Genomic DNA, 71,702 nt, shown 5'->3' with positions numbered 1-71,702 from the left:
AATGCTTTTGGTGGAGGTTTGAGCTCTCTGTGCTGTCTGCTTTGTGTTTACTGTCAGTAAACTGTGCATCCTGATCCTTTTGAATGTGATTGACGGATGCTCAACCAATCTATGGGCTTGATATGAATGAATCTAAACAATATTAACATAACATTACCAGTGAGATTGCTGGAGGCTGTTGTATGTGCTGTGGTGTTAAACATCCTTGCAGGCTGTGCTCAGGGCTAAACGGGCTCCTTCCTGGTTTCCTGTGTGACGCTGATGTCACTGCTGCTGCCACGTGTCTTCATCTCTCCTCAGCTTTTATAAAATCAACTTTACCTCACATCCCATCAAAGCCTCTTTAATAACAATACAAATAATGTGTTCCTACTGACTGCTGATTTCTTTTCTGTTTTTCTCTCCAGACTAACAGAGGAAGACGCATCAGCAGGCCGACAGCAATGGATCTGCCATCTAAACTATAAATAAACTCACACACAGGCTTAATACCAAGTCAACAAAATAAAATGTTTTATGAATCATAATGTCTTTAGATAAAATAATATAATTGATTTCAATGTTATGAACGTGTTAAACATTCATGTAAGAGTCATTATAGCTGATATTTTATATATATATGTGTACTGTATGTTTCTTATATACATACAGGTTTGGCAGTAATTGATTTTCTTTGGAAAATAAACTTTTACTCCCAGCATCATTTGATATGTGACAACAGTTTCTGATTTCAAACACTGAATTCTATAAAGAATGTATCTCAGCATGCACAGGGTGAGCAGGGTTTGGGTCCTCTTTTTGTTCTTTCCTTTATCTGCCCTCCTTCCTTCTCCTTCACCCTCATTTTCTTTCCTTTATCCATTTTTCTTTCCTTCATCCCTTTCATGTTCTCGTTTCCACATTCCAGATTTGATGATGTCATAAACAAAACAAGTCTAAGGCAAAGGATGTGTTTGAATTGGACACCGCCTTCATTAGAACTCACTGCTCGGCCCTGGTCAAACCTATAACCCATTTGGTAAACCTTTCCATCAGAGTGGGCAAATTCCCACAAAGCTGGAAACAGGCGATCATCACCCCAATCTTTAAGGCAGGTGCAAAGGACCAAGCAGGCAACTATAGGCCAATTTCAATATTACCTGCTCTTTCAAAAATTTTAGAAAAAATACTAACAGAACAACTAGTTGAGCATCTTGAAAGCAACAGCCTTATTAACCTCAAACAATTTGGATTTAGACAAGGGCATTCTACAGAAATGGCAAATTGCTACCTAACCGAGAACATCAAGAGTAAGTTGGACAAGGGTAATGTCGTGGGAGCTGTGTTTATAGACCTCAAAAAGGCCTTTGATACAGTGAACCACAACATACTCTTAAACAAACTCACCAACTTCAACATCTCTGAACACGCCATCGGCTGGTTTGCGTCATATCTAGCACATAGAGAGCAATGTGTTAAAATAAACACTGAACTCTCAATGCCACTACAATCCACTATGGGTGTCCCACAGGGCTCCATCCTGGGGCCTCTGCTGTTTAGCCTATATATAAATGATTTACCAACATGCTGTCGGTCAGCTAACTGTCAAATGTACGCTGACGACACAGTTATATATGCAGCAGCTAGGACGCCAGGTGCAGCAGCAGAGATCCTGACTAAGGAAATGGAGGGAGTCTCCCAATGGCTCAAAGACAACCATCTGACACTCAACATCAAAAAGACTGTTTCCATGTGCTTCTCTATAAGAGGGAAAGCAAAATTGAACCATTAAAATAGACCAAGAGGCCATAGAAGAAGACGACAAATTTAAATTTTTAGGTGTTATTTTAGACTCACAACTTAATTTCAAGAAACACATTGACAGACTCTGCAAGACTGTCCGGATGAATCTGAATTGTTTCAGAATGATAAGACATCACATACCGGCCAAGGCAGCTTTACTCTTCTTTCATGCAATGATACTTTCTCACTTATCATACTGTGTTACCGTATGGGGCCAAGCCTCACAGACAACAATCAAACCAGTCACATCATTATACAAACGGGCACTGAAAATAATGGATCGGAAACCAACAACGTCCCATCACTGTTTAATTTTACAAAAATATAAGCTTTCAAGTTTTAACAGCTTCATTCAGTTCTCTTTTCTTAAACTAATTTTTAAATGCGCAAATAATCTAGCACCTTCTGTACTCTGTCCGCTCGTGACAAAAACGAACACAAGGAGAGTGGCCACAAGGGGAGCAGTGGGCGGCAACTGCATAGTAGAGGGGCGCAAAACTTCCAGTCATGTTTTTCAGTAATAGGGACCCGCTTTTGCAATGACTTACCAACGGAACTAAAAACACAAACTGAACTAAAAACTTTTAATAGTAAGTTAAAACACTGGCTGAAAGTAAATCAGGGATGTCACCACTGAGACACACACACACACACGCTCACACACACACAGTACACACACTCTACTGTCCAGGTATTATTGTACTGTCTGTGCTAGATGCCTTGCTGTTCGCTTCGGTGAGAGCGGCAGGGTGTCTGGGGTTTGTGTTGTCATGTGATTTACTGTTTGTGTTGTTCTTATGCTGTGTTTGTTCTGATGTGTATGGTTTGGTGTTGTCTGACTCAGACTATACCTTTGATGTTTGATATTGGTCTTTATGTGTATAGAGAGGTGTATGCACACGTATACAACAACTTTTTTTAATTTAAATAACTTTTTAGACCACTACATGTTATGTTTTTGGTTTAGAAAGGCCTGACCAGGGACTGGGGTTGCAAATTAGCCATCTGGCTAGAAACCTTCCATGTAACACATCTACATACTCTGTTATGCATTGATTTGTGATGGCTATGTGCGTAATAATGTGCGCTGCATTGTCCCTGAAAAAATAAACTAATAATAATAATAAAAAGTACTCCCCTACTTCCACTGCTACATGCTTGTGATGGTCATAGAAGCAAACACGCCGGTATGACTGCGGGCGTCTGCTGCCCTGATTCTCACACCTGAGCATCTGTCATGAGACGCTCTGACCTGATACGTGATGAGTGTTCAGACCTACTTCGGCTGCTTTTTGGAAACGCCTCCACGCCTCTCTGCCTGTCAGCGTGTGTATGTGAGACACGCTCACTCCACCACACACAGGAACACAAAGCCGGGCTAAAAATACCCCAGAGCGCGTCGCCTAAAGACGCCACAATGTTTACTGGAAACGTGTGTAATCGTGTATGTGGAGTTTGGTGTCCACAGATCAAACAAATAACAACAGCAAGAGTGAAAACCATGATATATGACGTGTAGGGGATTCCTGAGCGTAATGTCACAGCTCAGACACAACAAGACAGACAGAGACAAAGACAGAAAAAGTGGACAGAAAGAAAGGCAAAGACAGATGGACATAAAGATAAAGACAGAAGGAAAAAGAAGCAAAGGATTGACAGAAAAAGAACAATGGAGAGAAAGAAAAAGACAGGACGAAGGACAAAGGAGGCAAAACATTGAAATATGACTGCAAATATAGAGACAGAAAGGCAAAGAAATATACAAAACAAAGACAAAAATAAGGGGAGAGAGAGAAAGAAACAGACACAAAGACAAAAGGACAAAAAGAAGAAAAGAGACGTAAACAGAGCAAAGCAAAGAATGATAGAAACAAAAGATGGACAGAAAGAGAACAAGAAGTCAGGAAGGAGGGAAGGAGGGAAGGAAATATGGAGGGATAAAGGATAAATAATTAAGGAAAGAAGGATAAGATAAAAAAGGAAAGGAGGTAAAAAGGAAGGGAAGTAAAAGTGAAGACAGCATGGTGACATGTATCTGCACGGTCATGGTTGGTGTTGGGTTTCCCTCACATGGTCTTTGTCTGCCCGGCATGGCGCCATGACCCCCTGCTCTAAATATAAACCTGCCACTAAGGGAGCATTACGTCAACCCATCACACACACACACACACGCACACACGCGCACACACAGAGCGTCCAGAGCGTTAATGTGTGGGACACGAACCCTTACAAACGATCACTGACTGATCCTCTTCTGCTGAAATCGTCGTTTTTCATTCACCCCATTTCTGATCACGGCAACTTTGAAGGAGTCGGTTGACATGCAGTGACATGAGCAGTGTGAGGTCGTGCTGATCTGAGCTGAGCAAGATCTTTGGTGGCGGACATGGGGAACGGGATTAACAAGGTAGAGTCGTCATGTGACACTGTACTTGTTGGGGCTACCAGCCACCAGCCACAGTGTGTTTAAGAGACGCCTGCACATATTTCTACATTTATAACTTCTTATATTACTTTATGGTGTCTTTGTATCATTGCTGTGCATGCTGAGTGAAAAAGTGATATTTTATTTTACTAATCTACTTTTAGAACTATGATTTGCACGTTTCTTGATCTCCTGGGCTCAAGCAGTCAGCACTGCATATAATACACCAGAGAGCTGCAGTAAAAAGCTTGTTCAGTTCGTCTTGATTACTCAGCAAACACAGAGACTGGAAACCAAACTGGAACTAAAACACTTCACTCTGAATAAATGAAGTCGAACTTTAGGTGTTTAGTTCTTTCATGTCAGTGTTCATGTGACCTTCACTGTGGAGGTTCTGCTGGCTTCTAGCAGCCCGGTCCAGGTCCTGGTCCAGAGGAGAGCTTGATGCTCTTTTAAAGGAACAGTCTCTGGGTAAGGACAGTAACAATCCCCCATCCTATCCCTTCCTTTGGCCCAGGGCTACAGCGCCCCTTAGTGGACATTCTGGGTTTTGGTCTTTATTTCATAGAACCTGGAAGTCCCCTTGGTCATACAGCTTTCCTTTGTGTTTGGAGAGATGAGTTGAATTGTAATAGGGAATAGCTGAATGCATTTTAAACTTTGTGTGAAGATGTTGAAAACAACGTGATAGAATGAAGCCTGTAGGCCTGACAAAAAATGTTTGTACCTGAAGGAATGAAGACGTTAGAAGGGCCTGAAAGAATGAAGAGAGAGAGAAAGAATGACAGTATGGAAAATGAGAAAAAAGAGGTGAAGAAAAAGAACGACAGAACAAAAAAAACAAAAAAAGGGAGGTGAAGAATGAGATCAATAGAAGAATGAAACAAAAAAAAGGTGTAGAAAAAGAATTGAATAGAACAATGTCCCTAATAATAACATCCCTGTAAACTTTGACAAATTGTGCTTGAGACTGACTTTGCTCTTCATTTCAGGTCCTGCCTGATCTTTACCTGGGAAACTTAAAAGGTGAGCTACTTTTCCTCTTGTACCGCGAATACTGAACTGGTGTGTGTGCAGGATTACATAGTGTGTGTGTGTGTCTTTCAGTTCCTCACATGAAGGAGTGTGTGGTGAGATGCTACACTGAGCTCAGTTTCTATAGAGTGGAGAGGACACAGAGTGAGGCCCAACGCTCAATGTGTGTGTGCGTGTCAGTAGCTGGAGAGTCATTCTGTTGGTGTGTATGGTTGTGTGTGTGTGTGTGTTGGGGGGGACGCCCCACAGTGTGGGGGCACCCCCTGCCTGAACAATATTCCACCTCTTTCCAAACATCAGCAGATGCAATAAAAAGCTATAGTACAAGTAACAAAGCCACAGTTATGTTGAGCTAACAGAATGAGGCAGATCAGCCTCACCAAACATGACATCATGCACGAATGCTGTAGATGTATTGATTTGTATTGATCACAGGTTGATATCTTGTCACTGTGAACAGAACATTGGGGGGTTTTAGGATATAGATCAGGTTTGAGGTGCCTTTTCTATCTCGTTTCAACATACCAACACTCATTTCTGGAGACGTCCGTGAACCTGTTGGCTCATCACGGTCTCACTGCACACGCACAGTTAGAAATTTGAACTTTCAGGACTCCATAAGACACAAATAATGAAAGTAAAATAACTGAAATTGAGCGACGATCTGAGAGAAATTACTCACACCATGGTGCTTCCATGACCTTTGACCTTTTTTCAATCCATTTTGGTAACCTACCAAAGTACAAGCACTCTGCAAACTGAGCTGAGAGGATTTCTGAATGAACACAGTGAAAAAAGAAAAAAAAGGTAAAAAGTGTTATTTGCTCCTAATGTGTAATTTCCTCAACATAATAAATAATGAAGTTGATTAAATTAAACTCAAATAGAGAGAGATATAGTGTAGATATAGTGTATTTTCACGTTAAAATTTATTTAGAACAGGAAACTAGAATAAAATAAGACATTAAGAGAGAAGAAGCAGCTTTAGGAACCAAAACAGATTAATTAATTAATTAATTTCATATGTTTCAGCAGAGCATGCCCTGATAAGAAAATAAAATAAAGTAAAATACAAATACAAATAATAGATATGATAAGGATACAAAATAAGATTAATAAATACAAAAACAATATGAAATAAAATAAACCACATGAAGTCAGGGGAAATAGAAGTGAAGTATTTATCTCACAACTTCTTGTCAGTAGCTTAAAGGTCGAACCTCTGCCAGCACCACCAGCATCTATATATTTATATATATATATATATATATGTTTATATATATATATACTTATATATTTATATGTCATATTGGTGCTGTCAGCCGTGTCTGTGTTCAGGCCTGCAGCAGGTTTACATTCTCCCCTCTGGTGTTGGGGGCATCAGCATCCTGCAAGCTTGCAGAGCATACGAAAAAACCCTGCTGAGGCCACATCTGCCCAAGGTAGAAAACGTTTGGCTTCCTTTTAAAGACCAAAATTTGATTAAAACATTTACTGTTTCTTGCTTTTGGGCCAAGCTGCTGGACTGTTTTAGAAACACTGGTTTTCCGGTTTTTCTTTCAGTTCAAAACAAGATCAAAACCTTCAAGCCTTCAGGTCATATTTGCTTGGGAGAGATCAGCTGTGGGGGGAGGGGGGGGGGAGGGGGTGTCGTAGGGTAGAACAGTCCTTATTTAGGCAGGAGCTGCACGAGGCGTTTTCTGATTGGACGGGAGGAACATGTTTGACTTTGTCGGGTTCTTTCCGACCTGCAGATGCTCGGGACAGGGAGCTGTTGGCCCGGAACAACATCACCCACATCCTGTCCATCCACGACACGCCGTCTCCCGTCCTGGAGGTGAGACAACCTGTTTCATCTGACCCTCATGCTTGTCCAACCACATACAGTACAGGGGTTGATTGGTAAGTTCTGAGCCTGTCAGAGAAGTGAGCAAGAGCTGTATGTGGCTTCCCAGACATGATGGAGGCTTTGGCTTGAACCCTGTGGCCTCAGATGGTTATGTCACATCAGATCAGTGTAAAGCACTTTGGATGAAAGTGCTGTAGAAGTTCAGTCCAGTCCAAAATTCCGAATGATCACTTAGCCTGTTGACCAGGATGAGACATCACCCCCCACTGATGCAGTCTGATCTTCATACATGGGATTTGGCCTTGACTTATCTATGCTCACACCCAATAGAATCATTGCATGTTATTGCCCATGTTATACATTTTATTCACATTTAAATTTTAGTCATTTAGCAGAAGCTTTTATCCAAAGCTGAGTACATTTATACACCTCACTGAGTTCCTTGTATCACTGGAACTCGAGACATTCAAGTTCCTCCACAAAAAACATCAAGAGTCAGGCTCATAACTTATCAAACAATCTGTACTTCACTGTACTTATGATGCTAAAATAGGCAACTGGAAGAGGAGTCAAGGTGAAAGTCACATTTCTGCTCTGGGTGGAAAGTCCTTTTGTTTTGTACTCAGTCATAAGACCTGGAATTCACCTGGTCTCAGCTGCTCAGTGCTCTGATGAGTCTGACTCCAGAATTACCCATACAATCTATACAGATTCTTAACTGTGGTGTTTCATAGCTACAGACATTCATAAATATTCTGTATTCATGTTACGTGATGACCCATTATTAGAATTTATGTCCGTACTTATCCTACTATGTGGTTATGGATGCTAAATGTGACATCATTAGAGCTGAGCGAACGTGCTGCGTCAGCGTATTTTCCTCCGCCAGACGTTTAAACCTCAAACTGGGCTCAACTTTTCACTGTCCGCTTTCACAACTTTCATCTTGTCTTGTTGAAAGCATGAAAAGTGTGTAGAAATTTCTCTGCACTTTCTCCGTCCACGGTACGTTTTCACAAACAGAGAAACAGTAACTTGTATCGCAGTATCACTACCCAAACTGGTCAACCACCAAGGCTTTAGGAAGTTTTGGCTTCAAGTTCTGCAGACGCAATCACGGTGTATAATAAAAAAAAACTTTGTGTCAGACTTGTGGATTGCACCGATCTGTATCACATCACTTCTCCTTACACACAGATATACTCTATGTATATTTTAAGGGGATAACATGTGCTTAATGAGCTTCAAACGTTTTCAAGTCATTTCATTGGTTAAGGTTGTAAACCAATCACAGTGTAACAAATCTCCATCTTATAAAGTCATTTTTAGCTCACTATTGATATTCAAAAACTCCATTAAATTACATTAAATTGGTAAGAGGAGAACGTTTGCAGCATAAAAACTAAAACTCTCTCAGAAGATGAGGAGAGACTCTCTAATAGAAGAGAGAAACTTAAGGAGACATGATAGTAGAAGAGATAGAGACAAGACAGAAGGGACAAAATAATGCTGAAGGACACATGAGACAGATTTATTAGAGAACTATAGAGGTATTGGTACTTTACTTGAGTATTTCCCTTTCTTTTACTGCATTATTACGTGGAATACTCAAATTACCCCATGTGGTCCCATAACTGTGCTGAATCATCTGAAGCATCTGTGTCTTGTTAGCAGGACTTACAGATGTGTGTGAGCATGACACAGCTTTCTGTGACTGAACGATGACTCAGGTCTATTTTTGACCAAATGGCCAGATGGAAGGTGAAGCTCTATTTGCATAACTAACAGTCAACCACCGACCGATCGATTTCGTGGAAGACGGCACCAAGGTCCCTGAGAGAGGAAGGTGTCATTTGCAACCGCCGCCTCTCTGCGGCCAGATGTGCATAGCAAAATGTCTGAAGACACATTAGGTTGCATCACTAACCGCCTTACTCTGTCATTGATTCATTTACAAATGATTAGGTTTTTTTGATTAATGATAATGCATTTTCTGAACTTCTGAACTCTTTATTCTCACTATCATTAGAAAACAGCGCTCTGCATCGTGTCCAGCTACTAATGACTTTCCTCAATAATCAATGAATTATTGTTTTTCATCCAATATAAATGTGATGAAGACATTCAATTGACAAAAGCAAACACATTCTCATATTTTTAAACCTGGGGTCAGTATGAGTTTTTACTGATTTACTAATGTTTCAGTCCCACAATGCACTGAGGCACTGCAGAGGGTTTTGATGCATTTTACAGATGAAGATGTCATTATTCATGACCATTTTACTTTTATTTTAATATAATCTTGGGGTTGTGTGTGTGAGTGTGTGCGTGTGTGCGTGTGTGTGTGTGCGTGTCTGTGCGTGTCTGTGCGTGTACGTGTGTGTGCGTGTGCGTGTGCGTGTGTGTGTGTGTGTACGCGTGCATATATGTGTGCATATGTGTGTGTGTGTGCGTGTGCGTGTATGTGTGTGTGCATATGTGTGTGTGCATATGTGTGTGTGTGTGTGTGTGTGTGTGTGTGTGTGTGTGTGTGTGTGTGTGTGTGTGTGTGTGTGTGTGTGTGTGTGGGTGTGTGTGTGTGTGTGTGGACATGCCTGCAACTCTCCCAGAGGGCTCTGGGGTTTTCGCTGCGTCTCAGTCATACCGGGACAGGCTGGTTTCTGTCCACTGTGGCTGTACCATCAGCTGCCAGGTGCACATCAGAAACAACACACAGGCGAGAGGACATTTACTCTTAGTACACACGACTATTCGAGTATTTCCCTTGTGCGGTAATACCAACGTTTCTGAGGGAGATGCTGTTGCTGCTCCATTTGATTCGTACTTTGTTACTTGTTACGTTGCAGAGATTCGTCATCATCCTGCATGATTTGATGGTACAATAAGAACACTTTGTTTTTTGTCCTCATGTCATCTTTGTCGGTAACATGTGGAAAAAATGAAATGAAAAACCTTCTGGGTACTGCAGGAGGCTTAGCTTTGTGAAAATGTCAGTGCCATCGGCTGCTTCTGGATAAGAAAACAAGACTACAATCCTACCTTTTTGAAATGTCCTGTTGAAATGTCTATTTGACCTTTCTCCTCTCCCTCCTCTTCCTCCCTTTCCTCCTCTTCTTTCTTTTCCTTCTCTTCCTCCTGTTCCTTCTCTTCTTCTTGCTCCTCCTCTTCCTCCTCTTCCTCCTGTAGGACCTGACTTATCTCTGTATACAAGCCGCTGACAACTGCAAGCAGAACCTGTGAGTACCAAACTGCACATACAGTCCAGAGGCTCGTATGTGAGGTTTACTGAGAAAAACTCAGCGTCTCATCAAAGCTCTTGTATTTTCTCTAATTAGATTAAAATTTCTTAAACAGCTTCAAGAACTTTCTAGAAATAAGAACTAATATGTGGACACGAGACTAAATCAGACGGAAAAACAATCCCAGTGTATTATAGGCTGAAGGGGTTAAATCAGGCTGCTGTGGTTGAATTGGATAAAAACATAATGACTTAGGAGCCTCCAGATTTGAGAACCACAGATTCAGGGGTTGATTGATTTTGATTGATTTAATTAATTGATGATTCTTTCTGTGTTCATTTCACCAGGACTCAGCACTTCAGAGACAGCTTCACCTTCATCCATGAGTCCCGAATGAAAGGAGAGGGCTGCCTCGTCCACTGGTGAGAGACGATGGAAGGAGTGAAGATTAAGACCATTCATTTAGTTCTCCACAAAAAGAGAGAGTTTGAGTTTGAGAATTTGTTAGAGGAATGAAAGTTTCAGGTTAAAGGTTATGATGTGATGCTGCAGTGAAGCTGTGGTGCTCTCAGTGTGGCAGGAGTGTCCCGCAGTGTGACCCTGGTGGTGGCCTACATCATGACGGTGACGGGGCGGGGCTGGGTGGAGTCTCTGGCGGCGGTAAGGGCGGCGCGGCCCTGTGCCGGACCCAACCTGGGCTTCCTGCGGCAACTGGAGGAGTTTGAGAACATGGAGCTGACTCAGGTGAGGAACACGGACATGTTCTCGCTCTCAAACGTCCCAGAGTGAAGGTGGATCAGTGTGTTGTTACGCAGCACATGCAACGTGTGTTCAGTCTCTCTAAACGCCTGTTTGCTGCTAAAGGCTGCACATACACGCCTCCGTCCTTCTTTTCTTCTTCCTTTGCTTCCTCCTCTCCTTCTTCATTTCATTCCTTCCTGCCTGTCCTTCTTTCTCTCATTTCCGTTGAATTGATATAGAAACTTTACATTATACTTGGCTTAACCTCCGCTCACACTCGTCCTCTCTCTATTTAGCCGTGTCTCATCTTTGCTGACCTCTGCTCTCTCTGTATAGTATCGGGCCTGGTGGAACGATCTGTACGGAAAGAATTTGTTGAACGATAATCAGGAGATCGTAGACCTCTTGAGGCGGAAGAGCATGAGCGACGGCAATAACCCGGCAACAAGTGGCACCTGAGCAGACCAAAGAGACGGGGTCATGATGCGGCCCGACTCTGAGGCCTCCGATCTGACCATCTAAGGACTCGACTCGACTAAAACTACACACACACGCGCGCACTCACACAGTCGATATGCAGTGGTCTCTATGCTGATGTGGGAGAATAAACACTAAACCACCAGGGGGCGATACGAGGGCCACTGGAAAACATTCAAATCTACTTTTGATTTTTAACCAAAGACGAAGAGATCGACGTTTAACTTCTGCTACAAACAGGAAACAAACGGCAGCAGTGGCGTCAACTGAGATGAATCCCACCACCCTTGATCAGTGCACTCTAAGAAATCGTCAAAGTGTTGACGTCAATGCCGTCAATGCCGTCAATGACGTCAATGACCCCGCTTGTGTCACTTGATGAAGGTTGACGACCCCCAAGATGATTGTAGGTGTTCCAGCTTCATTTGAAAGAAGCTGCACAATCAACACAACAAATGATGAGAATGAGGATGAGAATGAGAAGCGTGCTAAGTTACCCTCTAAGAAAACACACACACACATACACATTGTTCACATAGACTTATGTATTCATATGATAAGTCCAAGTTTTGCCAAAGGCCTAAGCAGTCATGTGGGGGGGATTTCATGTCTTAGTCTCCAGTCCCTTCTGACGTCCTCGCCCATAACTGTCAAAACAACACGCAAGAGCAGCCAAGCGTGACATCGAGGAGCCTGAACATACGACCCGCTGTGAGAACATACACTCCTCTGACTCCTCCTCATGTTATACTGTCACCTCTAGATGAAATACAGTTATTAGGTTATTTACACTGTTTGGATTATTGCGGCATTTTGAATCTGCATCTTATCAAGATCTCTCTTTAGTATCTTCACAAGGTTATTTTTTTTTAAACTAAGATTATTTCAAGAATGGAGTGAAGATGAGCTTGACTCTGCTTCATTTAACGACTCTGACACTCTTGACAGAAACGGTGTATGAGATTTTTTTGCAGTGAATTTACAATAAAGCTTTGATTTTGATTTTGTTTGGATTCATTGTTTAGATCCTCAAAGCCTCTTAATCTAAACATCACAACCAGGATACACAGTTAAAGTCTACTGAAGACCGGCAGAGGTCTGCATAGATCCTGTCCCACGGAGCTCACTCTAGCATCACATATAATACATAGATTTGTTTTTCAAGAGACTCAGTTGTAAATCTAGAACATCCACTCTCAATAAAGCTTTGATAGAGAGAGAGACAGAGACAGAGAGACAGAGAGAGAGAGAGAGAGAGAGAGAGAGAGAGAGAGAGAGAGAGAGAGAGAGAGAGAGAGAGAGAAGAGAGAGAGAGAGAGAAAGAGGGAGAGAGAGATAGATAGATAGATAGATAGATAGATAGATAGATAGATAGATAGATAGATAGATAGATAGATAGATAGAAATAAATGAAAACACAACACACACAGTGGTAAATAAAAACACAGTCATGATAAATAAAATAAAGTAGTCAAAATGCTAAATATTGATAAATGGGCAGGAAGAGTGGCTGTGACGTAAACAAAGACTATGGGGCAGAGTGATCTAGTGATCTTAGATGTGGTTACAGGACATTTCCTTTAGGTGTTTAGTTCTTTCATGTCAGTGTTTGTGTCGATGTCATTCACTGGTGAAGTTCTGCTGGTTTCTAGCAGCCTGGTCCAGAGCAGAGCAGACCTGCAGCTGTCTTTGCTGCTCTATGTGGCCACTTGGAGGCAGCAGCTTTTATGCCCACAGGGAGGGACTTCCTCCCTGTGGGACTCCCTCCCCTTTTGTCGTTTTTATTTCATGGCACCTGGATGTCCCCTTAATTGTCCAGTTTTTATTTATTTACTTTTTAGCGATTGTTTACATTTTAGACCCAACTTAACAAATAAACCCAACACTCTGAAGTCTGAACTCTAAGAAGGGTTTCAGGACTTTTAAACATTATCATCCTTGTTTTTGCTGAGTCCTCGTCCCTTCAGACGCTGAGGACCAAAATGTCACTCAGTGCAGAAAAACAGACAAAGTGAGTGATATATTTTTTTAATGTCAGTAGTGTGTGCAGTCAATGAGTCATCACAGCTGAAGGAGGAAAAGGTGATCTACATTTCTGTTCCAACATCAAAGCTTTGAAAAAAAATATTCTGTTATATTTTTCACAATTTTTACTTTCTGTGTACGTTTGCTGTGTGTACAAATATTACTTGATTATATTTGTGGGCAGTTTATTAACATCTAAACAGGGACAGCAGAACATTAACCCCTTAGGGCCTTTTTTTTTTTATCAAAGATGCATTAATGTTTGTTAATCTTTGTTTATAGATAGTTTGTAACACTAACAGTATGTCACAGTTTAGATTGACTTGAAAAGGGAAAAGTGACTTATTTATATTATTTTGTACTTTTGAATTCCCTGTATTCCACAAACCTTTCAGTTTACTGCAAGACAGAAAGTCAATCACTGAATCCTTTGTCTATTTACAGTCTTCTTCTTAGTAATTCAGTCAATTCTAAACATAAATGACTTCCTGTAATTGAAGATTAAAACAAATGTATTAACTTTGAAAGCATGATGCAGATTTCACCTTATCATGAAGTCGATGTTAGGAATAAAAAACTAAAAGAAAAATGAATTCAATCCTCCTGAAACAAAAACACTCCACAAGACATTGAGACTTTTATTTTGTAGTGTATTAGGTGCATTTACGTTGCAGTGTATTTGGTACTTTAATGTAATGTCTTTATATCAATGACCTACATATTTCATTCCCTGGATTAAATCTGCATATTTATCAATTAAAAATTAAACAATCTTTGGAGACAATACGCACTTAATGCTACACAACAACGAGACTTTTATTTTGGAATAATTGCTATATTGCAGTTTGTTTTGTAGATTCATTTGGCAGATATTGATGGATAGATCCAGTAGATGGACAGAAAGAGGACGTTATTCTGCTCTCACGCTGTGTCCATGGTAACGTGAGAGTCATTAAACGTGCTGTTACTTCATATTTCCGTTATATTTCTTGGCTTCTTAAACTCCATCCCGCTCATCTTGTTATTCTAAGTGTTTCATTTCACAGAACCGCTTTCTCCTCCGTGCCATGACGTTCCACGTGTGTGTGTGCTTGTGTAAGTGTGTGAGCGGAGGGGTTCCCCTGGTGTCTTCCTGGAGCTCGGCCGCTGTGCGCAGATGAGCTTCCCCGGATGAGGCGGCAGGTGCGCCCTCAGCATCCCCCGCCTGTCCCCGCCTGTCCCCGCCCGTCCCCGCATGTCCCCGCCTCCCGCCGCCGCCGCAGCCTGGAGGATTTAAGCGGGAGCTGCGTGACGATGCGACTCTCTAACCCGCACCCTGACTGATCTCACAACCGGACGGGTTTCGAGTTTCACAGGTAAGAGTTCGAGTCTCTCTAAACTGGTTTGCGGCGCTGCGTGGGAGCTCAGCGGGGGGTTTCCTCCCTCAATTTACGCTTCACATCACCGATACACACTTACACACGCCGCAGCTCATGGCTCTGCGTTACAGGCGCTGATCACTCGGAGTATCTGCGCGTCTCTCTGCCGGCGGAGATGAACCCTGAGGCGGATTACGGAGGATCGAGCGGTGGCGGGAACGGGAAACTGCGCCAGTGGCTGATCGAGCAGGTGGACTGTGGGAAGTATCCTGGTCTGGTGTGGGAGAACGACGAGAAGAGCATCTTCAGGATCCCATGGAAACACGCCGGGAAACAGGACTACAACCGGGACGAGGACGCAGCGCTGTTCAAGGTACACGCAATAAGTACACGCAACAAGATCACGCAACAAGTACACGCAGCTGTAATGAAGAGTATCGACTTTCTCAATAAAAGCATCATGTGATTTTGCGTTTACGGTTTTAAAGATTAACAGTCAGAAGGTAAATGTGTATGAAAGTGTTCCAGCAGTGCTACAGCTGCTCTGAAAATTAATCAATCGAAACATAATAGATCGATACTTTACTATATATACTATAACTATTAACTGCCAGATTCCAATGAAATATTCAGTGACTTCCAGAATAAAAGCATAATCTGAGCTGTTTTAGGCTTTCATTTTCTTTAAAGTTAGAAAATGTAAAAGTAATAAATATCAATTAAAAAGAAGTGGAAGATAATCGCTAGAATTTTTATAAACAATTCTTAATGATAATCGATTAAAATGTTATAAACTATTCTTAATGATAATCGATTAAGATGTACATGTGCTTATAAGGTGTAAATAAGGAACAGAAGGGAGTTTGATAAGTGGCACTGAAACTGTATATGTAAAGAAAAAGTACTACCAAAAAGTACAAATGTCCTTTAAATAAATGTCACTACATCATGCTGTAACATTATACTGCAGTATGAGTATCAAACTTCATCTAAAAAGTCCTTTCATCCAAATGTGCCACGGACACATCTGACTCTACTCCAGTTTCTTTACTCTGCTATACTACAAACACGTCCCTGCTTAGTCATTATACACATGGCTGCACAAACCTGCAAAATCTTAGTTCTGCTGCTGTGAGTTAGGATCCAATCTTTTGAGAAAAAAAAACACTTTTGAATATATTTAAAGTGATATTTAGTGCAAAGTGAATCACAATCATTTCAATGTGCAAATGACACAAAGCACTTTGACTCATTATACACAGAACTCACAACCAGAGGGGGGAATAGTTTCTCACAGGTAAAAGTACTGCATTCAAGAATCAAGTGTACACAAGTATGATGGATAAAATGTTCATGCATAAAATGACAAATCTGGTTCATACTGAGGCATCAATAATGAATATTTTGGGTGTGAACAAACTTTATTTGAGCATTTGGAATAAAATCATAAAAACCTTTGTGTATTTCAGTGTTTCATTTGCTGCCTGTTTTCAGATAATCAGTCTAAAATCAATGTCAATCTAAAATCTACCTGTTCAGCAATCGTATCTAGGGTCTAAAGTATTTCACATCTAAAATCTGTGGAAAAACAAGCACAAACATCAAATTTGGAAGTGCAAGTATCTCATAAGTACCTCATGCTGTATTGACACCACAAGTGTCCAGACTCAGTGATGGACAGCTGTTGAGTCACATGTCCTGGTCCCGCATTAACTGGTGATGCTTGGTCCTCTGTGCAGGCCTGGGCTCTCTTTAAAGGAAAGTTCCGCGAGGGAATCGACAAACCGGACCCGCCCACCTGGAAGACTCGACTGCGCTGCGCCCTCAACAAAAGCAACGACTTTGAGGAACTGGTGGACCGAAGCCAGCTGGACATCTCGGATCCTTACAAAGTCTACCGCATCATCCCAGAGGGCGCCAAGAAACGTTAGTCTGGCCTCAGATGCTGCAGAGTACCGCACATGTGTAAATGTTCTTGTGTTTGTTAAAATGTTTGCCCTTGTGTCTGTAGGACCCAGACAGGAAGACAGTCCACCCAGTCCAGTGGGCTACCATGTGTACTCCCAGTACCCCGCCCGGCAGAGTCAGGTGATTCATCTATACATTGATGTACTGCTTCTGTACTTGAGTATTTGTATTCTGGAGCCCTTTCACTCGTCCTTTGCTGTTGTGTTGTGATCTGCAGATCATCGTGTCTCATTTCTCTTCTCCTTGTCTTCTTCCTTCCATTGTTCCGTTTCTTCACTTCATCTCTTCCTTTTTTTAGCTGATCTGAAGATTTAAAGTTTGTAATGACAGATGCAAGCGTTTAACCTTACAGTGAAAGTAAACTTTACCTGTCTTCATTATGCGAATGCGTCTTTACTTCTACTCTAAGAAACGCTGAGGCAGCACTTTTACTCCTAACGTCTTTTTACACAATGGAATCGCTTCTTTTACAATCTAGAGGATCTGATTCCTGCTCAGAGGGGAACACACGTTACAGAAAAGAATCAGACTGGGAAAAGGCACAGACACCTAAAACCTACAGGGAGCAACTCGGGACAAATCTGTATTTTCACAATAAAGTGTTATTTGATAATTAAACACATTCGACTGTTGGGTTTGAACCTTCAAGTCTTAATTTGAAGGATTTCGTGGTCAATTGAAGGGATGAGGAAAGAGGGAAGGAACCATAAAAAGGGAGGATAGTAGGAGGTGATGGAGGGATAAAGGGGGGATGGTGGAGGGTAGACAGTAGGTTTCTGATCATGATGACTTGCATGTTAAAGTGACTGGTTGTGTCTGTGCAGGTGCAGCAGTATTTGCCCCCTGCAGAGTGTGTATGGAGGGATTACTTCTCCGAGCAGACGCCCCTGCCTGAGCTCTCCTTCGCCCAGTGTCCTTATCCGCCCCGCAGCCTCCCCTGGCAGAACCCCGCTATGGAGAACGGTATGCCACGCCTTTAAGGCCACAACCAGGGCTTTACAAACACTCTGGTCATGGGTTCAAGGCCCAAAGTTTGGGAACACCTAGGTTATGAGATCAAGGCCCAAAGTTTAGAAATACTGAGGTTATGAGATGAAGTCCCAAAGTTTAGAGACACTTAGGTTATGAGATCAAGTCCCAAAGTTTAGAAATATTAAGTTTATGAGATCAAGTCCCAAAGTTTAGAAATATTAAGTTTATGAGTTTAAGTCCCAAAGTTTAGAAATATTAAGTTTATGAGATCAAGTCCCAAAGTTTAGAAATACTGAGGTTATGAGTTCAAGGCCCAAAATAAATAATAAGAACATATAAATACAGCGGATAGTGATGTAATAAATTGTTGTGCTTCCATTTGTTGGCAGGTTACCAGATCAAAGCCTCCATTTACTCGTACAGTCCTGCTGACAGCCAGCCGTCACCTTTCACACTGGATGCTGGCATGAGATCAGGAGAGGCACTATCAGGTACACACACACACACACACACACACACACACACACACACACACTTTGGGTGACCTCTGACCTTGGCCTGTCCTTCTATACCCAGACTGCCGCCTGCAGGTGTCTGTGTTCTTCCGTGACGCTCTGGTGAGGGAGGTGACCACCTCCAGCCCTGAGGGGTGTCACATCGCTCCGTGCTCCCCAGACGACAAGCACTACCTGCCAGGAGGTCCCGACATGGTCCCCCTGCTCGTGGAGAGCCTGAGGGGGGCAGAGGAGTGTCCCTCCCCGTCGGCCCTGGATAGGGGCGTGTCACTGTGGATGGCCCCAGACGGTCTGTACGCCCGGAGGCTGTGTCAGGGGAGGGTCTACTGGCAGGGGGGACTGTCGCCCTACGGAGACAAACCCAACAAGCTGGACAGAGATGTGACCTGCAAGCTTCTCCACACGCAGGACTACCTCACAGGTAAGACGGCCAGAACCAGAAAGACAAATGTCAAGTTTGTGACCATGACTACCTACAACTGGACAATACTACCTTAAATTGATAAATAAAGTCACTACTCAGGTTCATTGATGTCCAGCAGTAGTTGGTGAGTCCTGAGCCCTTTACATTGTGGATCAGTTGGGAGCAAACAAGAGAGTTGATAGAGTTAGAGGTACGACTCCCACATCCTCCTGGTCCTGATCCAATGTTAGCGAGTGTTTTGGTTTGAAGTCGTCTGTTACCATCATGTGGTGACCTGAGGTAACCCAACACGGCCTGTTAAAATAATGTTTAGAAACCTTATATAATTATAAAACTATGACCCGGTTCTGCCTCAAAATCAATTAAAGTGTTCCTTGGCTCCTAACCAACGTCAACACCAAATATGATAAAAATCCATCCAATGTTTGGATAAGAACATGACCTCAAGAACTTTTTGGACTGAATGAAATCTTTAGAGCCCGTAGCATCCTGAACAAAGGCTTCAGGTAGTTGAGCGTTTGGCTTGAAGTCATTGTTTCAGTCTGTGTTCTGCTCTTCTGAAGTGTCTTTGAGCAAAACGCCTGTCATTTACTGTAAGCGCCGCTGGATAAATGTCAGTCTGCTGTAGTGAGTCGACGCCCCTCACTCAGAAATAACCTGGAGACCACTTAAAAGGCACCTCAGCATATGTGATGGTGAGGATCGTCAGTCACATGACAGCCACATCATCTCACCCACATGCCAGCTGTGTCACACCGGAGGATCATATTTGCATACAATATGCAGCAGGACTTTCCAGTCTTTCAGTCCAAAGGTCACAGTATTTCACACTAAGTTCTCCTGAATTCATCTGAATTTGACACATGACCTCTTTCTCCTCCAGAGTTACAGACTTTTGGGCTCCACGCTCGGCCGCTGCCCCGCTTTCAGGTCCTGCTGAGCTTTGGAGACGAGTGTCTGGACCCGCAGAGGCAGAGGAGGACCCTCACTGTCCAGGTAACCTTTGACCCCTCTCAATACTGTGACCTCAATTAAATGACTTTTAATGAAATGTTTAGAAGGAGGAGAGAGAGAAAGTACGGCAGGAATATAAAACATAGTAAATATTAGCAGTTATTAAACAATTCAGTTATTTAAAGAACTTTAACACGTATAAAAAAAACATACAAAGCCCAGAATCCTGATGTTTTCTGTATCTTTGGACATTTTGTTAGATATGGTGTTTCTGAAGCATTTGAAACCTAAATGTTTAGAGCACCGTGGTTAATGTGAAAGCACCTTTAGTCCCAGAAAGTTCATCATTAGCGTTACAGACGTGTTGGCAGGTGCAGGCGTCCATAAACACGGCGTGTACATGGAGTGTACATGGTGACACACTTCATCTAAACTACTACTACTACTAAAGACTAAACCTCATTCACCTTCCGCTCTGCAGGTTGAGCCGCTGTTTGCCAGGCAGCTCCAGTACTACTACGCCCAGCAGACGGGCGGCCATTACTGCCGCAGCTACGAGCACCCGGGGATGACGGAGCACCTGAGCCCGCCTGAGGAATACCAGAGGGCGGTGACACACCTGCACAGCAGCAGCAGCAGCAGCCTGCAGGAGTGACCGCAGGGCTGAACAGACTGTTAAACACACACACAGACGGACACCAGGGATCTGAACCTACAACGCATCGAACTGAGCCCCACACCGGACAGCCTCCACATACAGATATGCTCTGAAAGTGTGTGTGTGTGTGTGTGAGTGTGTGCGTGTGGCTAAGTGAGTGAGAGTTCATTTCATTTCATTTGTCTGTATTTCACTATAGTGTTTCTCCTTTTTCCCCCCAAAACCGTCTATGCAAATGAACCTGACAGCTGTGGTGATTGTACTATAGAAAGGAGTAATGTATATATGTTCTGTGCCTTCTGACTGACTGCATACTGCTACTGACGCTGACTCAAAGTCCTGCTGACATTACAAAGTTATAAAAAGAACATGCTGATAAGAACAAATGGGGTTAAGCGATTTCACAGAATTTCAATTCACATTTCAAATCATTTATGTCCATACTGATGTTGTTCCTCTGAAAGTTGTGTCATCATGTAGATGTTTGTGCTTCTCTTCAGGTCTGTAGGTCTTTGAATGGACCCTTATGGATCCATGTTGCTTTTTCTTCTACAGTACAAACATGAAGCTTTTGCTATAATGACACTTAACGCCCTGTAAAATCTTATCCTCGCCTTCATGCACGTTTCTCTCCACAACACTCGCCTAAGCGCAAGGATCCATACTTGTCCTTTCAAAACAGAAATATCTACAGAAAGATACAACATACAAGAACTCATCAGTGAGCTAATTAATTAATAATGAGCTGAAATTTGGAGAAATCCTTTTAGATAATTAAGTTTCTTTACTGAATTTTTATTCAATAAAGTCTTGAATTCAGCTCATCTGTTGCCTTAAATAAATATGCAGCTTAGCTTTAAATACACAGTTTGACTTAAATGAGATGTTTATTCTTTGTACAAATCTTTTATTTTGGTAATTTCTGATTCATTCTGGTTGAATGTTCAGCTTCGTCTCTGTTTCTATTTTCTGGATTTCACCTAAAACTGAGTGGAAATAATTTCTGAGTCACTTGTTTTTGACACTTGTCCTGTTTCTGGGGAAGGTGACGTTTTTTCACGCTTACTTCTCTGTTGTACTGCCACACTTGAATGAACAGTTCTGATCTGGTCTAGAGCTTTTTAACACAGAGACGACTAGAGATCTGGAGAAAAGAGCTATTGCAGCTGAATCACTGCCGCATAATCAACCAGTCACACGTCTGTTTGATCAAAGCCTGAAGCCGGCTGATCTATGTCTTCCAACTGAAACTTTATCTGTTATATTTTCCCTTGAGATCGCAAGAAAAATGTCCAGTTATCTCGAGAAAAGGCAAAGAAATGATCGTATCTATCTGTAAAAGCAGATGAGGATGCTACCTTTGATTGACACGAAGGCTTTGTCTTTGTAGATCAATGTAAATACGACACACAGCTATGTTTATAGCAGCAGAGTGAATAAAGGGACAAACTGTCTCAGGGAGATTTGTATGTAAATGAGCTGATTTAACACAAACCACACATATGCATCACAGAGTGTTTGTACTTCATAACTGACACTGAGTTTTAGTTGAAGTTTTCTGTATTTCTTGTTTGTTTCTGTCACATTTTCTGTTCCAAAAACCAAATAAATGTCAGATGTAAAGAAGGACGGCTTCCTCTCATTCATGCTTACGAGCTCCACAGCACGCAGGAAGTGTGTTTGCTGCAGAATGAAGCTGGTGAATCAAACGCTCGGTTATCACAAACACCGATGACATCACGCAGGCAGGAGAGAGGAAGAGGTCGGCCGCTCTTTCCGCCTCCCTGACTTCTAAAAGACTGATTAGATCACATTTCCACACACATGGAACAGAGTCATTAAAGGCCACAAACAGGCAAGACGAGGATACACACACCAGATGAAGGAGTAGGATGAGGGCTTGAAAACATTGACAAACAAGGTCTCAACACAGTCTTTACGACACAATCACTGACTCTGCATGTTGAGTCATAAAGTTGCATCAGTCTGAGCAGATGATCGGAGGAGATAATAACTTTATTTTGGGGAAAATCAAACAAATTCCTCGAAATTTTGAGCATGACACCAAGTGAACACATGAATCAGACACTTTAGTCACTCTAACTCACAGCACTTTGAGCCATTAGCTTGGCGACAACATCCGGCGTGACCTTTAACCTCTGGGCTGGGTGATTCCCGTAAGTTATTCAACTTTTAGCTGGCGAGACAAACAGCCGAGGGATGTGAACCCCTCAGGGCGGGTTTGGATCCCATGTATCAGCAGGATCATAAATGTGTGTTGAGTCCAGAGCATGACGCAAACACACAGAGGAGGCACCAGAACCAGAACAAACCAACCAAGAACCCAGAACCCGACAGAGACTCGACCCAATCATACCACAGGGCTCTGACTCTGAGCTTTCCGTGGCTCGATGATTCCAAGCCCAGCTTGGTGCGCCGCAGACCCGACAAGAAGGCAGCAGAACACACACACACACACACACACACACACACACACACACACACACACACACACACACACACACACACACACAAATGATCGGTAACCATAATCACCATTCACCATCATCCTCATCAGTAACAATTATGCCCCAGTCAAAGTCCTTCATGACTGCAGAACCCGACATTCAGAACCCGGCCAGAGCCCCACGTGTCCATTAGACAACAACATTGAGTGAATATTTGGGTCTTTGGGTCACCCGAGGCTCTGGGTCTGGGTCGCCCCCCCCCACAATCCCCCAACTGTCTGTCACACACATGACGGCAGTGGCTCAGTGGGTAGAGCTTTATCTTGGGAACAGGAGGGTTCAAGTCCCTGTTGAGGTGCCCCTGAGCAAGGCACCAAACCCTCAATTGCTCCCCCCTCTGTAGTGGGTGGTAATGTAAGTCGCTTTGGATAAAAGCGTCTGCTAAATGATCGTAATGTAATGTAAATGTAATTTTCAAGTCCATGAATTGCAATTAAAGTGGATAAGAAAACGTATCCATTATACCCTGTGTGTGTGTGTGTGTGTGTGTGTGTGTGTGTGTGTCTGGAAACACCGGTTACAAAAATCGCACGGTCAAATATGTCAGTCTGTTTATTTCCTGCAGGATGTATGAATGTGTGAATGTTCTGCTGATGTTGTGAATGGAACATGAAGCTCCTCCTCTTCCTCCTCCTCTTCCTCCTCCTCTTCTTTGAGCCTCTTCCTGTAAACACACTCTCACCTTTATGAGTGAACGATCACGTGGGCGGAAGATCAAAACACTCACGCGTTTCCCTTCCAGAGAGATGAGACACAAGGACGTCATGAAGGTCATGTGACGAGCAGAGGAGCTGAAAATAACTACAGCTCACGCAGGTGTACATACCTCCACCAAGGCTGAGCAGATCATCACATTAGACACAAACTGACAAACCAACACACTGTAGATTCAGTTCCAACATTTGTACTACCACACATACAGCTGTCAGGGACGCGTCACCTGTGACAAACTTCACACGTAACAAACTTATACAGGTGAAGTTTAGTGCCAAATAAACCAAAATTATTGGAGGCAATAGAAAAAGCAAATGTTTTGTAATCTAGAAAACCTAGTTAGGCTCAAATTGGTCTGGAAGTGTGTGAGCAGACCCCAATGCATGCTGGGAAAAAAATTAAAAGTCAAAAGTCACAGTCCAAAACAGAAAACAGCGCCACCATCAGGCCACCCGACAACAAAGTTTATGGGTTCTTCCCTGGACCGTGACCAACCTGGCAACCATGATGCTTCAGCGAGAGACTGAACACAGTCAGACTGACAGATGAAGAACACGTTGGTGTTTCTGGGGGTTTGATTCTCACACGTTGTCCTCAGATAACCTCTACACATACACGAGGCGAGGGGGCGTGGCCCGTCTGCTCTGCCTGACTGACTGACTGACTGAACCAGGCCACCACATCGCTGTCTGCTGGCTCATCCTGGGATGCGACAACACCCTCCTTTCCGTTCCATCTCGATTAACGGCCCACACCGCCAGACTCACCTCCCCGCCCCAAACACACACCCTGAACACACCCTAAACACACCCTAAACACACCCTCTCTCTCCTCTCTTAAAACCAGACAGCGAAAACAGAATCTACACAGATGAATGGGTTAAGTCTGTTTTGACACACACACACACACACACACACACACACACACACACACACACACACACACACACACACACACAGACACGCACGCACGCACACAAATTAGTCAAATGTTATTCATCATCTTCTTAACTGATGAGAAACTGAAGCTTAAACAGTTATTAATTGATTTCTTGATGTTTTATGTGAAAGGAATGAGGGCAGAACATTGAACCTGCTGCCAAAAGCAATTGAAGATTTAATTTAAATTTTTTGAATACGTCTGAATGAGGTCAATACTTTTTCTCCATCAAACATCTCCGGGGAGTGCGACAACACAACAAAACACGATGTCAGCACCTGAACTTCACGAGCATCTCTCTCTCTCTCTCTCTCTCTCTCTCTCTCTCTGTCTTTTTCTCTCTCTCCTCTCAGATCTGTGTCTCATCCCTCATTCCTACCCACTTGTTGGGAGTTTGGGGTCAAGGCTCTCTAGGTTGTGTCACAGAGTAACAGCAGCACTTCTGTGTTTCTCAGTGGAAGCAGGAACAGGAAATTCAGTACATGAATTAGAAGTTAATATACGGTTTGAAATGATTGACGTCTTTAGTAAGCGGCCGTATGATAAGAGAACTAAAGTACAATGTATTTTCTTAAACTTCGAGAAAATCAAGTACACTATGAGGAGCCACACTGATCAGTTCTATCAGAGATGGCAACCGTTTCTCTCTTACTTCACAGATCAACAGGCTAACCAGTGACTGATTACCAAAACACTGAACAGTTCCTTTTTATTTTTTTCATTTTATTTTATATCCCAGGCGGGCCAGGACGGGGTTGTATGGATGTGGGGTAGGGATGGGTTTCGGGGTGGGATGTCCTCTCTTTGTTTTTGTTTTGTTTCTCTCTTCTCTCCTTCTCTTTACTACAGACTATGATGCAATTTGTACGAGCCTACATTGGTGTTTGACATCATCCTGTAAAAACTATATCCCTATGACATCATTGCAATTTCAATCTACTTGTATTCTACCTCAGGGTCTTCGTAGAAAGTTTAACAACAACAATAGTAATAATAATACAGCCTTCCTTCTTTCTTTCTCTCTCCTCTTCCCCCTCTTTCTGTATAAAAAATGATTTCCAAAATATCCTACAATTGTATGCGCAATGTCATGTAAAATGTTTGCTTCATTAAAAAAAAATGAGAACTGAAGTGTCAGGGTGCATGTACTGTATTTCTGGGGACTGTTCGCAATCCCTTCTTTAGTTTACTTCATTACTTCATTCATGCATATATGGAAGCAAACTGGAGCGCCTGGAGGAAACCTGTGCAGGGTCTGAACCCAGGTCCTTCCGGCTGCCACCAGTCTCTGCTCAAATACAAACAAAACAAGCAAACGGAATCTTTTCTCTCGTTTTATTATTGAACGGCACAGAGGAAATAAACAATCAGTTTCAATCTTCAACGAGCAGCAGATGAGACGGACGAGTGGCTGGGAGTCTCTGAGGGGATTGACCCAGAACCTTCTCAAAACAAGCAAGTTACATTTGCACAGCCTGACTCTTTACAATCAGGCAGTTATAAGATTAATATGACGCAGCGTGATTCATGCAGGAGGGGAACAGAGCAGAGAGATGGACTCACACTGAGCTCATGTTCCATCTGGTGAACATAGAAAGGGAAGCTGCACCAGGTGAGGACTAAAGGATGGAGTGATCAGAGATCTGTGTGAATGACACGGACACGAGGAGATAAAGAGCGTGAGATGGTACAACAGTAGATTCAGTGGAGGAGGACAACATCTTCCTCGTCTTCATCTCTTCACAGGCTGCATAGAGTAGGACTGGAAGCAGGTGAGCTGCAGCTGCATGCTGCTCTTAAACTTGTTCATCAGCTCCTCCACTAACCTGGAGAAAGAGGGACACACGGCAAATAAACCTTTAAAAAGATGAGATGTCTGACCCAAACGGCAACAAACATCCTGTGACCACACATTACAAAGTAAATATACCAACATATCATCATGTTCTCACACACAAATACATATAAAATACACAACAGGGGTTGAGAAAGTTCCACTGAAAATCCTAATTCAGTAATTTGTACTTTTGTAGTCCTTTGTAGTATTTTCAGTGTGTATGTTGTGTCAGACTCACTTCTTATCTGTTCCACTGTGCAGCGGGGGAAGCGCGTCCAAGGCCAGTTTGAAGCTGCCGCTACAATGACACGCAAAGTTACAACTTTTACAAACAGCACATGAACGCATCATCTATTAAAACCAAAAAATGAGAACAACAAAGAATTCATGCAAAACGTAGACATGTGGGCCCGCGTAACTCCCCCCCCCCCCCGGGCCCCTCTTCCCCACACACACACACACACACCCACACACAGGCAGCAGAACCAGATTACTTTCACTTCCTTTCCCTAAACCACCATGGGACATAAATAGGGATCGTACTGAGGGATGTGTGACTGCTAAGATTTATGTCTGTGACATTCAGTACCATAAATCACTGGGCACATGCTGTGTGTGTGTGTGTGTGTGTGTGTGTGTGTGTGTGTGTGTGTGTGTGTGTGTGTGTGTGTGTGTGTGTGTGTGTGTGTTTGTGTGTGTGTGTGTGTGTGTGTGTGTGAGTGTGTGTGTGTATACACATTATTCTGCATGTGTGTGTGCCACTCACTTGCTCTCGGCGTTGAGGTAGGCACCTATGGCGTCTCTCAGAGAGCAGAGCTCCAGACGAGCCTGAGGACGATGCAGGAGAGTAGAAGACATTAAGTTGGTTGGTTTGTGTTCATGTGTGTCAACATCAGCCCACATATGAACCTGATTGGTTGAGAGTACCCAGGTGTTAATGCAAAGCGTACAGTGGAATTAAATCCACCCGCGTGTTAACGTCACCATCGTTCACCAACGTTGTTGAACGTTGTCATAGTGAAGTTGTGTTTTTGTGTTAACAGCTTCATACTCCTGGAGGTGAACAGCGTCACAGCAGTGACCGCATGAGGAGAACACATGCTTATGAAAGGTGTGAATATATATCCTGTGATCAGACGACCTCATCTACTTAACATCTATCACATTTCAAAAACATTAGATTGATTTTCGATGCATTTGTTATGGGTGTAGAATATAAATGATCCCCAGGCAGAATCAATAAAAAGGAGAAGATGAAAGGGACTTCCAGGTTCCTTGCTGCAAAGTGTGGACCTTGCCCCTCTATGAGGAGGTAGAGTAGCTCTGTAAAGTTTAGCTGGGCTATAGAGCGTCACAATTCCTTTACAAGAAAACTGACAGGAGAGGACAAAAGAGCCAAACCAAACTTTACGAGCTGACACATTTCAGGCTTCTTTACTAAGTGTGATGTTTCTCAGTTCTGTTTTCAGTTTAAGGTTAAGCAGCTAAATCAGGACATGCTGAGCGATCTCCGCTCCACATTTACCGCTGCAGGTCTCCTGAGAAGACAATGTATTATGCGCGATGCTGACCGCCAGGCTGAGCTCCAAGGAACCAAAACTATGCAGACAGTGTAGAAGTAGCTTGGGTGTAAAATGGACCACAGAGTTCAGGAGTCCAGAGACCAAAGTAAGCAGAAACATCAATGACGTGACAGAGATGTGCGTGGATGTCGAGCGACCGAGGACGCAAACACACCGATCAGCAGAAACCTGGCAAATGTCAGAGTGGTCACGTGAAGACGATGGCGTGACGACTCGGACAAGGACGAGACTTATGTGATAAAGTCGCGCGTGCTAATGTGCTCACTGTGAGCTGTCAGTAGTGTTATTAGAAACAAACAGGTACATTCCCATCCAGAGCCACAGTTGGGGGTCGTATTATGAGTCAGGGTCTCCTTATGAGTGTCCAACTGAGCATGAGCGTTTACCTGCAGGGCCCCGTTCTTACTGAACGACGACACGCATTGCATGAGACGGCTCATCTCATCTGCAACTGACTCAACGATTTTCGAAAGAACCCTGGGAACCAGATCCTTAGAGACGGTGAAGACCTGCGAGGCACAGAGGAGGAGGAGGAGGAAGAGGGGGAGGGGGGCATGAGATATACTCAGGTATTGAGATGTCTCTCGTCTTCGCAGGTGCAAAGAACAAAGGAAGACTAATGAACGTTGATGTTGATTGTCGTACCTCAGCGTGAACTGCGATGATGTTGACCAGAGCTTCTTTGAGGTAATTCCTCACACCTGAAGGGGCAGAGAGCAACAATCAATACAGCTGACATGTTCTGTGATTCTCCTTTGAATTATTGCCTGAATTATTGATTATCACTTGTACATCGGAATGGTTTATTAGGCCCGACACCAAAGGTTTCTTTATATCTTTAATATCCTTTGCACTCCACTCATACTGTGTAATAATGTTACCATGGTGATATTTGTACATTCAGTGATTTGTGCAGCATTAAGTACAAAATACACAGCACGGAATCACGGTGTATCCCATAATAATCCTCGTCCAAGCAAGTAAACACTCATCTCCTGAGAAACAAACATTACATCAGACACGCGCGATGTCTAGCAGAGTAACGACTCGACCCACACGGATCCGAAGGACTGGAAGTGGATTATGTGATTTCTTGAAGCGCTCACACACCTACAAGTATTGTTCCACTAAAAGTAAGACAAGTGAAAGTATCATATCCTAGAACTGCGGTCTAGCAGTCCAAAACGTTCCTCTTTCACATGAAGGCCAAAACATGAGAACACACGCACACACACACACACACACGCCCACAGTGGCAAACCAGCGGAAGGGCCCGACTTTCGCTGCGTTTGGAGGCTTCAGACCTGCAGCCACGTCTGAGAACTCAAGTCAGCGCAGCGATCCTGCACACATTCGAGCGCTGCCTCACATCCTGTGCTAAGGTAAACCACATATACGCATTTAAGTTTCACCTGGGCTTGGAGAGCATCTGGTGAGCTTAAAGCCACACACACACACACACACACACACACACACACACACACAGTTGGCATCTCATAACATTGAGCAATCAAAGCACCCTCAGGCTGAGAGGGTGGAGGAGAGAGGCCTGAACCATCATTTCCCTGGTGATTGCAAAGCCACAGACTTAAGACCTGACACACACACACACACAGCAGCACCGATCATGGTTGCTGTGGGCTCTCTCAGCTCCTCCCCCTTCTTACTCAATGAGACACAGCTATGAAGAAGGTGTACAGATGAGTTCAGCGAGCGAGCTCATGCCATTAAAGCAGGGGGGGGGGGGACCTCTGGCCCGCAAGGTCGTTTGATCCGGCCCGCGAGACAATTTTGGCTTTTTCGATGACGGCATATAAATAATGATACTGTGATCATTCATGTATTTTCATTTAGAACTGATACGGCTCTACAATCTCTGTTAAAACCAATACAAAATGTTTTCCACAGTCTTGTAGCGCTCATTATGCAACAAATCATTGAATAAAATGAATCAGATGAAGTCCTCCGCAAGTGATTGGGCATAAATGAAAATACAGCCCAGTGAACTCATAAAATACCAAGTGAAAGTGTTTCCCAGCTGAGATTCAGGTCTGGGAGTCCAGGAGTTGAGTACCTGTAGGAGTCTGACAGTCTCTCCAGTCAAAGTATCCGGCGTAGATCCCAGGCTCCAGAGAGCCGGCGATGGGGTCGGCCCGTCTCTCGATGTATTCATCAAAGAGCTTCTGATCCAGCTCCCGCACGGCGTTCACACTCACCTGGACACACGCAGACAGACAGACATGAGAGATAGACAGGCAGACAGACGCTTTAGCTTTTAATGTTTCACATATAACAGAGATTAGAATAAGTCTTTTCTCTCGCAACTCAAAACCAAACTATAAAGCCATTTTAATAAGATTCATGCTGAGGGGTGGAACCATGATGGTGTGTGTAAGTAACTGTAAGTGAAAACGCAGTAAAATTAGAGCGCAGGTTCTCCCGTTGACACAAAATGAGTTCAGTATAACAAGATCTACTCAGACGAGGTTTTACCAAGAATCCTTCATCATTCCAACAGCAATTTTTTTACAATAACGTGTTCAGATAAACACTAGTAACACACTTATCTTTCAACTGATGACGTCTCTTTATATATGATCAATTTGAACTTTATGTTCCTGTAACATGGCACTATTGACACTCTGAGTCACGCCAGAGACCTTTCTGTTACACTGTGACAGACAATGCAGCTCCTTTAGTGTTCACTCATGAATCATTACATACATGTTGAATAACGTCGCGTTTAATCTCTGTCATCTTGATGCATTTCGGTTCTTCACCTGATCTTACTGGAAGGCCAACTGAACCCTTTTATTTGCTTTGTGATTCAACTATTAGTCATAACATGCAAGTGTGTGTGTGTGTGGCACAGAGCTTCCAAACCGGCAACCTTTGCAGAGAGGAGCAAAGCCTCAGCTCTGCTCAGAAGGAGCCTGTGTCACCTCTTTGGCTCGCTCACCCGCGTTATCTTCTCTGTGCCCGTGAAGCCGTGCTTCTCAAAGTGATGGGCCAGGTTCAGGAAGGTGTGTCTGTCCAGGTACTGGCAGTTACTCAGGAGGATCAGGAGGCGCTGCTCCTACACACACACGCACGCACGCACACACACAAGTACAAACACACCCAGAGGAAGTCTTTAGGTATTATATATATATTATATATATTTTCTAATCTTATGCTTCTGTAGGTACACAAAGAAGGTTAACTACAGAATAAAAATGATGTGATCACGTGGATTATACTCATAAATATAGAATAAAAAGTCAGAGACAAGACATCTGACAAAGAGGCATTTGCAGTGTTGATGCTTCCTGTGAGGTATTTTCATGTTTAAATGGAAAGAACTTGTCACAACTACTGACAGCAACACACCATTATTGAGGTGACGTAAACACACCAGCGTCTATTTACACACAGACCACATGTGATGATTTCCAGTTGGCAATCTCATCAAACAAACTGTGTACATCACCAGAATCATGAGTGTGAACTCGGTCAAGCTGCGCTCCGCAATCTGGGTGCATCGCCACGGCTACACATCACAGGTTTGGGGGAAAACCCACCTGCAGCTTGCTCCATTTCCCTTTACCAGAAGCTCTCTGCACCCTTCTCTCCCTCCTTCTCCTCCTCCTCCCCTGCATTTAACCCCCTTCACTAACATCTCAAACAACTTACAGGAAATGAGGACGTATCTGCTACATGTCCACAACCAGGAAACAGCCTGATAACATTTGTGGTTTGAATGTGAAGTACAAAGCCTACGCTTTGGTGACGCTGCCACTCGCCAAATGTTTCAGGTATATTAATGCTCAACACTTTCAGAGAAATAATGAAGAAATGGGTTGGCTTACAGACGTTGGACTGAACCCTTCTTGAACAGCGGAGAACCGGTCCGGAGAGGCCAGTTCCACTGAAATACTGCCAGCACACAGCAGAGACACACACATGGTTACATACTTCAACATACAAGATGACATACTGACAGAAAGAGAAACTGCAGTCAGGAATCCAAATACTTACTGAGATGTTTCAGTGTCTCCATCTGTCTTTGTGCTCAGCTGCTCCAAGCAATTAATGAAAACCTGTATTAAACACACAAACACGTCTGTCAGGTACGATAAGGGAAACACTGCAGTGTAACAGTGTAAAGAACACAAATACTTAATGCTTCACCGCTGAAGCCCAGAGGGACAAATGTGACTTTATGACACTGTCCGAATATTTCCTGTTCAACTGAGCTCATTCTGACAGTCAGCGTTGATTAAGCATACATCCTTACTCAGGTGTATAAATCTGGGAGGTTATTCAGCCTGAGTAGCAAAACTGAGACTGAGAATACAACTGAAAGACTGACAGACTCAATAAAAGGTGTTCAGTGCTTTCATATCAGTGTTTGTGTACATGTGAGTCGGCTTCAGAGGAGAGCAGACCTGCAGCTCTGTTTACTGCCCTGCCTCTCTGTGAAGCTCTATTCCTGGGTCAGAGGAGCTTGATGCTCTGATAAAGGCTTTACCACGCTGGCTTTCATGCTTCCTCTGGACAGGACAGTAACTACCACCCTTGTATTCTGTCTGTGTTTGTTATGTTTTCGCATCATATATATCTTCTAAAATGAAACCAAACCCTGGCATCAAATCCACTCCGCCTAAACCTGCTTAAGTTTACAACCATATCTACTGAAACAGAATATCTGGTCTGGGCTCCAGGCCGACATGAGAATGACCTTCATGATGTCCACGCTGAGCTCTGAGGCTCGATCCTGCGCCTGATCCAGCTGAAGCACCTGCGGACACAAAGTCAGAAGAATCTCAGTTAAAGAAAGCGGAGGGTTTGTTTTTGTTTTCTATGATTGTTCAGCTACAGTTTGCTTATCTCTGCTTTGTCTGTCTGTTTGCCCTTTCAGGAATGATGTTGACCTGAATCTGGTCACACAGTCCCTGATACTGATCAACCTGATATGACTAATAGCTGCTTGTGAATATCTTACGTTAATTTCCCCAGGTTTGGTTTCCAGGGGCTCTTTGAGCGACTGCAGCATCTGGATCATGCACTGTTCAAACCGTGAAGGCTGAAACGCACAAGAGACACAAATTACACCAGGAGAAGCGGCTCAACGGTGAACATACTTGCATTTAACTGAACTCATAACTTCACATAATCAACATGTGCCATGGATTGTTTTCCCCAGATCCATAAGGGTCCAGGTGCCAGATGTCTCCAGAATGTGAAAAAATAAATAAAATTTGACCGAGTTCAGACAGAAATGACCACAAAGTCATGAAATTTGGGAAAGTCACCACTGAATGAATTGTGAACTGGGATTGCACCAGTAAAAGCTTGGTAGTGGTCATCGTTTGACTTCCTTAACATGTCACACGTGCCCGGCCTGAGGTTCTGAGGAGCCCGTCTCATATGTAATGAAACACAGTGCGGCCTGATGCGAAACTATGACCTTACCAAGCTTGTGATCCCTTCGTTATCTACAACCCAGTCCTCCTTCTCAGCAAGTCTCTTCACATCTGTGTGTGGGAAAGCACGAGAATCAGTCAGAAGTACAATCAACTGAGTCAGGGTAACGTCCATTCAGGGCTCCATTACAAGTGAAAACTCGGAAGGAAAACTGAAAATGAAATACAAAAGGACTCTGAATTCTTGAGGCCACATCTTCATGTCACTATGAAGCAGTGTTCAGAGAAAACCAGTCACTCTTCTCCAAATGACCGCAAGTGAAACCGAGCTTGTCTGGTTTTAGTAACACTTTCTCCTTTATTGGGAGTTTCAGCAGCTAAAGGTCAACTGCCCACCAGCAACATGTGCTGCATGTTAGCACCGGCACAAAGGGAATGTGATGGGAATGATCACAAATTGACTTATTACTATTTAGTATTATTTATTTGTCATTTGCTATTATTTTATCTGTCTTACTACAATTATTCTTATTTCAAAAGCGTTTCATTTTGGTTAGTTAAATGTGTGCAGTATAAGTTGTGGCGTCTCCTCTCTCACCGTCTGCCGTGTGCAGCAGCGTGACCATGAGGCAGTGAACCCTCAGGTCCAGCAGCAGGTCCTGGATCACCTGCAGCAGATCGTTTGGGATCTCCAGGGCGGACAGCGCCTCATGACAACCCCTGAAGAGGAAGAGGAGGAGGAAGGCATGAAGGCAACATCTCCTGCATATATGGATTTCACACATGTACACTATCCGGGGTCCGAACCTGACGGTGTGTATGACTTGTGTGAGCCACGGCCCGGTGAGCTCCGTCTTGTTCTCCCAGCCTCCGTAGAGACTCAGCTCCGCTCGTGGCAAGGTGGCGGAGAGCAGGGCGCCGCGCACCAGCCTCACCAGCCGGTTGGTCAACTCCTCGATCATTCTCTGCAGACAAACACAGCATGGTGAGAGTGTGTGTGCTTTCTAAAGCCTGTAAAGTCCAGAGAAACAGCAGTGATGCCCCCTACTTTAAAGTCGTTCTGCCTCTGTCTGGCATTCTTCTTGGATTTTTCTACCTGTCCGGATTTCTCTCCGGTCTGCAGTGGAAACAAAAGAAACAAAAGTTAGCGCCCACGCGTCTGAATATCAAGCCACTGTGCATCGCTTTCATCTCTTTTATGTGGAAGAAAACCTAAAAACAAGTGAAGCATGTCCTCCTTCACAGAGCCGTACAATAACAGCAACGCCAGCTGCTCTGGAACAGCGACGGCCTTCCAACATAAAATGATTCTCTACATTACAAGAACGCATCAGGTCCAACTGTAGTTACCATCATGTCTTATTTAGTTTGATGACTTTCAGTAATAATGTCACCTTTAAGTCAAAGTAAGGAAATAAAAGTAAGACATATATATGGATGCAATTAATAGGATGTAGATGTAGATTAGAGTATGAGGACGGTTGATGATAAGCAGGCTTAGGTGTCAACGTAATAATAATGATCAACGTCTGTCATTTGGAGTAAGCATACTTCCATTTAAGTCTATTCCAATCACATTACAGTGTTTACCTGACATTTGAAATATTACAAAATCTCTTTGTTGTCTCGATTGGAGTGTAAAGTAAAGTCTAACCTCGCTGAAGAGGCTTCCATTGACATAAGAGATCCAAAGCTTCCAGAAGTTGGGGAGTTGACCGATCACCACGTCCGACAGCTTCTCCACGAACTGAACCTGCTGCGGGGTTTCAAAGCGCCAGTCTGGAACACGGACACACACACACACACAGACAGAGGGTAAGACCTGGGGGAAAGGCTGATGTATCTCTCTAGTAGCTACTGCACTCTCAGGAAAAAGTGCCGCTTGTCTCCATAGAGTTCGATCAATCAGCTTTGTCTTTTTTGACGAAATAATGCCGTTTCTGAAAGTAGTTTGTCAACATTCACTGACCACTTACACTAACATTCTGTAGACAATACAAGTTAAACACAATGCTGACTTTAAATGACCAAATAGTGCGAATGTGTAATTTCCAACTTCACACCATGCTTGTACTGTAAGAAAGATCAACCAATAAAATGACTGACATGACACTGCTGTGACTTTGATAAGAACACAATGGATTGTCAAAGTTATTACACAAGATCAAAGCATATGTGCAGTAAAGCAGAAGGCCACAGGTGTGTGTGTGTGTGTGTGTGTGTGTGTGTGTGTGTGTGTGTGTGTGTGTGAGTGTGGAGGGACACTTACTGCTGGGTCTTGGCGTGCGCAGGCTGCCCCCCCTCTTCAGAGAGGCGGTGTGGCCGAGCCTGCTGAGGGCCGACGGACGCGCATCCCCCTCCAGGTCCAGAGCGACGGCTCCGGCGCCCACTGAGAGACGGGAGAGAGCGAGAGATGAGAATGGAACTCCAAAAAGGAAAAGACAAACACACACTTCAGATATCAAATAATCAAATCAACCATTTTCATAATTCCACATTCCTCAATAAGCCAAGCAGGCTTTCACACCAAACAATCCTCCGCTGCCCCCTCGCCGTTTCTTTATTTGTGTTTTGATCCGTCTCACCCGGAGCTGGGGAGAACGCCCCGTTGTTTGCAGGGTGAGGAAAGAGAGCTGTGTGCTTTGGGAGATCTGGGGTGAAGCGGGTTTACGAAGGCCAAACTGCAGGCTCGGTTACAGCTCATCCTAATCTGCAGCTCGAGAGGCTAACCTCCACTAGATGGCGACGGGGAGCTGTACAGCAAGGACAAGCAATCGGGTGCTTCTGCAGCTATTGACATAAGTTAAGTGTGCTACATTCGTGAGATGCATTTATGTGTTGCGGAAATTATGAGAGTTCAAATTAGAAATGAAAGTAAAATAGTGAAGCGCAGAGCGGAGATATGACTTTTTACTACGCTGAAAATGTATCTTGCGAGAAGTTCCTGCAACTGTGCACGACGCCTACATGTAGTTTGTCTAAACGAAGGGAGAAGAATGGCCACATTTCCAAAACATGTGTCACACACACACTCTCGCGCCTGTGAGTCACCGGCGCGCAAACACACACTCTCTCTGTGTGTGAGAGAGTGAGCTGCTGAGAAATCCCCCGACAGGAAAGCAAACGTGGTCGAGCCGACACACAACAGAGCGATCCAGGCTCCAAATGTAAGGAAATTCTAAACTGAGTCAGATTAACTGGTAAACACACAAAGCTGGAACACGTGCACACAAACACACACGCACACGCACGCACACACACACACCACATGGAGGCTGAGCTCTGAGTGATGTTTTCCTCCTTTTATGAGGATGAGAGCTGCTGTTGATCCAGGTGTCAAGTGAACCCTTAGCGTGTGTGTGTGTGTGTGACTGCCAGGATTTCTGGTATGCTGAGAAGTCTGAAGATTAGAATATAGGAACTTCTTGATGTGTATTTGTATGTGTGTGTGTCTAAGTGTGTACCAGCTCTGCTCACTTCCTCCTCAGGTCTGAAGCATCTCTGCAGCTTGGATGATTTCCTGTTCTCCAAAGGGTCACGAACCCTGACCACACACACACACACACACACACACACACAACCATCTATTTCTTACATTTCAAAACCGGATTAAAAAGTAAAGCCAGCTGCTTGTTTACATATTCTGAGCTGCTCTTGACATCAGAACGTTTACAGTAAACTGCAGTGAGATCTTGTTGTAGTAAACAGCAGAATCTGACAGAGAAGCTCGTCAGTTTCCTAAATAAATAAGGATTTTCAGTAAAACTGCATCAAAAATAGGCAGAAATAGCCCGAATTTCACTTTTAAAACGAGAGGCTTGTTCTAAAATCTGTGTGAAACTTGATAATGAAAACTGAAAACAATGAGTCTTCACTAGCCCCCCCCCACACACACACGCTAACACACACGCGCCCTAATTGAAGTGCGCGAATTAACACGTCGGTCCCTCCCCGGAGTTTGATCCGCCGAGACAAAAATCACAACCGCATGTTTGCCGGTGCAGCGCGGGAACACTGGGAGCTCTGTAATCGTTCACTGACAAACCTATTTTCCTACGAACAAAATTTCTCGCTAATTGTATTGACACTGGCAGAAGAAGCGCCGCTCAGGAAATAAAGAGCGCCGCGGCTCGTAATTGAATTGGGCAGAGTCAGATTGCAGCGCCGGGCCGCGGCGGCGAGTGTTTAGACATACGGAAGCAACTTGCGCCGCTTCGCTCGCTCGCAGGGGAAACTCAGGCTCCGGGGGTTTTTTGTTTCAACAAAGACGGATGGGCCCGATTCACGTTTAAGGCAATTTAAAGGGTAATTAACAGAATCATAACTATTTCGCTGCGACCTTTGACCCTCATGGTGTGGACTGGAACACAACATAGCGTGAAGCACAAAGTGACATCAGTTACGCAGATGATGCAGTGATTATCCGCGCCACGTGCGACGCATGAGAGTCTGAAGCCAGCGTGAGGCCAGGAGGAAGAGGTGAGAGGATGGTGGTGGGGTCCCAGTGAGGGGAGCACGCTGGCTGGGAGGGGAGGGGGGGTGCGGGGGCGGGTGGATGTGGTTTGGTGATGGTGGATGTGCACAGGCTGCTCTGGCTGAGGGATGTTTCAGGACGTGTCAGTTTCACATTTGGCAGATGATGAGAGCGAGCGTGGAAGAGGGTGTGACAAATAGCTACCAGGTGTGTGTGTATGAGTATGAGTGCTGCAATACATTTCTATCTTATCATGTCATTTCACTCGCAATGGAGGCTTTATACTTGTCCCTTATGCTGAGTTTTAGAGAACAGCTGCATAATACGGCCAGAAAATATGACCAGAATCTTTTGTTTCTGTATGGATTGATGGTGATATACATAGTAGTTCATTCTGCCACAGACAGAGCAGCATCACATCATGGTGTTGGTGTTCACATCACGGCTTTAAGCTGGAGAGTAACGTGCAGCATGACTGAAGTACTAAATTACTTTTTGGAGAATTTCTTTTCCTTTGTGACAATGTAGGATTACTACTGTGGACTCAAAGCACACCTACAACTACATAGAGGCAACACAGGTGTGTGTAACTGCACCTCGTACAGCAGAAATAAGACACATTGACTCTGTCTCATTTTGTTTGATTCTTCAAAGAAACAGGATCTGTGAAAGCGACAGGTTCAAATAATCTCAGACAGATTTTCCTTCATCTAGTTATTTAAATTGATGTGTATTAAGATCCAAAATCGTGTCAAAAAGAGCTGATAAAATGAAGAGTTTGTTGTGCATGTGTGCGTGTGTGTAATTAATATTCTTCATTTTCCGCTAATTTACTCATAATCATGTGCTTCAATTTATATTAAAAACACATTTCACAATTCAGATTATTCTACATTAAGGCTTAAAACATTCTCATTCATTCATGCACGAGCCACACAGGAACTTTAGTCTCTGATTGATTGGTATTGTTTTTTCCATCTTTCTTTTTAATTGTCTTTTAAATGATTTGATGTGTAAAAGTGTTTTAAAGCCTTTGAATTGTCTTTGTGACTGAAGGTTGTGTTGTGTGTGTGTGTGTGTGTGTGTGTGTGTGTGTGTGTGTGTGTGTGTGTGTGTGTGTGTGTGCGTGTGCGTGTGTGTGTGTGTTAGAGATGGGAGGAGGTGAGGACAGAGAGGCTCTCCTGTAACAGGAGTGGAGACGTGAGGCAGCTGTGGCAGAAGTACAGAGTTAAACACAGAGAAAGGGAGGGGTTGTGTGTCGCTGCATTTGTGCAGTTTTCCACACCGGCAATTGTCAGAATAGAGGGTTTGTGTGAAAATCTCCCTCGCTGCCACGTGTTGCTGCGGCGTGGAATGCATTCGTGGACAGCGAGGGGCCATCCCCGACATGATAATCACGATGTGGAGAGGCAGCCAGAGCTGCTCCAGCCAGAGCTGCTCCGGCCAGAGCTGCTCCAGATCCATCAAGCTGAGCCCCGGAAACCACTGTTACCCTTAGCCTTAGACATGTTTACGTTCCAGCCGCTCTGTGTGAAGCAGCCACCCACTCACAATGCACTCTGGATGTATTTGTGTGTGCATTTGTGTAAGTACGGGGTATATATAGGGCTGCGTGTGCGTGTGCGTGTGCGTATGTAAGTGTGGTTGTCGGATCGCTGCTCTTCCTGAGCGGACGGTTTCACATCCACATTTTTCTGCTGGCTGATCTAACAGAGGAACAGCTTAATTGGGGTTAATTGTTCCAATCCATCTGTGAAACTGTGTGTATGTGTGTGTGTGTGTGTGTATATGGTAACATGTCAGGCCCTGAAACCCGAATCCAAAGCCAGCGCTCCCTCGCTTTCATCTTATTCATACATTCATGCAAAAATAAACATGCAGGCCCCTAGCAGAACAGGGGAGGGGGCGAGTGAAAGGGAGAGAGGGACAGAGAGAGAGAGAGAGAGAGAGAGAGAGAGAGATGGAGACGAGGGGGGGATGGGGGAAAGTATAGGTTCAGTACTGGTATGACAAAATCACCATCTGATTCACATGACAAGAACCAGCCTGATATGATTGGAAATGCTAAACAGGGACTTTTTTGGTGTGTGTGTGTGTGTGTGTGTGTGTGTGTGTGTGTGTGTGTGTGTGTTAGTCACCTCTCTGCTCATTGATGAACTCCTCCCTGCAGTTCTGCATCAGCTGCAGGATCCACTTGTGCTGGGCGTAGATGCACTGCCAGGCCGGGTCTCCTGGAGCGTGCAGGTCAGACAGGTACCTACACAAACACAACATACATCAACCAATACACTCATACACACATTCTGATAGATTGGTTGAGTCTTTGTAGCGCCTCCTACTGATAGAAACTGAACTGAACTGAAAAAAACCTTCCAGCCGCCCTGAAAGTACCAACATTCACCACAAGGGGGCTCAGTGCCTCATTCAGTCAATGTAGTCACATGTTGTGAGGTGGGAGGAGCTGTGGAGGCAGGCAGGGGTGCAGCAGGTATGGAGGAGGGAGTCAATTAAGTCTCCTCTGTGATTCCACCCACTTATCAATCCAATGCAGTTTTTACACAGCTGATGAATTCTAGGATTTGATTTGATTTGAAAACATACAATGTCCGACAAGCTGCACTGTGGAGAAGCTTAACACTTTTCAATCAGAGTGGATGGTTAACTTTCAAACCGCTTGATGGATTCTATGTTTGCCAAATGCTCATGTTAGTTTAGAAAACATTGGAGAGATGTATCTCTGTGTTTTCTGACCAGCGAGTGCCTGCACCTCCTCTGCAATCTTGGGCTCTCAGCCTCAGCTTGGCACCGAGTGTCATGGAAAAAGAAGCATGCCGCCGGCTCAGACTCAGCCCCATTAGAGACCGCTGCTGCTTTGAGTCACTTTAGGTCAAACTAAACACTTCCTGCTGATGCTTCACAATAAAAGCCCTCCAGTAGTTCAGTGATGTAGCATCTCATCCTGAGTCCTGGCTACGTACACATTTATGATGGAGACATTCTGTAGTAATTCAAATTAACTGTATTTTTGTTTACCAATTCTGTTGATGTGGTGGATTTGGACATTACAGCACATGTGTTCACTTATAGAGAACACTCTGCCCCATGGTCTTTGTTTAGGTCACATCCACTCTTTCTGCCCTTTCATCAATATTTTGCAATTTTAGTACTTTATTCAATTTATTATGTTGTGTTTTCATTTATTCTAGCGTGTTTTACTGTAATGCTGCAGTGACAGAACAATTCCCCAGTTTAGGATCAATAAAGCAAATCTGTATCTATTCTGACCCAGCGCTTATTTGCCTGTTGGCCCTCTTGAGAATTTTTAGTACAAAAGTCTGTCAAATGAACACTCTAAATCAGAAAAGAAGGGGTATTTTCTCATGCTCTTTGCCAGCAGACCACAAACACTCCTTCTCCCTGTTCTCCATAATCATGGCTCTGGCAGACGTTTATATTCTGGGCATCTCTCAGTGACCTGTGGGATGTGGGATGAGTCACTCCCTGGCCTGTGGCCTGGCTCCCTCTGCTGTCATCCTTTGAACTCTCCTCCCATTTGTTTCTCATTAGGTGCCATCTTTCAAAAGTTTCAGCTTCACAGGCACAGAAACGCGATGCGTACACAAACACGGTCGCATACGTGCACGCGCAAAGACACAACGTTCCCACCCTGCATGTGGAGAGTAAACAGGAGCTGAGTGGGCGATCAGAGCCGAGCCTAATGCGGCTGGATGAAAGATGCTGCCGTGTGGTGGAGAGCTGGTCCCTGTGAGCCTGACAGGTTGGTCTCAACAATAACAAACCAGGGGAGACCACAAGTATGAACGGACAGATGGATGAAGGGATGGAGGGGGGAAAAAAAAAGAGGGGAATAAAAAGACCAGGAAGAGAAAGTAGCAGAAACAGAAAGAGAGAGCGGGACAACAGAAAGCAGAGAGAAGTGAAACGGAAAAAAGAGGAAAGAGGACAGAGTTCAGGTAACGGCGGCAAGGACTGACTAAAAACAAACCAAAGCCAGAGTGACAAAGGTTTGTGGGAGGACTCGTCTAACGCTACGACTTAAGAACACGCTGAGAACCGCTGAAACTTTAGAGTTACGTACACCTATATGGTTTTAATGCATTTTTCCTTAAATCTCAGTGTGGAAAAATATCCTTATTTTCTGCTTTTGATTTTCAGGAAAAATACAATAATATGTTAATATTAAAAAGTGGTGAGAATCAGTGGAATAAAATGAGTGACTTGTATTCTTATTGTTCATTATTTTAAAGCCTATTCTATTATTATTCTACTCAGCAGCAGCTTCACTAAGCAGCACACAACCATTTCTAGGTGCACAGAAATATAAAATCCGGGTGAAAACTGCCTTTTTGAGTCACGTACGTGTAAATTAGTAAAACAAGTAGAAAGAAGCAACAGTGCGGCGTGCGGCGTACCTGATGTATCTCTTCTGGTCGTGCAGAGTTGATGGCGTCTGCAGCAGCTTCTCCAGTAAGAGGCTCCTCAGGGCGCCGATCCTCGTCTCTACCTCGGCATACACTGCACAGGAGAAAACACACACACTTCACACAGCTGTTCACCTTTAAACAATGTCATCAGCCACCGGATCCATAAAAAACATACAGGATAAAATAATAAACTTACCTTTCTTGAAGACGGGGACCTCCGTGTTGCCAAAAAGAGATTTGGCTTTTTCGTAGTCATTGATCACCACATCGTAATCACCCTGAAGGAGGGGAAACAAATCTGTCACACGTCTCAACGAAAACAAACCAAAACACAGATACGACATTGGCCATCATGTAGTGATCCTCTGGTGATGTCATTCCTTGAACACACTATTTAGCCACTTTTATTTTGAAGTTAATTATAGGTTGGACCAGTGTCAGCAGACTTTTTCAGGACTGACAATGATGATATTGTTTTAATTGTTAGCTTTTAAGAACTATACTTTTTGCAAACTACAATTTGCAGTTACGTGATATTTAAGTGCTTCAATGCTCTGTGACTCACTCCAACACCAACAACTAAACTCTCCTTCTTCTTCTTTTAATTGGGCCCATTATTATTAAAATTTCCCCTCTTTCTTCCCCGGTTTGTAAGTTTCTGTGCCCTCTTGAGTGCTGATTGTAAAGGCACCACCTGACTGCACACACGGGTCACAGCGCACCTTCTGGATGTTCCGTTCGATGTTGAGCGGCAGGTTGAAGAGGAACTTGAAACGCTGCAGGACGTTGAGAGCGTTGCGTGTGGAGTCAGCTTTGTCTTTTCGCCCCAAGACCTCCTGGAAAAGAGTATCTGCAGTATCGCTCGCTCCTACAAACAGGAGGCAGGGAGAAAGAGTTAAGAGGCAGGAGAAAATTAGAAATGGAGATACTGTATAAATAAACGCTGACACCACATTTCCCTCTCGCCGCCGCCGCTGCTGCGTATCTGCTTTTCTCACTGCTCTATGTACCTTCTGACAGAGATGACAGAGAACCAGAGCTACACACAGAGAGCGACAACTATCTCTCACCCCAGCTCAGTGGATCCTACACACGTCTCAGCCCGGCTCTGTGGGTGGCCTCCGATGCAAGAACACACTCCACCATGTCAACCTCTTTTAATAAAAAGCGCCCCACCTTCCCCGATCCCGAATATTTCACATTCCTCACTCCCCAGTCTGTGCTCCGACTGATGAGGTGTCATGAAGTTGACATTTTTTTTCAAGGTCGTTCTGCGATTGGCTGATTAGAACGGCGTTTGACGCATTGGATGTGTGGGGTAGAGGGTGAATAGAGGGGCTGTGGGCCCGCGAGTGTGGAGCTGCGGGGATGAAAGCTACGTCCGGCTGGGAGGTTTATTTACTCTAGACTCCGGGAAAAGGAGCCGCTTATTGACCCTCCATTAGAGGAGTCACATTATCATGGATGAGATGAGAGAGCGGGAACACAGGATCTGCTGAGGGATTTACAAAGATGGCTGAACATGTATAATGTGTTTGATGTTTGAGTGGTGTGTGAGTGTGCTTTAAGATTGTTTGGAATTTCTTCACATGATCACTTTCACTAGAGCTCCTCTGTACCGGCACAATATGCAAATACTCCTTATGTGGTTCATGTGTTTGCAGCTCATATTTATTGGGGAAAAGAAACAAAATCGGAGCCAAACGGACCTCTGGGTCTGAACTGAAATTTCGACTGTACATACTGAAAACTGCAGCGGCTATGATTGATTAATATTGATTATGAATTTAACAGTTTTAGCTGTCAAACTTCTTAAAGTTAATTTGGAAAAAAAGAGCAAATGCTTCAGACATTAAAGCTGCATTCAGGTCCTGACCTAACTTTTGTTTTTGGAGCCGACTGAATTGATTTTCAACAGCTCAGGCCCGTTTCACACTGCCTGGATACACAGCGTAGAAGCAGCATAGAACGTTTTGCATGCCCATTTGAACAGGTCACCACATTCACACTGCACACTGGAGCGGAACACAGAGGCGCAGCAATGAAAGATTAAAGTTTGGCAAAGAGTCGTTAGAGCAAAAACAAGAGGGATTAATTAAGTTGTATTATACTACTGTATTATAAGTTCTTGCAAGAACAAAACAAGATATCATTGAACAGTTCTTCATTGATGTGAGATGTGAAAGTAAGATGCTTGCTGCTTTTTAGGGGGGTAAGACTCTGAAATGAATGGTTGCTTACTGTTGAGGATATTTTCTAGACGCTGGGTCATAGATCCCCCGACCTTCTCTGTTCCGTCAGACTCCAGCCTCTGGTGGATGGCTGCAAAACAAAGAAAAGACAGAATTAATTCATATTGTGAAGGCTTGGGACACGCACATGTGGTGAAATAAGACACGATGAGTCACGAGTGCAAAAATAAACATGGCAAAAAGCGCGGAACCAAAATAGGAACCATTTTAGGGTCTCAACACCGAGCAACGTGCGATCCCAAGTGTCCAGAACATTTTCAATTTCAGGAACCGAAGGTAAAACAATAAACAGGCCCTGCCCCAGTGGTAGATGGGAGATAACCTCCCCCGTTCTCCGCCCGCAGATACTGCCGTTGAACCCCACCCCCCTCGTGCTGTTTCCCACGCGAGAGAGGGCCTGACCTTGTCCTCTGACCAGTTCACCTAACCGAAGCCATTACCAGTTGCCGTGCAGCTTTGAGGTCTTGGGACATTTGGAGCCCTTTGACCCGGAGGTAACGCAAATCCAAAATGTTTCATTTGCCTGAAAAATAATATTTTGGAGACGAGAGCCCGGGCCTGGATGCCAAAAATGACTGCTGCTCAGGGGGGAGGAGGAGGAGGAGGAGGGAGGAACTCTGAGATGGCCCCTCGCCATCACTTAGCATGAAAAGCTTTACGCGGGAGAGGGAGTTTAAATAGAGGGAATGAGGGAGAGACAGAGGGGGAGAGAGTGGTGTGGCTACCCCGATGAATAAATAAATGGTGTGCAGTAGTGGGCAGCTGGGTGCTGAGAGGTGCAGGGTGGGTTTATTGACAGAGTGGAGAAGGTTTAGGAGAGCTTCTCATGCATACTTCTGGAGGGATTCAAATATGCAACGAGCACACAAGAAACAGAAACATGAACAAAGAGAAATATGACAACGATCCTCTCATTGCTCTTCTCTCCACTTTCCTCCTCCTCCACCTCACATCATGGCTGCTCGCAAAAGCCTGGACACAGCTGAAGGAGCGGGAGGCAACATGAAGGGGGAGAGTTCTGTAAATAAATATGTGGGTCCGTTCTGACAGACAGAAGCCTCAAGGCAGAGGCTGAGGTATTCCTCAAACACGCTGTTCAAACATACCACTGCCTAATCAGTATGGACACTGCTGCCCCTTTTGTGCACCTCAAGCCGCTGCTCGGTTGTGACCCTGCAGTACGGTCCACCGTGGCTAGAAGCTTCAGATATGAGCCGTATGTAACCACCAGCTCTCTGCATGGCTCCAGTGTTGTTTCCATTACAGGGGAAACCACCTGAGAGAGGGCCGACTGAGCATCGCTAAGCAGATCAAGCTTCAGCACTATACTTTCACTTATATAAGTTGAATTATGAGGTTAACAATATAACATACTGTGGCTTTAACACAAACAAAGAATCAGAAGCAGAGACAGAAGGTTCAGCTCTGTGTCTTTACTGAAGGTAGAGGAGGGGCTGACCTGTCCTCTTTCAACCCTCTGTACAGGCCTGCTTTCTTGTCAAAACTGCCTTTAACTACAGATAACCACGATGGTCAATTCTCCACTCAAATACGGTAAAGATCCTAAAACTAGAGGACAGCAGTCAGGACAAAGAGCAGATGCAGGTGAAGACGTAGGCAGAGATGTTGGTGTGTAAATAGAAGAGAGAATAAAGGTTTAATAGGGCTGAACACACAGGGAGACACACACACACACACACACACACACACACACACATACACACACACACACACACACACACGCACGCACGCCAGGTCTGCTTCTCGTCTCACCCCCACCCCCCCACCTTTTGCCCCTTTGCCAGCTGTGTGTCCTCTGCCTCTGTCACACACTGAAAGGGCGATGACGTCACCGCTAACCTAAACATGGGGGTCAGGTCCCGGATAACGCACAGAGCCAGGACCTGAGGAAGAGCTGCAGCTCCGGCTTCACTTCCTGGAAGCATTGAGGAAAGAAATATGAATAAGAATAAAAATACAGTTTCCCTGATTCTAAAGTGGGAGATGTTTTGACTCCTGCGGGGCTGCTGGGGGGCGGGGGGGTGAAGAATAGGCCCTGGGAATATGGCATTTTTGGAACACAGTAGCTGTGCCGTTTCCTGCATCACCGGGAGACTTCCTTCACACAAAACAATGAAAAAAAACTCAAATTTCAACATTTTCGTAGCAATGGCCCTGGCCTCTCTGACGGGCTGTCAGTCATCCAATCTGCCAAGGCGGTCGTGTCTCAGAAGACCCTCATGACCAAACCTCCCCCCCCTGTTGCACCTCTTTCACCACTCTGCAGTGGCTCCCATGGTGAGTTTACAGAAGCACTTGCTCCGTGTTCCTATTCCTAGCCCCTTGTTGCTAGCCCACCTGACAAAGGTAACAGGGATTCAAGTCGAGAAATGTGGCTCCCAATTCTCGTCCCTTTGTACCCCAGCACTCTATATTACATAACACTCAGCTGGTGTGTTTGGCCTATCATGGCCTGGCAAGCACCAATATTGAAAATCCCATGATTTTCAGTTAATGTATCTGCAAAGAACTCTAAAAGCTCCTTTACATGAACTTTACAGTTCAGTGAGATACAAATATGTTCACTGTTGCCTCAGAAAGTGTTTCCTATGTTTGACATTTGACCCTGAAACATCAGCTGGTGCACAGCTCACCACATAAAGCCAAGTAGCTGAGAGAATGTTGCAGACACGCAGGGCGTAATTGTACCCAAACATCATTGATTTGACAAGAGCTTACTGTCATTACAGCACATAGCGAGAAAGCTAACGGCAAATATCTCAGTGACATAATTGGGATACATGTCGATAATTGCTTCAAGAATACAGACCCTGACCAGAGGCTAGAGTTCTCTTTCCATTTCTCCCCAACTGCCAAAGCCCGACAGTAGTGAATAAGAAGCAAAACAGCACTGATATTAACAAGATTTGTGGTCTGCAGAAGCAACGGCCTCAAACACGCGACTAAACTCAGCCGGTAATAAACGGACAGTCAGGGGAATCTGTAATTCAATCCCTGATGTGGATGGCTCGCTTTACTGGAGATGAAGTGGAGGTGGGGAGAAACAGCAATTATGAGGCGAGAGGGAGAGAAAGAATGAGAGAGTGAGAGAGACAGAGAGAGAGAGAGAGAGAGAGCTAGAGAGAGAGAGAGAGACCTCATGGACACTTAAGTCAGAGTCCTGCTGTTTCCTTCAAATATTTTCTATCCGCCTCATTTCTTTTTCCAGATTTGGCTCTCCTTCCTTTTTTCCACCTGGCCGTCAACGCTGCGTTTGCATTAAAACAACTTATTACTTCTACAAGTCATCAATAGAATTCTCACATGCAGGCTGAGTAGAAAATAAACCTGAGATGAGACAAAAAAAAAGGATTTTAATGGTGATTGATGGAGTTGGAAGAACTTCAGCCTAAACATGGACGTGTAAGGCCCTAACACGCATTCTTACGGCCAGGAGCACGCGAGCGCAATCCAGCCCGCAGCCTATTTCACAGCCACATCTCAGGTGAGGTTGACTTGGACCGACCTCGAAACAACAGAGGACGTGCCAAAGGCTGTGAGACAAAGAATGGATTCACGCGTTCACGGACAGCTGTGTTAACGAGGCCTGGCAGAGCGCCGTCTCAGAGCGAGCCGCTCTCGGGGTTGGCCGGGCTAGCGGCACGCCGGCTGGTATGTGGGTTTGGCCTCGACGTGGCCGCTACACCGAATATCTACACTTGAGCCGTCCACTCTGGGACGCCGCTAGGTTTTTGTTGCGACGGAGCCAAATCCCGTCTGGGAAAGGAAGGAGGCGCTCGAGCTTTGATGAGATGTGATTGGACGACGGCTACGACGGAGTGAAAGAGAAAGAAGTCGTAATATAAGAACTTCAAGATGAAAAGTCCTAATACTGATGAACTAATCTGGTGCTAGGCATTTGAGAGGCTGATACTGAAGTTTAACCACCACAGTCTCTACATACGTTATGACTTCTTTTCTCCAACTATTGTCAGTGTCTCTTTGTGTCTGATTCTCCACAGTGGTCGTCTAATGCTCTGACGTAGAGGACGGGGGGGCTGTTGCTCTGTTGATACCGTGAACCCTGGACAGTGACACAGGTCATAAAACTTCATTATTAACGGCGCTGCTTATGGGCGCCGTGCAGGTACGCATGCGTGCCCTAAAATGGAAAATGAGGGTGAAAGAGAGGGAGAGGGAGACACAGACAGAGAGTGAGACAGAAAGAGTGTGCGTGTGTGTCACTTCCTCATGCAGCAAAAAAAGAGAAAGTATGCAGTGAGCAGATATTTTCTATGTAAATTTGTCTTTCCAACATTGATCTTGGACTTAGTGATGCCTCATTTGAGTCCCAGACCAAAATCAACCTGTGAACCCTGATCATTCATATTTTTGCCGTTTGTGGAGGACGTCTGTGAACCTGGTTTCCTCTGTCTGTGGATGATCTGTCTCTGGGCTCTGTCACTATTGGTGCAGTGGACACACAGTGGGCACGCTGGCTCTGAGTGTGAGCGTGACTGCATTGTTTCCACTGCTCATATTGGGGCCTGTTATCAGCCCTTGTCGCTCTGCCTGCATTGTGTTTGAGGCGCTCCCTTTATTTAGAATCAGACTAGAATCTCCAAACTGAGGCGCAAACACACGGAGAGCAATAATAATGATGGAGGCGGAGAAGTGGACACATAAATAGCGAGGGGAAGTAACTGAGCGGCCACGGTGGGAGAAGAGTAAACAGACAAAAATATAATAGAAGAAATCAACAATTGATTTCAGATACCTGGCAGAGCGACAGCAGCCAGTCTCCTTCAAATGGTACTTAGATCTGTAGGCTGATTATGGGTGTGTGTGTGTGTGAATATGTTTACATACAGCTTAAAACTTCATGTACTGCAATTAAGGCAATAAATAAATATTTTTTTCCAAATGTCATGTATATAACTTTATGCATACAAAGCCATCGTTCAACCATATTTGACTTTGAAATGTGCAAACAAAGCAATAACGTCAGAATGTCAGAATACTATTAACTCCGTCCTGGTATGTGACTTAATTGCATTTTGGTCTTGAACGCAGTACAGACAGATAATTGAAGTACTGAGTGTAAACGTAGTGTGTGTGTTCACTTTAAATCTGTCCAATTTCTCAGCTGTAGGGAGACTCTGGGGAGATGTTATGTGACAAGTGAGAGCTGATCTGATTTTGATGAAGGTGAATTAGGCGTGTTGAGGTTGGCGGGTGGTGCTGCAGCAGCGAGCGGAGGCTTCTCACACGGTGCCTAAATGAGCCTCTTTAATCAACCGCCGCCTGACCACATGTGGGGGAGGGAGGAGAGCCCCCTCGGGACGCGAGCGCACACACAATTTCCAAAAAACAAGAGCTCTTTTTTAAAGCGGCGCCGGAGATTGACGCTTCGGAAATGTGAGTCTTAACTGCAGCCTATTTGGGGGAGAGAATCCAACGGCGCACCAAAAAATGTGTTAATCCCTCTCACCTGCCAGAGCGTCCTGGGCCTCAAAGAATGTACTGAGGCCTCCTTTCACGTAGGCCAGACTGCCCTCGTTCTTCTTAGTGGCCTGCTTCTTCAGAGTGCTGGCTCCCAACCGCAACTGCTCAAAACTGGGGGAAAACACACGCACAAAAGGATTACGTCATTCCAGCCTGATTGTGTTAATTGAAAGAACTACAGTACGTCTTACAACACAGCTGGCGTGCAGCAGCAATGATAATTAATTCCAAGAGAGCGACGAGATGGAGGAAAGCTGCTCCATAATAACTTACCAAACTAAATACCACAGGTTGAGAAAAGGAAAACTTAACTATTATCTAATAGCAACGCCATTTCCAAGTTGAACTTTGCTGACGTCCAATCTATAAGATTGCCAATGGAAACACCGTCAATAACAATCTCACACACGCATTTTTTGACCAGTGTGAACGTGCGTCTGTCTATCTGTCCTGAGTGAAGTTTCCTCCGCAGGAAGAAACAAGTCACCCAGCGAGGTCCAAACAGAGGCCCCTGGTCATGCTGGATCCCGGGGTCTAGGTGACTGGAAGGCTAAGCAGGAGGGAGAGGAAGCAGCGAGAGTCCAAAATAACTCTGTGCCGCTCCGACATGACAGCCAACCGGGCCAGGAACCCTGTAGCTGCTGTTGTGGCTCAATGCAGAGCTGCATGTGATGCTGTTCTTTGCTTTCATAGACGCTCCTTTCATGGCAAGAGCCCGCTTGTCATATTAATGGTATTGTTTGAGAAAGATGAAGTGATATATATGACAGTTCATCTGCTGGCTAACATCTTTGCCCTGGACATTGGTCAGACTTTGGCTGCCTTCCTCTCGCCATCACTCTGAAAACAGACCCACGCTCACTGCTGCCAACAGAGGAGAGCAGTGCGGTTCTCTGTGCACGGAGGTTGAAGTGGGAGCGTGAGGAGTCAAGGGGAAAAACGTGCAGAGCTAATTTGGAGCTTTCCCCATTTTCACACCCATGTGCGTCTGGTCAGCCACTGCAGAAAGCGGGCATGGGTGTCATTTGTCTGCTTTGGAAAGTGAAAGCAAAGCAGAAAATTCAACTCATCTGAAGATTTGAAAGGAGCTGTCTGCATAGAATTCTAACCAATGTTGAGCCAGAACACTATGTTGCAGGTCAACTTTTTATGGATCCCCAGCAACGCTCAACTGAAATAAAATCTGAGTTATGCTTTTTTTTTTTATGTTCTGACTATTTCTTGATAAGTGATTATTAGACATTGTTGTGTGAGTCATCATAACATGGAGCCTACCTGCTGCCACAATGGTTTTCTATGAGGTAGCAGGTAGCAGAGAAGTTCTCACTGGTGAAGTCTCCACTCATTCCTGGAAATATCTGCTCCATGTCTTTCTGTGGGATTTTCCCCCTGCAGGAGGACAAAGAAGAAAAGCAGAAAAACTTACAATTCCACCTTAAATGACAACAAAGAAAATGTAAATAAATATCCAAGTCGACTTAAGATCTGCCGCAAGTGCTTGGCAGAATAAACACAAGTTGGTGCCAGATTTTCCAGCAGGGGGCAGTGTGCAGCCAACAAATACCCATGCAGGGAGACGTTGGCGTGGGAAGTGCAGTGTGTGACGCCTGGGCGCCCCTGGAGGACCCAGTGCTCATTAGAGAAGTTTGATCTCTACTAATGACCCGTGGCCTACACAAACCAAACCCCCCACCACCCACTCTGCTGCTGCTGCGCGCACACGCCAACACACACGCACACACAGGCAGATAGAGCAGCATTACAGTCTGTGATATGGTTAATGGATACCTGAGTTTGCATTTTGTGACGTACGCACAGCACATTTTAAGAACGCAAAAGGTAGTGTCAAAGTTTCGATGGTGGGAGGAAGAAACCCTAGGGAAAGGATTTGAACTACACACAGGAAGGGACCATGGGATTCAAACCCAAGGCAACAGTCACTACACTACGTACTGCAATTAAAACACGAGTACGACATACACATACATGCTCAGAATTGAGACGATTCAGCTGTTCTCAGAGAACACACAGCACACGTGTTGCGTGATCACACTAGCATGTTGAGAAGACCACGGCTGCAAAAAGCGGCTATTATGAGGAAAGACTTCATTTAAGTAATAACAAATCTATAAATCCCTGCTGAACTTTGTACTCACAGTAACAAATATAAGGATTGATGTATATATTTTAGTTTGACTAGATTGAAATCCCACATTCTCATTGTGTTAGATGCTGAGTGACAGAATGAGCTCAGTATGAGATTCAGGGTCGATGCAAAAGGGTAAAATTCATTAAAAAGCGATGAAATACTATATTAATAGAGTAGATGATTAACTGGGCGGTATAAGATTGTCTCTGTGTACCTGAGCAGTTGGAGCTCACTGTGGATAGATGTTCTTCGTCTAATGAACGACTCCTCCTCCACCTCCTCCTCCTCCTCCTCCGGCTGAACATCAGGGGAGCGTTTGTGACACCAACTATTACAGCTGCGTTTGGCGCGTGCAGACCTGCAGCACGTTTAACGCTCCTGTGGAAGGTGAGTGAATGGTACGGCCTGTTTTAGGGGGCTCTTATCTCTTGGCCACGAGCGGTCACTTGCTCCCGGCCCCTCTAACCCAAACAAATATTAATCCAGAAATGCCAGAACCTGACAACACAAACTATACATTACAACATCTACACTCCCTGCCAGGCGTGTGGGAGGCAGCGCTGTGCCGCGCCGCCCGCCACGAGGTAGCATGTGTTGCGTGTGGGTCGCCCTGAGCTTTCCAAATCCCTTTCTATCGTCTTTCTCTCTTGCTTTATACACAATTATTGTGTTTCCACTCCCTGTGTGCGGCGGTCAGAGCGTTGCTGTGTTGGCGTAATATTTCAAATGCCTGCATATGGGGAGAGTTTGTTTCTGTTTAGGGATGTAAACCATGACTCAATGACTACAGCGTGTGTGTTTATGGTTGTGTGATTGTGCTGAGAGATTTTCGTGCACGCGCTTGTGTGTGTGTGTGTGTGTGTGTGTGTGTGTGTGTGTATTTATGTGCTCTCGGCCCGTACTTGTCTATCTCGATGCCCAGTGGATTGCTGGGTCGCAGGGAGAGGGGGGAGATGCCTTTGTTGCGGTCCGTCCTCATGTCGTAGTAGTTCATCTCATCCACCCACACCGCCGACTGGTCCAGGATACCTGCAGGACACAGCAGGGCCAGGCATGACACGCGTCACTCAAGAGCCACAACATGGCCCAGATGTGCCCAGATGTAGACAGACACACACTCACACACACACACACACACACACACACACACACAGTCTCTCAAACCAATCATGATCACGCACACACACCAACCCACACACACAGTCTCTCAAACCAATCATGATCACACACACACACACACAGTCTCTCAAACCAATCATGATCACACAAACACACACACACACACACACACACACACACACACACACACACACACACACACACACACACACACACACACACAGTGTCCAGCAGCAGTCAGATTAGAAGCTTTTCAGCACCAACACGGCCTCGGTGTGATTCAGCAGCATAATCAGCAGAGTTCAGACAGATTTTTGACCGATGAAATTCCCCCGACTAAACGTCCAACCCTAAACTTCAATTGTGGCGTCGTAAGATGTTTCTACGCTTTGAAGAATGAAACGTGGTACCCAAGACTAAATGACACCTTACATAACATCAATGGCACACACATCATAGTTAGCTTTTACAGTAAATATAGAACATTTTGGATAATAACAATGTTTACGCCGACATCTGACTAAAAAGGCATTCGCCTGGAGTTTCTCATTGGTACTTTAAGTGTAATTGTACAGAGAGCGGCGTCTCATACGCTGTGTAAACCGCATTCAGGCGTGTGTCAGTGCGCCACCTACAGATGGATTACTGGTCTGATCATAAACCAATTACAGCCTATAGAATCAGAAATTATAACAATAGCTTTCAAAATTATACGGCTGTAATTTTGCATTTGTTTCTTTTTTTTCCCCCATGAATTTTCCAGAACATTGTCGCTGCTGAAATGAGAGCTGCTGATTGGATGTTTTCATACCAACACTAATATAGTTTTAGTACAAAGGTTTTAGTTTTGGTGCAGATTCTGGTCCGGTTCATTCCGTTGCTCTTACCGATCCTCTCTGGTCTCAGTAACTTGAACGAGACGGTGGATGTTCCGTTCCCTCCGGACTTGGTGGTGACGATGATTTCGCCCTTGTCGTCTTTGGCGGGGCCCACGCGGCACACGATTTTACTCGCCGACATCCATTCGGCCGTCAGCAGGCAGTTGTGGCCGCAGATCGACAGGCCTGAGACGGGAGAGAGAGAGGGTGGGGGAGGGTGGGGGAGAGAGAGAGAGAGAGAGAGAGAGAGTTCAAACCTGAGAGGGTGAGACTAAAGGAGATACGGACACACGGTGACAGCACAAATAAATAAGCTGTAACTCACTCACGCGCACACACACACACACACACACACACACACACACACACACACACACACACACACACACACACACACACACACACACACACACACACACACACACACACACACACACACACACACACACACACACACACACACACACACACACACACTGTGAGGCGAGAGGCACTGGCTCAGGCGGCATTGGCCTCTATCAGCAAGTTTAGTCAACCTGTCACCAGGGGGGTTAAAGTTCAAGTTGGGGTCACAGTGGGTGTGGGTGGCCCCAATCTTCCTTCCTCTCACTCAGCTACTTCATCCTCACGTGTGACTCTTCACTGTTAAGTGGCTCATTAGCGGCACACTGGGCGCTCCGTCGCTACATCTGTCCTCCTTCAGCACACTCAGTAAGACAGGAACGGGCAATTACTTTGACGTTCCAGCAAAGAGAATTCCAAAAAGCCTCACCAGTGTGTGTGTGTGTGTGTGTGTGTGTGTGTGCGTGTGTGCGTGTGTATGTGTGTGTGTGTAATCAAACATCACAAAAAAGCCTGCAAGAGTTGATCAACAAATAGCCCATAAAACCGTGAATAATACGCCCATTAGAGCTCCATTTCCTGCCTCTGTTCTCTGCTGGCCACTTTGTTTGAATACATACACACTCACACACATTTGTGCATATCTAATTGGCTAATTCCAGGCCCCGGGGACGTTCCCGGTCAGAAATAGAGCCGTATCATTCGGCCGGAGAGCGGCGTGCCAAGGAGCAATGTGTGAGTCCTCACAAACAAAAAGGGGCGAGGGAGGAATTGGCTAACAGGAGGGGAAATATGGACAGAAAGAGAGTGACGCTCTAACCTAATGAGAACAAGATGGAGGCAGAGCATCTGTGTGGCTCTGGATTAGGAACAGAGAACATCAGAAATAACTCCACTTTATATTTGTGACCTTGAACGTCCGTGTTATCTAAATACATCAGAAATACGTCTTCCCTCTTTGTACAAAAGGGAGCGACTCATCAACAGAACGAGTCAGAGCAGATGAATCACATCAAACACAAATGTTGCAATATTTTATGTGTGTGTGTGTGTCTTTTGTTTTCAAGAGCTTTAATTTGTCATGTTTTCTTATAACGCTGTTCAACTACTTGTCCCTGTAACAAATGACTGAGGGGTTTTGCAATCTTCTGAAGAGCTTTCATTACACTACATTAAAATATAACTAAGATTTAAAAAGTGTAAATTCACAACGGATGGATTTGAGGTTAAAACTGCAGAAAGAAATGATAAAAACATGCGATTTAATTTAACCTCCTGTCAAAATGATCTTTCTTTAAATAAATATTATCATAATGCAGATTGTTTTAAATATCCATGTCTGCATTACAGCCAGAAAGTTTAAATAAAACAGCTACGATATGTTTTCTAATTACATATCATTTGTTAATTCTAAATAAACTTGACTATAGAAATGTGCGTTAAGTTCAGGCTGTTTCTTTTTGTGCTAAACTTATTAAATGGTCATGAAAGGAAATGTAAACAGTTAAAAAACGTGATGAAATTCTTATTCCAGAGAGGAAAAAAAAATCAGGCTGTTCCTTTACGTTTCACATAAACAAAAATAAACTGAACACCGGCCGGTTTGAGAAAAAAAAAAGGCCCGTTGTGGTTTGTTAATAAAATCATTTAATATGACAAAATATCCTAAAGTGCAGAAATGAAATGATAAAAAGTAACTTTGTGTTTCAGCTACGAGACGAGTTACTGAAATGAAAATCAGGAATAAATGAAAATTCCTGTGCAGCAAATAAATTCTTGACATTTTGTATATTTTAATTTGTGTATTTGTGGAGGTGAATGTATTCATCTACACACTGTACACACACACAAATCAGTAACACTTCAAATTATGTTCAAATCTTTATGTTCAAAATGATGTTCATCCAAAGCCAACAAAAATACTAAACACACCTAAAACAATCTGACTCACCATTAAACTTACTGCACACGTATGTTTATTAGATAAATGTGAGCACGCAGACTGGGGACCATCTGCTGTGGACACGTGTGTGTCTGTGGTCAGTGGATGAGTGGGCGAGTGTCTCACCTATGAGGTCGGTGGGTCCGGTGCCCAGGTTCTCTCCTCGGATGGTGACTTTGGTCCAGGCTGCGCCCTCGTTGGGCGAGATGCCCGTGACCAGGGGGGGCGGGCGGGGGCGAGACATGGTGGCCAGACGGCGGCAAGACGGAGACAATCTGCACGTGTGTGTGTGTGTGGAGAAAGACCAGGACAGACAGAAACACGGGATTATTATTAGCTCATTGTTGTGCAAATTAGAAGATCACAATTTCCGAACTGGTTAACACAGAATAGTAAAAACACAGAACATTTACTGGTTCCAGCTTGTAAGCTATAAAAATGTGCTTGCTTTCCTTTGTTTTGTATCATAAAACATGATTTTGCGACAGATGTAAAACGGGTATTTTTTAACACATCCGTTATGGAAAATAGTTTTAGGCATTCATCATCAGTTTTGACATCTCAGACTCAACAAAAAACCACTTAAGAAAAACTTCCACAATTACTGACAATTAAAATAATTGTGAGTTGCAGCTCCAGTGAAAGTAAATAATAAACTTATTAATCTGCAAATTGCACAGAACTTCCACGAGTGCATCAGAAGAACCTGGAGGATATTACCCCCTAAATACATTAAAAACTATGATCTATATGAATATGAACCCCTGTGTATATGATCAGCCCTTCATCGTGTCAGATGTGTGTGTGTGTCAGCACTGAACTGGGCCTCCATCGCCCACCTGTTGCATTAGATGAACAGTGATATTACAGCGGCGTTTTTTTTGCCGTTGGTGTTAATTTCCCCCCCGTAGGTCTGCAAACAGTGAATATATGTCCTGCAGCAGTTATCTCTCAGATAATAGGACAAATAGAGACGGGAGCCAAGTATGAGGGAGCAGACGGAGAGCAGGGAGGAAGGGAAGAATGTAAACCTCACGGCGAAGGATAAATAAACCTGGCCTCCCCAATCATCCCACATGAGCCCACACAACACAGAGCAGAGCAGCAGCGCTTCCAAGGAGCGCCCATGCACATCGCTGCATGTAGGGGCGGCGGGAGGAGGGAGAGAAGGAAACGTTCCAATTTCCAAATGAAGAAATGAAAGGATGCATTTCAGCTGCGCAGATGTTTGCTAATACACACACACACACACACATGTTTGCTAATAAATGACCGCTGACCTATCTGGACTCTATGAAGCGGCTTCGGCAAAAGCTTCCGCCCTTCTGCCGAGCAGCCAGAACACGTCCGCTGCAAACAATGAGACGCAGTTCACACACATCATGCCGCTCACAACTGGGCCGCAACACAGCGTCCATCTGTCAACAAACACTCAAATATGGAACAGAACTCAAACTACTTTGACTTCTACTGAAACTTTCGTTACTGTATTGTAATTCCATACCAGGGGTAGAGTGGTGGGTGTGCTGAGGATACATTATATTCTTTAAAACTAAAGGTAAATGGAATTATATAACAATCACATGTTCACAGTAATGTTGTTGCCCTAGTATCGGAGGTCTGTCATCTGTAAAATACCAAGAGGGGCAAACAGAAACAAGAATAACTTCTGGAAGCAGTCATGGAAAAATCAGCAGTGTGGTATAACTTCAGTATGGACACTTTGATACGTGTGACATCACGACTCAAAGGCCATCATCCACAATTGTACTTCAAGTAAAGGCATAGAAATAACAGCAGTAAACATCTGAAATTCAAGTTGTTTTCGTGCAGAATCTCCCTTGTATGTTGATTTTGTACCTCCAGATCAGTACAAGTATAACACGCTACACGCTGCAGTAGAGTATATCCTCTGACTAATTTCTTTTTCCAGCACACTTCATTTAGACGCATTAGACTTACAAGGTTTTCACCCCACAACTACGTCTTATTCCTCTGCCTGCGAGATAAATGTGTCCGGGAAACTGCAGGTGCAAACATGAATGTAGAGAAGAGGAGGATCCAACACGCGCATGAACACCTAAAAGCCGCTCCACATCAAGCTAGAAGTTCAGTTAGATATAAACATGTTGACCTCTGACCTTTGACACTGCATGTATCATCCCGAGAATTGTCAAATTTCAGAGATATTTTTACAGGTTATCATTTCTCCTTTTGACTTGATTTGATCTATGAGGGGGGAAAAGGTCATCAGTGAAGCAGGACAGCAGTGGGGGCGATGCAGATTCTGACCTGGAAACCTGCGCAAGGAGGAACTTTTCTTGGAATCTGCTCCACCGCAGACACCCGGACCCCTCCCACCCCCAACCCCCGTCGGGATTTACCGCGCGTTGTCGGAGGAAATGGAAGGGCCGTGGATCTGACATGATGAAGATAAGAGGTTAACAGGCCTAAAACAAGAGCCTGGCATGTCCTTCATCAATCCCATATGTTGGAGTGGGAGCGCGAGGGGCAGAGGACCGGCCCGGGAATTCTGACTCTTGTTTCCAGGAGTGCTTCTATGCTATCCACCCCCCCCCCCCCCCCTCCCCACCCCGGTCTTGGAAATACACGTGCACAAACACGCAGATAGCCTGCCCACACACGCACACGCGCACACACACACACACTCACAGACAGACACACACACACACACACACACAAACACACACTGGGCAGAATGACAGCTCAGCTCCGTTGCGTGCGAGGGGCCCGAGCTGGTGTTGTGTGGTCTGTGTGTATGTGGAAGGATCTGCGGAGAAGAGGTCTGGGCAGTGTGTGTGTGTGTGTGTGTGTGTGTATGTATGTGAGTGTGTGAGAGAGTGTGTGTGAGTGTGTGTGAGTGTGTGTGTGTGGTCTGGGTGTGTGGTCTCTGGCGCGGGCCTGGGGAGAGCCTGCTGACGGCTGGGATGAGAAAAGAGCCGCTGTGTTTACTTTACTCTGGGGGCTGTGCATGGACACGGGAACACTGCCCAGACCCCTCTCTGTAACACTAGAGCGCACACACACACACATGGGTACACACACACACACACACACACACAGCCACGCAGACACACACACACAGACACACACACACACAGAGACTCCCAGAAAGTAAAAGGGACACTCGCACAAGTCTCACATCACGCACCATCAGAAACACCCTGCAAAAGGGGGAACAGAACCTATCAGTGTATACACGTCGGGGCTTAGCCGTGAACCGGTTTTCCCTGCGAGTAACGAGAAGAGGGAAACAAAAGGTTTCCGCCGCTCCGACTGGAAACACCAGGCACCAAGTGGGCAGCTTTTTTCCACAAGAGGGCTAAAGCTCTGAACCTCCAGGGGGCATTAGAGGATCCCTGTAGGATCAGCATGTGTCATAGCGTGAAGGCTTTATTTCATCATGACAACACGGGTCCTGGTTCAGCCCAGTTTCCTTTGCCCCATTCTGCCTCAAGCATGGTGCTGAACCCCCCCCCCCCTTCCCCCCCCCCCCAGCCCTGTGTGTCAGCTAATAGGGCTAAAGAGGCAGGTTTGTTTTGGTTGGAGGCCTCCTCACAAACAGCAGGGCTGGCTCAGGTCTGTGTGGTAGCGGTGGACGTCTGAGGATCTCCTCTTCGTCTTCCTCAGCTCCGTCCTGCTGCAACGCCACAGACCACGGGAGAAAAAAAAAGAAGAGGGTCCAAACAAATCTTTGCGTCACGTGAGACCGTTTAATTTTCACGTACCGCAAGAAGGACCAAAGAAACACGCCGACCGCGGCTCGGCGGCAAGGATGGGTTTTGTTTCTCACGATGAAGAGAGAGAAGAGAAGGTTCAGATGAAAGATGACCAGAACAAGTCGCTCTTTCACATGCTTTCACATGAACAGAGATTTACTTCAGTTGAATGAAGTTGCATATTTTGACAGTCCAAATTATTTTTGATGATTTAATGATTTTTTATGTTGTTTAAATTATAAAGTCATATTCTACTTTTAAATTCAATCTGTTTTAATTCAATCGCATGATGTTTTATTGTCTACATCAGAAAAGTACAAATATTAAAAACTGAGCATGAATTGTTTTTATGCCAAATAGTTTTTAGTGTTTATTGATTCAGGTTAGGTCATGTGATTCTCTCATGTGTTTCTTCTTCTTCTTCTTTTGTTGATTGACACACATCAGGACACAGAGATCTTGATGTGCAGCAAAGATTGTTTCAGCAGATTATGTTTTCAGTTTTCCTTTTTCCTTTTAAAATGAAAAACTAAAAGATAAATGATGATACAAACTCTTTTATCTAATTTTATTATAAATCATTTTGGGGTTTTATTTTGTATTTTCTTAACAGAGGAGAAGTAGCAAAATTAAAAAACAAATAAAATCCAAAACATTAAATAATTACAGTGCCAAAACGTTACAATAAGAAATAAAGGATCAGATCAGAAGAAGCCACACCTCACATTTGGGGGGAAACTTATGTTACATTATTAATATTATATTACATGTCTCAATCAGCTGTTTAAACTGTTTCTGGGTAATATACTGTAGATGAACTAATTGATGGTTTGAGCAATATAATGACTTCACAAACAGGGAGGAGGGGGTGAGGGTGGGGGGGGGTGGGGGGTCCATGAGAGGGCATCTTTATCTGTCTGAGCTGACACATGAACACACGCCGCCACATGTCTGCGTGGTGAATGAGGCGTTCATGCTTCAGATCCCAGTTAAACGTGACTCACATATGGCAGTGATTGGCAAGCGCGCACGTGTGTGTGTGTGTGTGTGTGTGTGTGTGTGTGTGTGTGTGTGTGTGTGTGTGTGTGTGTGTGTGTGTGTGTGTGTGTGTGTGTGTAAGAGAGGGAGATGGGTTTAGGGGGCACAAAGGGACCCTTTTAGACAACTCATCACCCGTGCCCCCCCTCTCCGTCTCCCATCAGAGCAGCTAACTCAGTGCGCCGGCGGCTCGTCGGCCCCCCCACACTAACACTCTTCCTCTCCGTGCTCCCCAACATTACACAAACACCAGATTCCATCAAAGCCCCCCCCCCCCCCCCCCCCCCTCTCTGAATGCACAGAGCCGGCCACACATCGCCCCGCCTGAGATGAGAGACCTGAGCACACTGGGCTGTGCCGAGCCTGAAACAATCCTCCTCAGTCTGCACTCACACTCCGGGCCTGAACGGAGCCACGCACCGATACAATATGGACATACGCCCCCCCGCAAAACATGCCTGGGCAATATATGGGCAAAATGTGATCATGATACTGTATATGTGACTGGCCCCTCCTGCTTGAGTACGCCAGTAGTAGTTTGTTAGAGTGTTTGAGTATTCTTTAAATATGCACGGAGTATCTTGAGCTACAATGGCGCTTTAGAGGTATAAACAAATAACAAATACTGTCTATCGTAGCCTCAGTCAATCCACACATACATGTACGTACAATTCACTCCACCGCCACAATGTCCCTATGATTGATGCACTCATTGCCATCTGTATTACTTCAAATTGAAATAGCTGCAGCGTAGATAAACTTGCCAGGTTTGGAATGTCGTTACTTATCTGACTAAATGCGTCTCTGTCACAAGGATTTTCTATTGAAGTTTTCATACAGTCTTAGATAAACACAAAGTCCAACATTTTTTAAATATGGATCTAACGACACCAGAAAGCGGGTCGGGCTCAAGGGTGAGCCCGGCTCTGTTTAGATGGTATCAACACAAGCTGAGCCGTAACAGATGCTGCAACCACCGGCCGGTCAGTCAATTCTTCCAGCGTGAGTCAGCATCTCCTGCGCCAGAGAGAAGGAGGACACGGAGATCAGACGAGGAGCCTCTGGTTCACCATCTGACCGTCCTCACGTCTGCCCACTGCCTCTCATCTCATCTGTTTGTTTGTTTGTCAGTCTCGAGTTGCTTTTTGGGTTCAAAAGAAACGGAACGCCCCCCAATTTCTAATTTTAAAATGGCGTCATAATAACCAACAGTGAACAAAGCTCGGGCAGGAAGATGTTTTCAGAGGGTTTAGCAAGTGAAGACAGGCGGCGCTGCCAAATGACACGGAGGTTTGAGAGGAGCCTCAGACCTTCATCAGACCTTCCTCAGGCTCACTGTCACACCGCTGACCCAGCTGCTTCACATTACAAAGGAGCACGGGTGTAAAAGATGCAGTGATTTCTTTTAAGGTGGCATTGATCCAGAACCAATAATCAATTATTTGGGGCAAAATCAAATAAATGAAAAAAGCAATCCTCCGTAAACAACATTCCTCGTTAAACCGTTCTTCTGCCTCCAGGTTCGTTCACATGTTCAATTCTGGTGCTGCTTCACAGACTGGCAGCAGTACGGTAAACGATTCAATGTCAAGCCAGGTTTGGAATTAGATGCTTCCAAACAAATTAATCAAACTGTGGTGGAAAGTAAAGATTTTGCCTGCAACAAATTCTTCCCTAAATAATCTCAATCGAATCCAAACACTTTGGGGTTAAAAACGTTCAGTCTCCAGAGTGAAATATAAGGGAAATGTTGAGGCTTGTAATTTGTATACCGCTGATTAAAAGGATCAGTCTATGAATCAATCTACAGACAATTTAATTCTAATAATCAACCAATTCCGCTGTTTATCAAGCGAAAAAACCTTCAACAGTATTTACACGTGAAGACTTGCTTATCTCCCGTTTCATAACATTAAACATCTTTGAACTGTTACTCAGGATGTGTGACGCTTTGGCACATGATGCATGACTTTGTTTACAATTTAGACTCTTGACAATTACTGAGATTATCAGCTTCTCCATTAAAAACTAATGAAAACCATCATTAGGTCTCAGTGAGCAGGTTGGACCCGTCAGTGCTCCAGCGTGTCTCTGTTCAGCTGAGACCCCAGCTTAGAGCCCCTCTCTGTCTGTTTGGGAGCTCCAGTGTGGTCCAGCCGGGTCTGACTGGGTCAAGGAGAAAACACTGTGAAAACCAGAGCGAGGCTGTCGGCGGGGAGGAGGCCACCAGGTGGGGGGGGGAGGGGGGGGTTGTGGGGGGTGAGAGAAAAGTGCCACTTCACAAACAAGGCCTGACCCCCATTGCCGGAGTCACCCGGGGGGCTCTGCAGAGCAGCGGCACGGAGGAAAAGCCCCCAAAACACGGCCCACCACATTCCACCAAAACAAACACCGAGGGCCACCCAAATTTTTCAATTAGAGCTCCAGGAGGGGGCAGGAAATGGATCAGTGTGGCCTCGCTCCCATCCCCCCGCTCAGGGGAAGAGAGAGCGCTGAGACACGCGGCGTGGAGCTCAGCTACTGGCTCTCAGGCGGCTCCTCTACATGCACTTTACAACTTAGATCAGACTGTGATTGAGGCAATAAACAATTTTTTCCTCACATCACACATAAACCGTTGTTAGGTGGAAAGTTTGCTCACTCTGAATACCTGCCTGCTCTCACTGCAGTAAAGGAGCAGCACGCGTCTTACAGCACTCACACTGCACGCTAGAGCTGTGCGGCCAACCATCCCAGAGGTGATGGCAACAAAAAACTAAACTCTATGAACAAACTGTTGATGAAACGGTTACATTTGTAGCATGAAAAGCGATCACGCAATGTGTGGCGTACATACAGAGAGCAGCGGTGAAACACAAATCCATCCATGTAAACATCCTACTTGTACTAAATTGCTGTACAGAGCAATAATCGCCGTCTAGTGCAGTGACTGACATATGTATTGATTATTACATTCTTCATGTAAAATATATTGATACATTTGTTTCTATTTGAGTAATGATTAATGACATTGTTTAATTTATTTTATCATTATTATGGATTCAACATGCCACATATACGTATATCATTGTCCCAAAAATACCCACGTTATGAGCCAATAGAACTTTATCAGGTATTGTTACTCTCGTATTTTAATACTCACTGCAAAACTCCAGTGTCGCTAAAGATCTGAAAGTAACTTAACTTATATAATTATTCTTGAAAATGCCAATTTAAAGGCAGCGCAAACAGCAGCAGCTCAGTATGCAGAGAGCAGCGTGACCTGTAACTCTACACGTGTTGAGACTGACAGTGTGGCACAACAGTGGAGGTCTTTAGGCTTTTTGAGAAACTAATATCTTAACCTTTAGCCTGATAGAAAATAACTTTGTGAAATTGCTCTGTGAGGGCTGCAGATAATGATTACTTTCATCATTGGCCAATATATTGAATTATTTTGTTTAAATGAACTGCAGAACTGCTATGAAAATATTAAAACAAGCTAATTAATGTCTTTATATTATCACATTTTTAAAGATGTAAGCAACAACTGTTTTTTATCTGTCCCTGATAGATAGATTACTTTAACACCTTATTAGTTATAAATCTGGTGTCTGATGTTCATCTTCCTAATTCATTCATCATTTGAGCACTACGAACACACCACAATTGAAAAGCTGCTCGTCGACTTTCATCATCTCTAACACAGATGCTGTGGCTGATTTATAACCAAAGATATTCACATGTGCACATACAAAACGTGCAGAAGGCTTCAAAGAGCGGCTGAAACGCTAGAGTAAGTGTAAGAAAGTAAGTAGAGTTTGCAACATTAATAAATCTAAGATGTGTAAGAGCACACTGATGATGATGATAATGATCATGGTGGTGATGTCAGTGTCACAGACCAAGATGTACACATAAACAGAATCAATGTGTGTGTGTGTGTGTGTGTGTGTGTGTGTGTGTATAAGTGTAGCTGCTTCCCTCTGTCTACTACATCAGACTAAGATGCTTCCACGCCTGAATAAACCGAGATACAATCACATGTTCCTGTTGTGTGTGCTGTCACTCTTGTATTCTCGTTTTAAGCTCTCCTGCTGCTCTGGACTTGCATCATTATTGGCTGAATAGAACAGCTTGTTGAGCAGCTTGTTAGATTAATAAAACACGCATATTTGGTTCCACTTATCCAGATAACAAGCATTGTTATTGTTATTTATTCATCAGATCCGGTTCGGTTCTGTTGGATGACAGCTAACGAACTCAAGCCGCGTCTCTCCGCTGTCTTCTATTAACTTCTGTCTTTGATCGAGGTCGTGTTTCTCATTATATGATAATAAGCAGATAATAATGCGCCATGAGTCATTTTAGAGGAAAGACTTTCTGCTTTGTTGACAATTTGACAGCGGACGCTAGCGTTAGCTTAGCCTGCTTAGCTCGCTAACTGCTCGCGCTGCGGGGCTAAGCAGAGTCTGTCATTTGCGTTAGTCGGTAGCTTACATAAACGTCATTTGTACAACCGTCCTGACGTTAGTACTTTGACTTTGCCTCGGACATTTGAATGGAAACAGAAAAATGTTACTTACGGTCACTGCGGCTGGACAGCAGACACAACTTCCTGTTTCTATAAGATACTTCCGGCATCCTCTCGGTCCCAGCGCTGAGCCTGAGCGATATAACGGAATGAGACGAGGAGAAACTTCAATAAATAAATACATTAATTTAGAATATGATAATTTTAAGAATAATATAAAAAGATTACATGTTAAGATGTCACAATACAAATAACAAACGTAGTATTAGTACATTATTAAAAAGTGAATGTTTGCAATATTAATTACCTAAACAATTTGTAAGTACTATGATACTGACAAATCACAAGAATACTAGATTAATGACACATTATCGTGATTTGAAAAAAATATCTTTCAGATAAGAAAGTGTAGAATGATTGATTTATACTTATAACTCCTACTTATTATGAGAAATAATTAATTAATTCTGTACTTCATTTCCTGAAATTGTTATAACGTCAAATCTGGTCGGTCAAATCTTGAGGGGAAAGAAAATAGTCACACACACACACACACACACACACACACACACACACACACACAAAGCTTCACTGACCCAACATCTGAGTGAAGCATTTTGATGCAACATGTCCCTTCATTCATGTTTGTCATGTTTTGATTTTGTACATAATTACGGATATACATATTGTACAGAATTGACGTGACAAGTTGTTATTAATCTGTCATAGCACTACTTGTTCACTGTGATCCGTGAATCATCATCTTATTCTGTGCTTGGAGGTGATGTAATACAAAATGGTTGGAACCATGACGGGCCTGTATGGTTCCCTGACGTGTGAGATGTCCTTTCATCAGGGAGAGAGTGTGAGAATGCTGAGGCCCGATGGGAGTCCGCTCCTTTCCTCTTCTCTCCTTTCACGGTGCATCACTGAGGTATTTCCACTTGTTCTGGGAAAGGCGCAGCATCATTAGAAATCCAACAGAGACCACCCAGGCACACACTAGAACGCTGATACCATTACATTTAGCTCACCAAATTGTGCAGGGCAGAAAGAATTTCTCTGATAAGGCAAGGCCCAATCCCCGGGGAGACCCTATTGTCCAATTAGAGAGGGCGATCTGATAACTGAGGGATCAAACTGCGATTCGTGAGTTTGGCCTCTAATCAGCGCAGATGCTGATGCAGCACACAGGCCGTTTGTCTGCATAAACACTCAGAGCAATGACGCTGGAGGATTCAGATCTGAGTCTCAACGGAATACATTTGCCCGTGAAAGAGAAGAACGGAGGGACATGACAACACACAAGAACAATCTACGCACCAGTGGGTTATGCGGTGCAGATGTCATAAATGTTAATTATATACCAACGACAGAGATTTTCACAATGACTTCATTCTGTACTGACTCGCTTTATTTATTATGACTGCCATAGAGGGCATTCATGCAGCATATAGGCATAAAACAATCATAGTCAGCACCAGTAAGGCCATAGACAATCCAAGTATACTTATATGACTTAAATACAATGTTCAACATCAAACATTACAAGTGCTCCGTTTTTGACAAGGCCTCCAACAAAAGCATCAAAATCCAGAATAAACATATAAAATGTCTGTCATTAATCATCCTGAGTAATTATGCCTGTTCATCCACGCAATGTAAAACAGGCTGAGTTACTGCGAGGTGTTCTGGATCCATACACGCTCTGTACCTGCTTATCCTGCTCAGGATCACAGGGATCTGGAGCCTGTCCCAGCTGTGTTTGGGGCTAGAGGCCCACGCAAATAGACAGACAAACTCGTTTACACTCACATTCACACCTTACGGGAGAATTAATGTTTCCAATTCTCCTTACCTGCATGTTGATTGAGGGTGGAAGGAAACCCTCACAGACACAGGGCCATCTCCATGCAGAAATGTAAGAACTGTTGTTTTTCACTGTGCCGCTCATATGCCAGAGGTATCATTCATTAAAACACCTGTGCAGGTAGTACAGGACGATCAATTTACCAGTTAACAGCTGTTAACAAGAACCATTTCAAAGTAATTTTCAGGTTGTGCTCTCATTTCTATTTCACGTTATATTTTGCAAAGTTTGCTCATGCAAGCGAACGTGTGATTGCCCATAAAAATAGCTCAGCCTCTCTGAGCAGGTGTTCCAGGTGTGCTCCTGAAGGGGGGCCCCCTCAGAGGACCTTGATCCTCACTCTGACCCCCCAACCCCGTGGACCCCACATCCCGTAATGGCACATGCTGCGCTGGCACCATTGCTCATCCCTAAACCCCATTGTTCATTGTTTGTCTTGTGCAGTTTTTTCCCATGGGCCCCTGGCCAGTGAGAGGAAAAGGTCACTGTAAATATTGCGCTGAAATCCTCCCTCCCCCCATGGAGCTCCTGAAGATGGAACAGGCGACCAGTGGGTGAGCACTTCCTTCCTGCGCAGGGCATTTCAACTGTAGTCACATCCAACAGGAGACATCAAACAAGTATGAATCCATCAATGTCAAAGATCAACGCTGTGAGATCATATGGCCCGTGTTGACGTTACAGTAAGTCGGTTTGTGAGGGGACCAGTGCCGCCAGCACCGCTTATTATAAACCATTTGGATTGTTTTTTCCGCGAGTGGCGAGACATTTATACAAGAGTTAAAAAAAATGCTCGATGAGATATTTTTGTATTTCATTCATGTAATTGTTGTATTGTATAATTATTATTATTGATGTATTTTATATATAGTTTAGTATGCGTAACCTCTTTATCCTCAGTTCTTACATCTAAAATCTAAAATTTCAATTATTTTCTCTCTGCCTACCTGTCAGTGTTTACAGGATCTAAATATTCAACGCTACTTAGATCTTTATCATGAGAGAAGCTTCCTCTTCTCTCCTCAGGTGCCACTTCTTTCTCTCGTCTCCACTCCTGCCTGACAACTTAAGCTGCTGCAGCTTTGGCTAACTGCTCACTAGCCTACCACACTAGCTTGAGGTAACGTTACGTAGGGTGATAACGTGATGGCTGAGACGAATGTTAATGGCGGACATGATCACCGAATGTATGATACCAGAAAGTGCTGGAAATTGTTGCAAAAACACTGACTGTGAGTAATGGAGTGGTTTGTGCACTGAACCTAAAACTGTACATCTGTATTCTCACAAAACTGACAAAGACCTGCAACATTTTGGTGTCACCTAATTCCAATATCACACACCATTATGTCAACAACATGACAAAGAACGAGAACCTGAGTCATAAGAGAGACTCATGTTCCCTCAACAGGCTCTAAAGGTTAAGCATGAATCTGACCTGCGGGGCAGCTAAGGACCCTTGTGTTTGTCTTACTGGATGTTTTCCTATGGGCTCTAGTTTTACAACATTGATATGGTTCAACACTTAATTGCACTATATTACACTACAAACATGAGCAAGTAGCAAAAAACTGCCCCCTTTAAAAGAATGTTTAGCCACGCCCATCACATAACAGCAGCGGCTTCATCAGACACATGAGTGTAAATTTCAGCAATAACATGTTAGAGCTCAGACTCTGCAGGATTTCGCAACTTATGAAACACGCAAAACAGGGATTCCTCAGGAAATGAAGTGAGACTTACAAACCTGTGACCTCTGTGTGTCTAATCACCAGCCTGTTAATATAAGACGGGGAGATTTTAAATAAACCCCTGATATTTGGGTTTGTTTTGCTTCGAGTGGCGTTCCGTCTTCTGCTGCTCCGCTTCCCTGAAGAGTCCAGCTCCCCGGACTCAAATTGTGGGCTCCGGAAATCTAAGCCTGTGCCAGGCTTAGCTTGGAAAAGCATGCCGATAAAAACAATGGAGGAGGCAGAGCCACAGGGAACAGAGGGCCTTTGAGTCTGAGTGCTGACACGTCGCTCAAACAGAACCCAGGCATGGACCAAGACACGGAGGGAGAGGAAGGACAGTACAACACACAGCTCATCTGATGCACCTCTGTTAGTATTTCTGATGGAACTGCTATGTTTGTAAGATCAACCATTACTGTAATCATCACTGTGTGTGTTATTATTGTCGAGACTTTGGCTTCCATCGATCAAGGACCAGATCTGGGTCTTGCCAACAAGAAAACTAGAAAACAACAAACTAGAAAGTGTGTCTGAGTTTGGCCATCGTTTGTGGAAATACGTCTGATATTTATCAGGGAACCACAAAAGTGACTGAGCTAGAATTTCTTTCTCTCTCTCTTTTTATGTCTTTGTCCGCATATAAGCGATCACTTTTCACTGTCGGAGTAATCGCATGATCCCACTAATCATGAGTTCTTGCTTGTACCCAAACATGCTAGAAGTCATGCCCAAGATACAACAAAGGCTCAAATCCACTACAGCTACTTTAAAATCCAATACTAATGTTTTGCAGAGTAAAGATACTCTGAAACAACAGCTTGCATAAATGTATTTGTATTTGTTTACATTTGTCTAACAAATGAAACCTCTTTTGTGTGTAACTTCAGATCTAAACTACGGAAAAAAACACATGCAGTTAAAAAAAAATAGAATAAAGGGAATACAATTAGAATTGGGGATCAAGACCTGCAGTGTAAACGTGAGCCAGCAGTGTGATCACACTCAATGTTAACATTCAAATGCATTAATCTGGGTTGAATGAGCCGGGCAGTGGAGGGATCATGGGAGAATAACAGCAGGTTAGGGCGTAATGGAGACGCAGACGGAGGGTATAAAGCAGCATTTTCCCAAAAATGTTCAGGCTTTTACCACCCAGGTTACCATAACATGTTCCTTTGCCTTCTCATAACAGCCGCCCCCCAGGCCAGACAACAGGCTACTGTGTCTCAGGAGGCTCGGCCCCGACCGGCCCTCAGCAATGTGCAGAGGCTCTATGGGAACAGAGGCACTGCTAAAATGAAAAACCCACAAAGGCGTCAAAGAAACGTATATAGTTATTGTTTTACTGTTATATGTCTTCTATTGCGTAACATAACCCAGCAGGATAAAGAGCTGATATATTGTACAAATAATAGATGTATCGATGGTCGATGAATTACGAATTACGGATCAATAAATTCATGGTTGATATGAAACCACTTCAGGGTTGCCAGTTGAGAAAAATGCCTTTAGCTGATGTTTCCATTCATCAACCCATCAGGCTCAAAATACTCATAAACAAAGACAGACGATAGAAGGACGACAATTACTGCTAACCTGGATGAACAAGAACCTTCTGACACATTTTGACATGAGTAATTCTGTTATGAACTCTAAATGTAACTTCTAAACTTTGAGCTTTTAATTGTTTTTGTAGTTTATTATATTTGAACTTCTTTTATCTTTTATTGTTTTTGTTTTTACATGTGATTATCTTGTACAGTTTTGATTAAATCAATGTCATTCACTGTTTAAGCCCTATTCAATAAAGTGAAAAGCAGGTTGAGCTGCACAGGCCTGTTAAAGGCTGCTGGCTGATAAACTCACAGACTGACAGTTGTAAGTATTAGTAAGTCATAAATGAAGGGTTGGTGACTGGCAACCCTGCACTGGCTCTTCTTCATGACTCCTCAGAGATCTATAAAGAATGAAGAGATGATTTATGATTCAGTTATGACAGTAGGTGTGTCTGTGTATGTGTGTGTGTGTGTGTGTGTGTGTGTGTGTGTGTGTGTGTGTGTGTGGCGTGTGTGTGTGTGTGTGTGTGTGTGTGTGTGTGTATGTGTGTGTGTGTGTGTGAGATGGAGGCTCTTGGGTCTGTGCTAATGCGTCCATGCCAGACAAGATTAATACAAGAGCAGAACAAAATCATAGGATCAGCAGGATGTTGTCAGAGACTCACTCTGTCTTTCTGTCATTAGGTTTTCTATACATATATATTTATTATGTATATAT

General features: G+C 44.2%; 4 protein-coding genes across 7 annotated transcripts in view; 3 read left to right on the top strand and 1 right to left on the bottom strand.

Annotated features, from left to right (window-relative positions):
* The window catches only part of LOC143003733 (inverted formin-2-like), a 13,726-nt gene extending 13,023 nt beyond the window's left edge, over positions 1-703 (top strand). For all 3 annotated transcript variants that reach the window (XM_076154541.1, XM_076154539.1, XM_076154540.1), the window contains one exon: positions 408-703. In XM_076154541.1, the coding sequence (XP_076010656.1) occupies positions 408-412 (5 nt within the window). In that variant the 3' untranslated portion in view covers positions 413-703. The remainder of the gene's footprint in view (positions 1-407) is intronic.
* A 3,465-nt stretch (positions 704-4,168) lies between these two features.
* On the top strand, positions 4,169-12,308 carry LOC143003724 (dual specificity protein phosphatase 22-B-like). The gene is made up of 7 exons (XM_076154525.1): positions 4,169-4,189; positions 5,200-5,233; positions 6,997-7,079; positions 10,278-10,327; positions 10,678-10,752; positions 10,903-11,074; positions 11,408-12,308. The coding sequence occupies exons 1-7, from the start codon at positions 4,169-4,171 to the stop codon at positions 11,528-11,530; spliced, it is 558 nt and encodes a 185-aa protein (XP_076010640.1). The 3' UTR covers positions 11,531-12,308.
* A 2,519-nt stretch (positions 12,309-14,827) lies between these two features.
* Positions 14,828-22,034, top strand: LOC143003723 (interferon regulatory factor 4-like). Of its 2 annotated transcripts, none has more exons than XM_076154523.1 (9): positions 14,828-14,928; positions 15,063-15,304; positions 16,671-16,857; positions 16,943-17,019; positions 17,724-17,862; positions 18,261-18,362; positions 18,448-18,807; positions 19,694-19,806; positions 20,246-22,034. In XM_076154523.1, exons 2-9 carry the CDS (start codon positions 15,107-15,109, stop codon positions 20,417-20,419), a joined length of 1,350 nt encoding a protein of 449 aa, XP_076010638.1. In that variant the 5' UTR covers positions 14,828-14,928; positions 15,063-15,106; the 3' UTR covers positions 20,420-22,034. The 2 variants fall into 2 exon arrangements, with proteins under 2 accessions (XP_076010638.1, XP_076010637.1); XM_076154522.1 differs by having other exon boundaries at positions 18,258-18,362.
* Positions 22,035-26,127: 4,093 nt separating this feature from the next.
* exoc2 (exocyst complex component 2) lies at positions 26,128-65,933 on the bottom strand. The gene is made up of 28 exons (XM_076154484.1): positions 65,878-65,933; positions 56,661-56,809; positions 54,260-54,436; positions 53,156-53,282; positions 51,380-51,493; positions 50,091-50,215; positions 44,589-44,669; positions 43,070-43,215; positions 42,544-42,625; positions 42,336-42,438; positions 40,041-40,159; positions 35,698-35,817; positions 35,083-35,207; positions 34,477-34,545; positions 34,236-34,393; positions 34,027-34,148; positions 33,478-33,539; positions 33,008-33,088; positions 32,744-32,803; positions 32,041-32,102; positions 31,872-31,938; positions 30,983-31,099; positions 30,098-30,239; positions 28,669-28,724; positions 28,410-28,532; positions 27,207-27,268; positions 26,679-26,738; positions 26,128-26,429 (listed from the first exon to the last, which is right to left on the bottom strand). Exons 2-28 carry the CDS (start codon positions 56,776-56,778, stop codon positions 26,336-26,338), a joined length of 2,772 nt encoding a protein of 923 aa, XP_076010599.1. The 5' UTR covers positions 56,779-56,809; positions 65,878-65,933; the 3' UTR covers positions 26,128-26,335.
* Positions 65,934-71,702: the final 5,769 nt, after the last annotated feature.

Source organism: Genypterus blacodes, unplaced genomic scaffold, assembly GCF_046128005.1.
Source record: "Genypterus blacodes isolate CSIRO-AG114 ecotype Tasmania unplaced genomic scaffold, CSIRO-AGI_Gbla_v1 ptg000062l_1, whole genome shotgun sequence".
Taxonomy (NCBI): domain Eukaryota; kingdom Metazoa; phylum Chordata; class Actinopteri; order Ophidiiformes; family Ophidiidae; genus Genypterus; species Genypterus blacodes.
Note: the sequence above shows the minus strand (reverse complement) of the source record. Positions and strands in the feature narration are given on the sequence as shown.

Coding starts and splice junctions, on each gene's coding strand:
- LOC143003723 (XM_076154522.1), top strand. CDS start 15,107: ATGAACCCTGAGGCGGATTACGGAGGATCGAGCGGTGGCGGGAACGGG. Junction 18,808..19,693: donor CACGCAGGACTACCTCACAG/GTAAGACGGCCA, acceptor TTTCTCCTCCAG/AGTTACAGACTTTTGGGCTC. Junction 19,807..20,245: donor GGAGGACCCTCACTGTCCAG/GTAACCTTTGAC, acceptor TCCGCTCTGCAG/GTTGAGCCGCTGTTTGCCAG.
- exoc2 (XM_076154484.1), bottom strand. CDS start 56,778: ATGTCTCGCCCCCGCCCGCCCCCCCTGGTCACGGGCATCTCGCCCAAC. Junction 42,626..43,069: donor TCGAACGGAACATCCAGAAG/GTGCGCTGTGAC, acceptor CCCCTCCTTCAG/GGTGATTACGATGTGGTGAT. Junction 32,804..33,007: donor CCAAACCTGGGGAAATTAAC/GTAAGATATTCA, acceptor TTGTGTCCGCAG/GTGCTTCAGCTGGATCAGGC.
- LOC143003724 (XM_076154525.1), top strand. CDS start 4,169: ATGGGGAACGGGATTAACAAG. Junction 4,190..5,199: donor TGGGGAACGGGATTAACAAG/GTAGAGTCGTCA, acceptor TCTTCATTTCAG/GTCCTGCCTGATCTTTACCT. Junction 5,234..6,996: donor TTACCTGGGAAACTTAAAAG/GTGAGCTACTTT, acceptor TCCGACCTGCAG/ATGCTCGGGACAGGGAGCTG.